General features: G+C 35.1%; 3 protein-coding genes and 1 pseudogene across 4 annotated transcripts; 3 read left to right on the top strand and 1 right to left on the bottom strand.

The window, feature by feature from the left end:
• Nucleotides 1–12,451: 12,451 nt before the first annotated feature.
• Nucleotides 12,452–17,842, bottom strand: LOC143590529 (aspartic proteinase oryzasin-1-like). Its single transcript, XM_077070982.1, has 13 exons — nucleotides 17,407–17,842; nucleotides 17,259–17,319; nucleotides 14,851–14,945; nucleotides 14,636–14,748; nucleotides 14,295–14,463; nucleotides 14,166–14,205; nucleotides 14,024–14,088; nucleotides 13,764–13,877; nucleotides 13,627–13,685; nucleotides 13,213–13,363; nucleotides 13,014–13,133; nucleotides 12,841–12,929; nucleotides 12,452–12,721 (listed from the first exon to the last, which is right to left on the bottom strand). Exons 1-13 carry the CDS (start codon nucleotides 17,782–17,784, stop codon nucleotides 12,637–12,639), a joined length of 1,539 nt encoding a protein of 512 aa, XP_076927097.1. The 5' UTR covers nucleotides 17,785–17,842; the 3' UTR covers nucleotides 12,452–12,636.
• A 5,857-nt stretch (nucleotides 17,843–23,699) lies between these two features.
• On the top strand, nucleotides 23,700–30,633 carry LOC143590527 (uncharacterized). The gene is made up of 18 exons (XM_077070981.1): nucleotides 23,700–23,847; nucleotides 24,592–24,814; nucleotides 24,935–25,073; nucleotides 25,152–25,303; nucleotides 25,394–25,477; nucleotides 25,557–25,619; nucleotides 26,071–26,202; nucleotides 26,282–26,488; nucleotides 26,572–26,694; nucleotides 26,839–26,888; nucleotides 28,342–28,504; nucleotides 29,086–29,223; nucleotides 29,285–29,392; nucleotides 29,473–29,571; nucleotides 29,684–29,773; nucleotides 29,851–29,932; nucleotides 30,014–30,144; nucleotides 30,224–30,633. Exons 2-18 carry the CDS (start codon nucleotides 24,626–24,628, stop codon nucleotides 30,362–30,364), a joined length of 2,091 nt encoding a protein of 696 aa, XP_076927096.1. The 5' UTR covers nucleotides 23,700–23,847; nucleotides 24,592–24,625; the 3' UTR covers nucleotides 30,365–30,633.
• Nucleotides 30,634–33,792: 3,159 nt separating this feature from the next.
• LOC143590528 (uncharacterized) lies at nucleotides 33,793–39,504 on the top strand (annotated as a pseudogene). Its single transcript, XR_013145482.1, has 15 exons — nucleotides 33,793–33,843; nucleotides 33,910–34,127; nucleotides 35,176–35,284; nucleotides 35,396–35,767; nucleotides 35,901–35,911; nucleotides 36,040–36,229; nucleotides 36,369–36,424; nucleotides 36,519–36,780; nucleotides 36,871–37,177; nucleotides 37,265–37,366; nucleotides 37,469–37,694; nucleotides 37,760–37,921; nucleotides 38,003–38,314; nucleotides 38,439–38,675; nucleotides 39,316–39,504. The product of XR_013145482.1 is annotated as an uncharacterized LOC143590528 (transcript).
• Nucleotides 39,505–54,916: 15,412 nt separating this feature from the next.
• Nucleotides 54,917–57,120, top strand: LOC143590530 (uncharacterized). The gene is made up of 10 exons (XM_077070983.1): nucleotides 54,917–54,997; nucleotides 55,071–55,164; nucleotides 55,255–55,304; nucleotides 55,396–55,539; nucleotides 55,647–55,707; nucleotides 55,821–55,873; nucleotides 55,950–56,042; nucleotides 56,163–56,226; nucleotides 56,308–56,415; nucleotides 56,793–57,120. The coding sequence occupies exons 1-10, from the start codon at nucleotides 54,971–54,973 to the stop codon at nucleotides 57,023–57,025; spliced, it is 927 nt and encodes a 308-aa protein (XP_076927098.1). The 5' UTR covers nucleotides 54,917–54,970; the 3' UTR covers nucleotides 57,026–57,120.
• The last annotated feature ends 9,473 nt before the right edge of the window (nucleotides 57,121–66,593 follow it).

The following is a 66,593-nucleotide window of genomic DNA, read 5'->3' on the forward strand; positions in this document are numbered from 1 at the left end:
TAGGAACGAAATCAAATTAAGATTTGTTTTCTTAATTAATTAGGGTATAAGGACGGTGTAATAAGTATTAACGATATGAACGAATCAATGTAGATTATAAACGAAAATTAGGGTGCAAGAAAACATAAACAGGTCACGGGTCTTGGGTATTCAGGTTTAAGAATCTAGGTATGGGTTTTTGGTTTAGTAAAAATGGGTTTTATAATAATATAATCTATATTCAACTTTGTAAATTGGCCCCTGCATTTTGAGTGTTGGTGCATAAGAGGTTAAAACTATAGTTTAGGGTTTAATTCGTATATGAATGAAAGTTATTTTGATAAAATAAATAAATACAATATATAATAATAATAATAATAATAATAATAATAAAGTATTAGTTGAAACTCGAGTTGTTACACCATTCCAAAATAGTCTCCATGTAAAGATTTCTGCTCTCTTCATCATAACACTTCAAAGCCATCTCCCAACCCAAATTCTAAAACATACTCACAATACCAAACGGCTTCATCTCACTTCTTGTCACCAGTTTCTCACAAATAAACCCTTCTCGTTTGTCTTTCAATATAGCCATCGCATTATTATATAACTCTACTTGCCAAAGCGGATCATACCCGACAAAGGACCCCCTCCCCATATCGGCTAAACAGGAGGTGCCATTACCTCATCTTCATATTGATCTTGCATAGGTTTCTCCTCATCCTCCTCATCACGTAGAATTAACCTCCGTTTAGGCAAATGAGGTGTTGTTGTGGCCGACGAAGTGGCAATCTTTCCTTTCTTCTGTGGTGGGTTCTTTCTCGTGTCATTAGTTCTTCCCATCCATAAATGATGAAAGAAGTCGCAACAAGATTCAATTACAAGAATAAACACTTAAATTTGAAAACCCCCAAGATTGGTTCTTAGGGTTCGTCACTCTCCACCAAGAATCCGGCAAAAATCAAGAAGGAATCGATGAAAACCAACACCACATGTGAATTCCTCTCGCAAAAATAATGAGATTAGAGCCTGGATTCAAAGGATTTGGTGAAGAATTGAAGGAGTTAAGGTATGAGGAAGATGGAGAAGATGAGAAAGAATGAATGAATGAAGAAAGAAAGAAAGAAGGTATGGATCTTTTAAAATCAGGTTGTTGATTTGTGTGGTTGTTAACTTTTTGAAAATATTTTTTATTTTTGTTTTTTTCTCACTGAAAAAACGATCGTGGGCTACGGGCTGACCACCGTAGCCTATGATGGTTTTGGACTCCATACGGCCATAAGGTAGAAGCCTACTCCCGTAACCTACGAGTTGGTTGTAGGCTACGGGCATTACACCGTAACTTACGGTGGTTTTTTAATATACATATATGTATATACTTTCTAGAGAAAGCAAAACCGAGTTGCCTCCCAATAAGCGCAGAATTTATAGTCTACAGCCCCACGTTACCTGGAAACAGTCGATTGAATATGTCGGCGCGGTAGCTATAAAGCTCACTACCAACTCATGTACACTCCTGTTTAAATATGAGTCTTCCAAGTAAGGTTTTAACAGATGCCCATTCACCACCTGTTGTACGTGATCATTGAAGTCTTCAATTTTGACCTCGCCAACTTGCTGACACGCTTAACTTGATACGGTCCCATTCACTTACTTATCAACTTTCCTAGGAAAAGTTTTGCTCTCGAGTTGTATAACCAGACCCGTTGTCCTTCTTCAAACAGCTTTCTCTTTATCTTAGCACCATGCACTCGCTTCATTCTGTCTTTATATACCAAAGCACACTCATAAGCTTCATCCTACAGCTCCTCCAGCTCGCATAAGTTCAATTTCCTTTCTTTACCTGCACTCATAATCTAAATTAACATTATTCACAGCCCATAATGCATGATGGGCAAGTCCCACAAGTAAATGGCATCCTTTCCCATAAACCAACCGATAAGGAGTGGTACCGATATGCGTTTTAAAAGCGTTTCGGTAAGCCCATAAAGCATCATTTAATTTGGTTGACCAATCTTTTCGATCGGGCCTTACCGTCTTTTGTAAAATTTCTTTCATTCGCCTATTAGATACCTCCACCTGACCACTCGTCTGGGGATGATAAGGTGTGGTGTAACATCCCAAAATTTCTAAGAATAAATAATTAATACATTATTTATTTAAGATGGAAAAGTTTACTTAAGTTAGTAGAGAAATAAAATAATAAAGATGGAAGGATAAGTAGGCTAATTAGATGACCCGTTATTAGCATATTCCGTTGCATCTTTAAATAAATTGGTCCAACAAAACCACAAGCAAAAGATTTATAACCCATTTTCTGCCCGCTAAAATGTCCACCGCATGCAAGTGAGTGCGCGTGTGACAATACACTTGGAATCTCCTCGTCTGGAATATATCTCCAATAGACCTGATCAGCACCAACCTTAAACAAATATGGGTCTTCCCACAAATATTGTTTCACCTTAGACAAAAATTGATACTTCTTTTTATTTGGCCAGAATTCGGGAATGGTACTTGCAACAAGAAAATTAATAATATCAGCGTATGGTAAGGTATAAACATTAACAGCTGCTCGTTTGGGAATGACTCGTTAATTTCCCAAGTGCCCACATATACTTGACCCGTCAATCTGGATAAGTGATCTGCGATCACATTCTCGCTTCCTTTCTTATCATGAATCTCCACTTTAAACTATTGGAGCAACAAAATCCATCTAATCAGGTGATGGTCGGGTATTTTGTATATATATTAGTGTATTAATTATGTAGTTTTATTGAGTATATTGTTAGAACTTTGATACTTCATACGTGCTTTTGTATTTCATGTCATTGATCGTTAAAGATGCTAAATGGGAGACCTGTACGAGCATAGAATGATATCTCGGGAAGACCGGGGCATGATTTGAAGTTTTAGGAAGTGTTAGAAGGATTCGGGAAGAGTATGGATGAGAATTATAATCCGATGTTAAAACTGAATAAGATGTGTTGACAAAACGCGACTAAGAAGTAAAACGACATTATCCTGGGCTAGAAAATGAGTTACGGGACCCATAATATATGAATTTTGGGTTTCTCAAAGACAGAAATCCAAATATGTGATTTTCTTAGGTAGGGATACGCGATGAGATAGGCATATGTCCATCGCCTATCGCGATGGACATAAAAAATGGGAAAAATCGGGTTTTGATCTGTATCTTCTATTTTACGAACCCTAATCAGATATAAAGACTTTCAGCAACTGTTAGGCGATTTTGGGTGAATTCCAGGGCTACCAATCCTCTCTTGATCAATCCTAATTTCCTCATCATAATTGAAGACCTATCGATGACGATGCTCGGCTAGTCTTCTCGAATCATACCCGGGATGTAGAGTATTGTATTTTACAATTTTTCTCATGTCTTAAGAACGAACGATTTGTAATTGTTTATGATTAATCTATGAGTATTGATGTTTGTTTTTACTGTGCACTCAGTCGGTTTAGGTTTGTTTCAATCAGAACGATTAGTTTGCCAGTTGCTATGATAATTGCTTATAGGGTTGTTTTGACTAGCTTGAATATGATGAAGCATACAATTGCCCTTAGTTGAGTCACACTAGCAAGGACTGTCTGATAACCAGTGTCTCGTATTAGCGATCGTTGATGCCTAAGATTTGCCTGGTTAGTCAATCTGATTTGATCTTTGACAATTAACCTGTTAAGTGAACATGTGATTATTGTATATTTTCTTACTTGAAACCCGGGTGTGGTTTGTCTTTGTTAATTGTTAAAATTTATTATTTGATTAATTAATATTAAAACCACTTATTTTCTTGTGTGATCAACACTATAATCTGCTACTTCATAATCGTATAAAATATGTTACATGTTATATTGACCACATACTCATTGTGGTTCGACATCCTGCTTACCCTAGCTCGCTTAGGTGATTAGGAACTTTTTTTTAATTGTTTTGGATTAGATAGCGACAGTCTAGCATCATCAGGCGCGACTTCGCCTTCTTCTTCTCCATCAAGTACTTAACAGCGTTGTGATCTGAAAACACAACAACCTTGCTCCCACAAATGTAAGACCTGAACTTATTTAATGCTTACACTACCGTAATCAACTCATTTTTCGTAGTTGTGTAATTTACCTAAGCATCGGAAAGGGTTTTGCTTGTATAGGACATAGCAACGGGCTTTTTATCTACCCGTTGGCCCAAAACAGCACCGACCGCATAGTCACTCGCGTTACACATAATTTCAAATGGACTTGACCAATCCGGTGACATCAAGATCGGGGCTTCAACCAATTTGTTTTTAAGCACATTAAAACCATTTAAGAAATCTTCATAAAAAACAAATGGTACATCTTTTAGTAGTAAATTACTCAACGGTTTTATGATGACACTAAATTTTTTTTATAAACCGTTGGTAAAATCAGGCATGTCCTAACAATAACTGGATCCCCTTAACATTTGTAGGAGGTGGTAAATTGGATATAACATTAACCTTAGCCCGGTCAACCTCAATTCGCCTACGTGATATGACATGCCACATAATTGTTCCCTCTTGAACAATAAAATGGCTCTTTTCCCAACTTAAGACCATATTCGTTTCCACACATCTTTTTAAAACTTTTGTTAATTCATTTAAACATGATTCAAAAGATGAACCAAAAATAGAATAATCATCCATAAAAATTCAAGTTCATCCCCGACCATATCTGAAAAGATACTCATCATACACCTTTAAAATTTGGCCGGGTCATTAAACAAACCAAAAGGCATTCGCCTAAATACAAAAGTGTCGTATGGACACGTGAAAGTGGTCTTATACTGGTCATCGGTGCGAATAGCAATTTGATTGTACCCCGAATAACCATCTATAAAGCAATAAAATTTCTGACTTAATAATTTCTCGATGATTTTATCAATGAACGATAGAGGGAAATGAATTTTTTTTGGAAGTCGCAGCATTCAACTTCCGATAATCAACACAAATTCCCCACCCAGTTATTGGTCGGGTGGCAATCTCTTCACCTTTATCGTTATAGGTTATCTGAATACTCACCTTCTTCGAAGCCGTTTATGTTGGACTCACTCAAGTGCTATTCGAAATTGAGAAAATAATTCCCACATTCAACCATTTCAATGCCTCTTTCTTCATAATTTCCTGCATATTTGGATTCAAACGTCTTTGTGCATTATGTGTGGGTTTTACCTCGGGGTCCGTGATAATTTTATGCATCACGATAGACGGACTAACTCCCCTCAAGTCCGATATTGTCCACCCAATCTCCGCTTTATGTACTTTCAAAACTTCCATCAATGCCCTTTCTTGATCTTCTTCTAAGTTTGAGGCGATAATGGTGGGAAATGTTTCAATTTCTCCCAAAAACACATATTTGAGGTGTTTTGGGAGTTCCTTCAACTCAACTACCGGAGGTCTCTCACGTGAAGGTTTCAACTTGGAATCAATAGTGTCTGGTAACTTCTCCACCTGTTGAGACCATGGTGGTTTCCCGATACTCGCAACATAAACTTCAACTGCTCTTTCTTCCTCTTTCAATTGAACTGAATGCTCTACTGTTGAGCTGCAGCAAATAACACACTCCTCTGTGACATCTTCCTAATTTTCATTACTATTCAACCCATCAATGATTTCAACTACGAAGAATTCATCACTCACTAAAGGGTTAGAAAACGTTTGAAAAGACATTAAGTGGAAGGTTTTTATTCCTAAATGCCATATCAACTACTTTGGTTCTACAGTTAACTAAAGCATTTACAATTGCCAAAAAGGGTCTACCGAGAATCGCGTTCGGTTGCCATTTCGGGTCAACTGTCACATAGTTTAGAACCAAGAAGTCAACCGGGTAGTAAAAATCTTCAATCATAACAATTACCTCGTAACGATTCCCCTAGGAAGCTTAAGAGTCAAATCAACTAACAACACAATGGTGTCGGCTTTTCTGAGTGGACCGAAACCCTACTGGTTATATAAGCTTCCCGAGATAATACTCACACCGGCTCCAAGATCTAACAATGCCCTTGTCATTTTTAAATCACCCACTTGAATGGGTATTATTGGCATTCCTAGATCCTGAAGCTTAGGTGGGAGGACACCCATCAAAACCGAACTCACATTAGTAGTTAAGTCAGCATTTTTAGGTATTTTATGAGTTCACTTTTGAGTACACAAATCCTTCAAACACTTAGCATAAGCGGGGACTTGTTTAATAACATCAATGAGGGGTAAATTAATTTTTACTTGTTTGAACACTTCCCATATTTCCTCTTGTTGTGGGCCCATTTTTATAAGTGATGATGATGTTGTGGGATTCACCAATGCCTGAGGAAATGGAACGGTTTTACCAGTTGGACCGTCTCCTTGGCGGTTGGTGTTTTTTTTATTTACGGATTCATTTAACATTTTATTAATTAATATTTTTGGTTTATTTACTTATTCGATTTCCACATCATCATCACTATTCCCATTCTCACCCAAATCTTCCACCACACCTGATGATGGTGGATTCACCCCATTATTTTATACCTTACCGTTCCTTGGGGCACTTACCTTGTTAATGTGGGTACTTTATGAACTGCTACCTTGATGATTTGGATTCTTCAATGTGTCATTTGGTAGCTTCTTGGGATCCTTCTTCTAAACCAACAACTCCTCAACAAGTTGGCTCATGTGTTTTTCTCTTGCAGCATTGCTTTCTCTTGAATCTCCATTCTTCGACTGAGGTCCATTAACAGTGTTAATACTTCAGAATCTTGAGATGAATTTTGACCTTGAACCGCTCCCTGACCTTGCTGATAGCACTTTTAATATCCTTTATTATAACCCCCAGACTCTCTATAATTGAACCCGCTCTGACCATTACCTGAACTGTTCCCATACTATCTCTGATTCGACCGATATCCTGTATTTTGAGAACTGCCCTGAAAATTCGGGTTCTGCTAAGTGTTCGGGTTACCATAGCTGAAATTCATATGATTTCTGAGGCTCGGATGATAAGTATTTGAATTCATATTGTTGTTGTACTTCCTTTCACCCTGAATATAGTTGACCTCTTCTTCCTCGTTTTCCTCGTCTTGTACTACCCCACAACTCGAAACTTCATGCCCCAACTCACCACAACCTTCGCAAACCGGGTATGTTTATCCTGAGTTACCCTTTCCTTGCGTACCTGCATACAATAACCTGTCCATTTTCTTTTCTAATCTATTCATTCTATCATCTGATCCTTTACTATCTACCATTTTCACAACTGCCATTTTTACCATTTTGTTTGACTATGCTTATCTCTTAGAATTTGTTGCATGTCTTTCCAAATGTCTCCAATCCATGTTCTCGTCATTTGTTAAGAAGAATCCATTAGTGGTAGCTTGGAAATCTCGCACATCATCAGTGGAGAGACTGTCATGAAATGCCTTAATCAACTCCCACAAGACAATTCCATGATAAGGGCATGTCCTCAAAAACAATTTAAATCTCTGGAACGACTCATAAAAGGTCTCACTCGTATGTTGTTGAAAATTCCTAATGGCGCTTCGAGCTTCTGTCATTCTCTATGGCGTGTAATTTTCATCTAAAAACTGTTGTGCCAAATCTTTCCACGTATAAATACTAGCCGAAGGATATGATAGGAACCATTGTTTTTCTGCATCCTTCAAACTAAACGGAAACACAACCATCTTCACTTCATCCCCAGTAAACCCCTGACTTGAGATAGTAGCGCTGATTGAATTAAAATCAATCAAGTGTAGATATGGTTATTCGGTAGCTTTTCCATGAAAAGTGGGTAATGTGGTTAAACTGCTCTGTTTCACTGAAAAAAGTTATCCCATCTCTAACTGGAACAATGATCGGTAGAGGATTCTTGGACACTTGTGGAATAAAATGGCTTTGAACTCCCATAACGGGTGGTGGAATATAAGCTCTCGGGACCCCTATCATTATAATCAAAGTAATGAGCTTGTGGTCCCATGTTGCCCTTGTATCTTAGTGCTTGTTGTTGCTGGTTTATGGCATGTGGGTACTGCTTTTGTTGAGGTGCTTGATTATTCTGTTGATATTGGTATTGACCCCATGAGTATCCTCAAAATCGTCTTCATCTTCATAATCAAGATCTTCATCATTCCCTATGCTCCAATTCTCAACCCTTTCGTTACCCTGATTAACCAGTGGCCCTTCTTCTCTGAACTCTGCTGGCCCCTGACAATTTAGTGGAGCGGATATAACTGAGTGGTTATCATCAAAGTCCAGTTGTCTTCTCTGGTTACGGTTACCTCCCCCCGCCCCCCACACACAGAGTTTACCTGGTTTCTGTTACGGTAAACATTATGATTTCGGTTAAGCGGTGGGTTGTTTTAAGGAACGGGTTGTTCTTGGTTCAGTGGTTGGTCTTGGTTATCATGCTGATATGAAAGTGGGTCTTTATTATATTGGTTACTCATTTCTTCCTCTTTTAGTTTTGAGGTTGTGGTTTCTAGTTTTCAGTTCAAATTGGGTTTCTGAGTTGCTCAGTTTCTCTTTGCTGTTTTTTAAATTCTTGGATCAAACTGTAGCTGCTCTTTCTCGCGGGAATATCTTGTATGCGGTAACCGGAAAGTTCACCTGCATAGACAAAAAAAACACTAACACCACGCGTAAAATCAACGAATAAATAATAATAACAAAAACTAAAAATTAAACTAACTAGCACTTTGCGCGTTGATTCCCCAGAAACGGCGTCATTTTGATTGATGTCGAAAGGTCAATCAAAAATATTTATAAAATACCTTTACTAGCAAGGGAAATTAAGATGTCGAATCCACAAGAAATCAGTGAAAAGTGCTAGTTCGATTTAATGCTTTTTAATTAATTATAATAGAATGGACAAACGATTTCAAGCAGGTTAAAAATGATTTGTAAAACAATAATGGGAAAATAACCAATCTCCAGGTTTCAGGTTTTGAACCAGGTTGGACAATTAATAAAACCTATTTGGAAATATCTTTATTTAGATAAATAAAGCAAAAGACTAAATATTTGACTATGCTAAATGTCAGAACTTAATCCAAACGACTGGCACAACTTAATAAGGATCTAATTGATTATTATTTTTAGGCTTTGATGCACGAAATTAGTAATGTGGTTAATGATGAATAGGTCAATGAAGATAACAACTCAATCCTAATTGTTGAAGACCTCCAATCAATTAACTGATAAACGATTAAGTATTCAAATACGAGAAAATTGTTTAAGCACACAAACAATTATAAAGATTATGATTAACTAAATCCAAATCCAAAGTTAAGGTTTAGACTACCAAAAATCCAAAGTATAACTCAACCCTACACCCGGATATGGTTATGAGCAATGTTGTAAAAGTAGGTCTACAAGGCCGAGTACTCTCCGAGTACTCGCTACAAGGTATGGTGCTGAGGGGAGTTTCTTTAACTCCGCCTAGTTACTAAAAATTGTTAAAAGGTGGTCAACATTAGCCAGAATCACATCTAATCGGTTAACTTGGGTCTATTTTGACTTAAAAAATACAACATAATTCGTATTTTTAAAATATTAAAGAACGAATATCATTTTTTTTCTAAAAATGATTAACATTTTTTAGAATAATTATGTGTTTAAAAATGTATTTCTCTTATTTATATTGATATTCACTTAATTTGTCATAAGTATTAGTAAACTTATGATATTTGAAATATATATATTACCCAAAAAAATAATTTTCTTTATATTTATCATGTCCGAGTACTCCCCGAGTACTCCGAGTACTCCCTCCAAGGGGGGTCGGCCGCCTAGGGACCGCCTAACGACTTTTGCAACATTGGTTATAAGGTCTTTAGCCTTGCATCTGGATCTTGAATCTCTTGATTATGGTGTGGAAGGATGATTGTATGAATGATTATGATGATTAGGAGGTGATATGATGGTCAGAGCTAGCCCCAAAATCACCCCTATGTGATAGAGAATCAAGAATAATCAATTCTAGGGTTTTTCCTCTTTAAATATGAAAGAAAACAAGCTCAAAATACAATTTCCGTCAGATCAGGCCTTAGCCTGGTCACCGTAGCTTACGGCCTCCAGTTTCTGCCCTAAGGCACCATCAGCAATACTCAAACCTTAGGCTACGGTCTGGCACCAGTAGCCTACGGTTGCTACAGTGCCAAATGCCCATTTTTCGTTTTCTTCGACTTTTGATCGTCCGGTTAAGCTCTCGGTTACTCCTTTTCTTGTAAACTTGATTTCTTCATCCTTAAACAATCCAAATTAACTCCGCTAAGCTCTGCACATCTGTAAATATAAAAACACTCAAAGTAATCGTGTTCGATACATATAAACAAGTAAAATACACAAGAGTACGCACTATAAACACATGTTTTCACCCACACATCATGAGGACATGAATTAAAACAACTTGAACTATTAAGACAGGCAACCTATTAAAGTCAAACTCATACATGTTAATATTTGTGTCGTATTGCATCCGTGTTAAAAATTGTCAGCCAAAATAATAGTTGACAAAGTTTAATAGAGTTATTTAATTGACATCCATTCTAGGGACGGAAAGATGAAATACATGTAAATTACATGTACCATTGAGTATTAGATATTAATTACCTTATAGAAGATTGCACAAATGGCCTTTGTGATTTCGCCACATCGCCAATGTTTTAAAGACCGGTTTAAACCAGCCAGTGAAACCGGATTTCGCACAGCAGGCCGGTATTATGAGTCCGGTATTTTTGGCCGATTTGCTATAACATCGTACCGGTGGTTTTTGTCTAAAATACCGGTTTTTACCGGCAAATCGGTTTTATGTCCGAGAAATTTTTGATATTTGCGGCCCATATTTTTTCAAAATTACTTTTAACCCAACAATTAATATTCAAACGTGTAAACTTTAGGACTATTTTTTTTTATTGAGTGCTTTTGCATTATTTTTTTAATATGGATTAACTTTTTTGATTATTTTTTGTTATTGAAACTTTTACTTTCGGGTTATTTTTGAAGTTACATTTATAGGAAATTATAAGGTAAAAATTATTCAACCGATTGAACCTTTCGATATAACCCGGTTCAACCGGTTGTACCATTTTTATCCCCATCCGATACGAGTAAAACACCGGTTTTTAAAACATTGCATATCGCAATTTGGTCACCGGGTTTCAAAAATTTGCAAACTTAGTCCAAACATTTATGAGAAGGTTGCAATCTTAATTAGTTTTATGAAAAGTGACATCATGTGTCATATTGTGTTTTTTTTTCTCAAATTTGAAACCTAATACTATCTTTCAAATTCCAGAACACATAAGTACCTTATGTCAAATTTATCACCTTTGGTTATGAACTAAACCTACAATTATGCACTAAACCTGCGTGTTCAAAGTAAAGTGCGAAAAAAGATTTTGGTTTGGTAGCGGTTGATGGAGGTTTTGTAGAATATAAACGTAATATGATATGGGTGGGTCAATCCGAACCGGCAGAATTTGGAGTGTTGCATTTGTTTCAACAAAAATTATAAAATTGGGTAGTGGATACGCATTTAAATGTTCTCACTTCCCCCACCAAACGAAGATCTAACCATTAGCAAATAATTTAGCACTATCATGTGAATATGTGGTGATTATATTTTTACCTTTTTAGTACTACCATTTTGATTGGGTGGATATGTGAGTTGTGGTGAAAAGGACCCTTGAAGGTTACCAATCAACTTACACCCTATTTAGGGGTGTTCATGACTAGAATTGTAAACGTCTCCCCTTTCTGAGTCAATATTCCTTGAAATTAAATTATAATCCTCATCATCATTATAATACATCCAAAGTTACATTCCCTCATTCAGGTGTGGTTGGGATTCTTTATTTTGGCCTCCTTATGACTTGTCCATAAGTCATAAGTTACAAAGTTGTAACTTATGAAACTTTTCCCTCACATCATAAGCAATCCCAAACACCGTTTAACTTTTCAAAAAGTTAATGAGTCATAAGTGGTGAAAATAAGCAATCCAAAACACCCTAGTTTGAGGTACTCGTTCACAACAGACGAAGTCCATAGATTTAGCTAAACTATACAAAGACTGGGTTCACCTTGTCGTGTGTGAAGTAAGGATGATCACAAACCCATGGGGTTTATATGCGTGCAAGATTCGTCATAGTGTTGATGTTCATGGATGGAGTGCTCATCTTGGTGAACTAGTATAAAGTGTGCTAGTTGTACTATATCCCACAAATGATACCACAAGTGCTAGACATTAAGATTATAAGTCTTGATATCCGACAAGGAAGAAAATTATCACCATACCTCAAGGGTGCTCTAGCGTGTTCTCTTGCTTAGCGTATAAGACGTGTGAGGCAAAATTTTAGAAACTTATATGATATTTCTTAAAGAGTTATCTCTGGATGAGGTGTGGTGTTGTCATTTTGATCTATACCAACACCATTGGAAAACATAATTTATATATTAGCCCGTTGAGGCTCATTGTGGACCTATGGTACATCATCAACCAACACCACTAAGAACTATATATATATTTGGGAAAAAAAATTCTTAAAACGTTACACCACACATACCAATACGAAAGTTACTATGTTTTACGTGACATGAGCAAATAAGTTAAAAGAGAACATAGCTAGTTACGTCTACGCTTAAGACAAGATGTGTTTCACGCAGCTTCCGCAAATCCAACTCTGAGATTTCCATAATCGAATATGGTGTGGTAACGACGCATAAAGACATCACCCATTACCCTGTGACACACAAGAAGTTAATCCCATCAAACTTGACTACTTGAGTTTTGGAAATTTTGAGTTTTATCATCTATCTAGTCAGATGGACCCGATGAACAAGAAATAACAAGAACATGTACCACAATGGGCCATGTGGAGGAGGAACATCCAAAGAAATGAAGCCACTAATGCATTGCGTATCAGCACCCTTGCCAATTTTAATTATGTACTACAAGAAAGGTAAAAAGTGTTTGTATTAAGAATTAGGCTAACAACTGAAATACACATAGACTTTATTTAAGGAGCATGATACCTCATCTGGTGAAAGTTCAAATTCTCTGTCCCCAATGGTAAATGAAATAATAGGCATAAAAGGAATTCTAGCACAATCAACTGTGGACGCACCAAATGGGATGGGAACAAGGTTACATAACTGCAAGTTGGGACCCGTCAAACGAAAATCAACAACATAGTATGTACCACAGTATCTAAACAAGACAAAAAAAACTCACGTCACCGGCAAGTTTTAGAATAATATCTCGGCTCTTCATAATCCCCTTACGCGCCAACCCCACTACTATTTTGCAGATTATACACATTGGGTTACCTTCCAGTCTAGAAAATACACCATCGCTCCCATCTACTACACTCTCAATTCTAGCACTGCACATCATACGTGACGGCCAAAGTTATACATAAACTCGGTGCAAAATACGAGACTAAATGGTAATGATTTAGTGTATGCTGCATGTGGTGAGCAATATGTGCTTCATATATGAATACCATTATTTGAATATTTCTAGGTAAGGAATGCAAAGAGAGTATGTGTGAACTTAATGCAAAAGGAAGAAGTCACCCTATATGATTCATCCATCATGTGTTTAAAATCTAAAGTGTGTAAACAAAAAACAACCAATAAAATGGACCTGACTTTGTGGCTTCCTAAACATACTCCAAAGGGGATGCATAGCTTTTTTGGGTCAACCTGGTTTGAGCAATAGATATGGTATGAAACCAAAACATCTAATCATATTTTAGTATATAAAAATAGAAAGTTGTTTACCACAATCCCAAGTATATCAAATATTACGCGTCCAGATAAAGTAACCACCATGCGGCATGAATCCGCAAAAATCCCGTTAGTCCCAATGGCTTGATTAATCTGGTTGATCATTGTCTGAAAAGAGCATTCTTAAGAACTAAAAATATTAAGTGGCAATAATATTACATCATGCGTACTCTGAACAACTTAAATTAGAAATTTAATGGTTACAAAGTAAAATTAAATCCTTTAGTGCACATGAGATATGGAAAGGTGCATACTGTTGGACCAGCTATCAATGAAGCTCCTGTATCTGCTATTGCTGAACACCCACCCTTACAAATACCTGCAAGAAAAATAACACAAAAATGCGATAAAAAAAATCTAACATCTAGTTGACTAAAGTGTTTGTAAAATGCGTACCGGTATGTTCCCCATTAAAAAGTATATCCCCCATATCAAACTAGAAAAGAACAAACTAAATAAACTTAGAACAAAATATATATAGTAGTATACTATATATAACAAGTGTTAAGGATTAGTTGATAAAACCTGCCAATAACCTTTCTCAGTGACTGGGACATAAGTATGCATACCCTTATAGTGACTCGGATCAACTCCCCCAAAAATGATTTCACCCCCTTCGTTCGTGTCATCTTTTCTGTTAAGCCAAAATGAAACTATGCGCTCCCTAACTAAATTTTGGTCAACCATACTGTCCCTATAGACAAATGAAGTTAGATATTGATAGATTAGACAAGATAATCATTTGACTGACTACACATGTGTAACTGGCAAGAAAAATATTGTTTGCATAAGCATTACAATCTTTAAAATGAGAAGTTTTTTGACTAAAATTGTTTTAGTTGTGTAAATATACAAACTAAACTAACCATACTGGGACGACATTGCCAACAGATGTTTCTTTAAATCCAAGCCCGAAGATACCATCAAACTTCCCCTCCAAAAAGGTCATACCAACATCTGTTGTTGCCTCAATGAACTCCTGATGGTATACCGTTATTTCAGACGTTAGCAAATTCGTACTTTTCACATACTCTAATCTTGTTGCAAAAAAAAATGGAAGACATGGTTGTCAAATTTTCACCTGATTTTCAACAACTAGACCACCAACTATGACATTGTCTTCACTAAAGTATCCGGATATTAATCCATTACCATAATCAATCTCAGCATGTTTCCCTGCAAGAATTGTAATCAATATTTGCAAACCACTTGGTCAGAATTATAACACTTGAGTTTAAGGGTTCATGGTTGATATATTAGACTTTACACAAAAAACATAGGATATGTTAGTATTTTATTATTATTAAGTGACAGTTATTTATGTTATATAACTGAATTTGATATGTGTGCTTAAGTCAAAGTCTAGTCGTAGGTTTACAAGCTAGGGTGTGAATAATGGTTAGGAAGCGACGTTTGCCTTCAAATGAGACAATGGTTTCCTCACACCGCTCAAGTTATATAAAATTAAAGTTATTGTAAAACATTTGGATAGTCGTATGTGTGTTTATTGATAATTAAAATCAATTTCACAGTTTGTTTAATTCACTATTCTCAACTCATTTTATATTCAGTTTGTTTGTTGTGCTTCTTGATTCCAACAATTGGTATTAGAGCGCATGGTTTTGAATCCAAAAGAATTCAATCAAAAATAAAAAAGAATCAAACCATTTGATCAAGAAAGAAATTTATGGAAGACTTAAGGAAGATTGGTCTCAACAAAACAAGTGAGCGATGAAGGACTGATCCCGCTATTAACATCATTTTGTATGTGAGAGGCCATTGTTCTGTTTGTCACAGTTCGAGATAAATGAAACATTGCCATTGAACTCCCAAATCGACATGAAACACCAAACGCAAGAATTTACTAGATGACTTAGCATATATGTACAGACTCAACCAAACTTGGCGAACAAGAAAATTAATAAAACTCTTATTACCTCTTGAGCACTAAAACTCACTGGTCTTTTAGAGTTATACGGGGCCAGCCCACCAATTAACTTGTGAAGCCTTCAAGTAATATTTGGCCAACAGTAATCATATTAGATCACTCAACCTCAATGAAAAACAACCAACATCGTATAAGTCTTCAATTAAATACCATAGTTATGAAAAGCTTGGACAATTTGCTTATAATTGTCCCACAAATTCGTGACTACACAAATAAAAAATAAAAAAATAAAAACTCATCATTTTGGGTATACTAAATCTTACTATGGGATAAACTTTGGTATTCGAATACATTTCAGTATTTCACAAAGAACACATGGCAGGAACCGAAGCCTATTCACATTTTTTTTAAAACAAACTTTTAGAGCTAAAAGCCGAAAAGATGAACTCAACATTCTGTTCTTTCGTAGGTTCAGTCAAGTTGAAAGTATCATGGGTGAAAGAAACGGGTCGTACCTAATGTTTTTTATGTCCTGGTCTTGATAAGAAAACTTTTAAATGTGGAACAAATCATGACATGAAGTATCTACTGAAGGAGACGTATGCTATAATGCTATATCATGAAAATGTTTGAAGAAGCTGATAAATAAACTGAAAGCGGTTATGAGACTGATATCGAACAAGAACGACAGGAGACCTCAAACTGGTCATAGTAAAGAAGAAAATATGAATACAAGATCCATCTCCGAATTAATTTGATACCAATTTAAGTCCTGAATATAAACACAAACAACAATTTATTGGATAACTCCCAATATTATTATCAAGGAAATATAACTCAAAAAAACCTTGATTACGACTATCCTACATAACCCAAGGCTTGATTATGTATTTATAATGTTAACGCAACTTAGCTAATATGTAATCTCATTAATCATTTAAGGAAACCCATAAAAACCCCTTAGCCCATTAACACAAATAATAGATTACTCAGCCCGGGCCTCCCCAACTCGCCGACTTGTCCTTCGAACGAGAATAATACTATTATGTGTCTTGTATTGATAATTCAAATCAGTTTGTTTAATTCACTGTTCTCAGTTCATTTTCTATTCAGTTTGTTTATTGTGCGTCTTGATTCCAAAAGGGACATATAATGTAACACTTATTGCATGCCCACTATTGATATCACCAGATGCACGATCATATTTAGGTAAGAAATGATGAATTTCCAAGCTAAAATTTATGATGTACATTGTAACAAGATCATTGACCTGGACTAGTATATTGTGTCCATGAATATAGCAGGTGCATGAGCCTATTTTAATATGGAAGGCAAAAGTATTTTAATAATTTTTTCTCAATCGACTCAATTCAACGTGATTCCATTTTGGTAATACCTTCTTTGACCCAAACCAGATTGATACTTCTTCAAAAGACTCTTGTTTACCCAAACCCAACTTGCCCGAACCTGTTTTTGACCGTCACCCTACTTGACCCCACCGCCCGTCTTGCCAAGTCTGGACAACTAAAACCTACAACTTATCATAGTGGAATGTAGAAGTTCATATCATAATGAAAATTTAAGGCTATAAAGTGACTAACCAATCTTTTTGTAGGTGCTTGATTCACTTGATTTGTAGTTCTTATGGAGAAAGCAGGATGCCTATTAGAGCAGCATCCATTTGCTTAAAATTTTCAAACAAATACAAAGATTTTTATTTAACATATATATTATGTATGAAAAACTTACAGAAGAATCACATTCTGATGACGGTATCCACAAATTCGCACTACCCGTATCAAAGATCACAGTAAAGTTCTGAGGTGGGGTGCCAATGCCGATCTCGCCAAAGTATTGAACATGTCTATAGTTCTTTAGTGCTACTATATCAGACCTGTAGGAGTCTTGAACATCATCAACATTTAGTGCATACTTCTTAATGAGCGTGTTTATATATTCACCGTCATCGTACAAACTTGAATCTGAATTGATACGACCGCTGGAATCGTAACTCTCTTTTCTCAGTTGTATCCTAACGAGACCGTCGGTTGATGTGCAAAAGACCAGAGCATGCAAAAGTGATGACAAGAACACAAAAAGTGATATGGTTTTCAGTGTTGTTTCCATGGCAAATTTACAAGTCTATCAAAAATATTAATTATGGTTAGCCAAGTGTTAAAATTATTTTAAACTCATGGCAATCTAACAAGTTACGTGCATGATCTCATGTTTTTATATGAAAATCATACGTGTGTCTCTCATACGAGATATATAACTGTATGATTTGCCCCCTTATAGTTTTGGCACTGGGTTTTTTTTTCTTTGTATTTGTGGCTTTAATTTGTAAATCTTAGTTATATACTATATAATTTATAAACTTTAATGAATATTTCACTACCAGTGGATGCCACATCGCATCCACTATGATAATTTAATTTTAGTTTTTTCTGTAAGTATTTCGTTACATATACACACAATGAAAAATTAAAACAAGAAACGCATACGGTGTGGTGGAAAGTATGCTGGCATGCAACCTGTGGTACGGGTTTGATCCTTCGGGTTTGTGGATTTTGAGTTTTTTATAATTAAGTAATTTTGGATTTTTTTTTATTATCTTGTTTTGTTGCCTTTATAAAATGTGTCATCGTCATTCACTTATTTTTATCTATATATATATTTTATTTTAAATAAAATGAATAGGTTACACCCAATAAATGAACCAGTGGTTAATCAGTTGCGCTTCGCGACAGCACTATCCGATGTAAACACGCAACCAACAAATAAAACATAAAAACAATGTTTATGCCTTTTCAAAAGCTAAATGGTAAACATAAATGTTTTAAATATCGGATATTATCGATCTCCGGTGAAGTAGTGCTCCCATATGTCATCATTATTTACTCCCTCATCGGAGACCAAAATTTGATTCTTAAAATAACAAAGGACTGAAGTCGGTATATATCATAAGGAGCCAAAAGTTTATTCACATTGTAACAATTTTTTTATATAAATATCAAAAGATCTTGATCGATATCGGTTCTGCTCATTATGGTATCAATACGGTACCGACACTCGGCATAGCTTACGATAGAAAATGCTACTCTATTGCGAATACTACCGTATTTTCGACAAAACATATATACTTTATTGTGGCTTTAACGAAGTGACATGGATAAAAATAAATATGTTGTAACGGCACACACAAATTTTTTTAATTATTGTATGTTAAACATTACAAAATAATAAATAACGTAAATATAAAATGTGGTTGATCACATTGTTCAAGTATATAATAAACAGGGTAGGATTTGACTAGTTGCATAAACATGGAGGGTTCATGTCAAAGAGATGAGACAAATCTTAAACTGAAAATGTTCATGCATAAGAGCAACAAAAAAGGAGGTAATTTTCACACGATTCAAATTATTTTATCATGTAATAAACACTCTTTGGTAGATGAAAACAAGTTAAAAGGTGTGACACGCCACTATATAACAAGGTATTACATGTCCTTGTGAATTGTCTAGGAAAATAAGTAATAACTTACGATGGCCGAGAAATAATTCCTCTGTTAAATTTGTATGTTGACAGGAGACCGATGGATCATAACCGACCCATTCACTGACAGATTATTGTCGACTATCTTTAGACACTTGCATACATTGAATACATATCATCGATGAACATTCACTAGCCGTTGTATGTTGAAAATTCGTCTATCTTTTTCGTTTTATTATAAAGTATGAAACATTTATAATTTCTTAGTAACAAATGCAGTAGCTTCTAGTAATAAATACTTACACATTTGTAATAAATTTTATAAATTAAATCTTAAGAATTACATAATGTGTTATATAAAAGGAGTGGGGGAAATAACTTCTTTATGCTCAGTGTTAGTATCTCTCTTGTGGAGTTATTATTCATACCTTTTACTTTATTGAAATAGAATAGAAGACGATTTGCTCATTTACAAAAATATCGACAATATAATTACTTTGGTCGAAATTTTCATTAAATATTTTAAGACAGATATAGCTTAAAAATGCAATGCCATTAACAGTGCCAATTTATCTATCTAGTTATCCTAGCGTATGTCCAAGAGTGACAATCGTCACCAATAATAACCATACAGTTAATATAAATACACTAATCAATCTTATTAAAAACTTATCGCCTTCGGTACTATTTGGGATATCGTAATGCTCAACACTTGTTACAATATGACACATATACGCTCATCTCAGAAGAATGATTAGACAAATCGGTTCACCTTCGAACTATAAATCATCACATTGTCTTTAACATCTTCTTCCTCATTGTTCGCGTCCACCACTCTAACGACCTGGATATGACAAAACGAGCATGTTCAATATCCTCATTTACTGTTGCAGTTGAAGCGTTTTTTTTAATTTAAAAGAAATGTTCTCTATCTATATTATCACCATCAATGGCTTCATTAACACATTGAGCTAGCTCATATATTTCCCTAGGCTTCATACTTAAAATCCTAATCATCCAAGGATACAATTATAATATAGTTGGTTTACTAAACTTTGCTTGTGATATTAGAATGGACAGGTCACTATTTTATAGCCTAACTTCAAACTTGATGTTTTGCTTGTGATACCAAATCTTGTATACTTGAAGAGGATGGCAAAGCAACGACCGCCACCATAATATTCTTGTAATTTAAAACCTCATCAAGCAATGCATAATAGTAAGACGTTAACTCATTAAACTAAGTCCCTTTCTCACATATGCAACAATTATGAATCAACGACAAAGCATGTGATTGTGTATGGAACTTATTGTTGGGTTAATCTTGATGGGTATATGTTTTAGACTGGGTTAGTGAAAGCAGGTTAGAGAAGGATATGGGTTAGTAGGAAATTGTTAATTTTGTCACGTTTAATCTTGTGTTATATTGTGTCAAATTAGCGAGTCTAGAATCATGGGTAGCTTTACTGTTTTGTAGAGAACATTTTGTTTTGTTTTTCATGTTTAGATGGTCCATCAAATGGTTGGATGGACGTCCAACTCTTTGACTTATACCTTGTCTATGGCTGGCATTAGATGGGCCGTCTGAAATGTTTGACGATACATCTAATAGTTTGCTCATAACTGATTTTGATATATAAAAACATTTTAAACACATAACCAACATTTGTTTATAGATTATAATTTTTCGAACTTGCTTAAAAACACTTTCATGGTTTCCATAACATCATTTTACCAAGGTTTGATTGATATAGCTTAGATCGTGGCTTACATGTAAAGAAACAAACTTCAAATGAGTGTTAAACATATTTACCTCATTTTCAAGTTATGTAACGACCTAGTAACAACTTGGTCTAACTTCTAACACCTCTAGAATAGAATACTGAAAAAAAACCTCTACTTGATCATAACACCTTCGTTGTGGTTTAAGCTTACCCATGAACACCAAAACTTTATTATAACTATGGTTTGATCTTAGGAGAGCTCAAGAACTGACTTGTGCATGAAATGGACGTTCGGGTATGTTCTTTTATAGGCAGCTCATCTAAGTAACATAAATGATTGTTTGACACGTCATGAGCTTGTGTGTCAAAATTGTATACTGACTCGACACATTAGAATGACTGTTTAAAAATAGTATGCGGATTAGATGGTCCGTCTATTTTTAACTTTATGGCTAATACCTTTAAACGAGGCGTCTCAAAAGGTAGGTGGATGAGACGGCATGTCATATATGTTATCTTCATGAGGAAGTCTAGTTTTTAGACGAACTGTCTAATCCTTCAAATGATCCGTCTAATCCGAAATTTTCAAAATTGCAGATTAGACCATGAAATTTAACTTTGGCATAATTATAATTAGGCCCTTCAACTTTTAATGTTGACAAATTTGGCATGAAATTTTCATGTTGGTACAAGGGCGATATAAAATAGATGGCTTTCATCAACAAATGAATCCATGTTATTCAATTGGTGATATTTCGTTTGTAAATAAAGCGTGGGTGATAGATTTTCCTCAGGAATGTTGTCGAAATATACCAAGGGATAACCGACAGGAATATTAAGGATCACCAACAAGTAGTGTCAATGTTGAGTTTTCGATAATTTATTTTGCAAGAACTTTAATTTTCTCATGCTGTTTTCAAGTTGTGTCTTTGCTATATTACAATTTGACACTATAAACGTTTGTTTTCTCTTTTTAGAATCTTGACAGAATTACAAATTTTGTCCTTTAAAAAAAGTCAAATTATGGTTCGTGTCCTTTTTTAAGTTTCCTTGCAGGCGGTATCCTTTAAACATTTTTTTCCTACACGTTATGTCCTTTACGCTAACTGGGTTAGAAAAACTCAGTTAAATACCCTCACGTGAGGCGCATGTGAGGGTATTTTTGTCTTTTCGTCTGTACCTGCAAATTGATAACACCTTCTCCTCCTTTCTCTCTTCTTTCTCTCTCTAAGCCACCACCATCACCACATCATCATCATACCACATACCACAACCACTTCCTTATCTCATCCTTCTCTCTCTATGTTCTACCACACCATCACCATATCACAACCACTCCTCAAACACCATCACCACCGCCACCATAGCTTCGCCACCAGCACCATCAAACACTTAAAACTGTTGCCCCTGTTCATCTTATTTGTACCTCCCAACTTCATCGATTTCTTGAGAGCTGTTTTGATGACCGAAGACAGTACCGGAAGTTTGGATTTTGACCGGATTTGTAATTCATCATCAACTCTCTTTCTTCTTAAATCCGGCACCATCTCCGGTCACCTTCTCCGGCGAGGAAGACGAAACCCTAATTAACTGCAACTATCCTTCTTGTTCGCTACATCTCGCTACATCTGGATGGGTCGGGTTCGGGTGGCGGCAGCGGGGTTAACTGGATATAGGTTTGTGGATCTGGGTTTGAGATTTTTAAGGGTAAAAGTTGAAAAAGAAAGAATTTATTGTTATTGGATGGGTAAACTGGATCTGGGTTAAAGGGGAGGTGGATATGGCGAAAATCATGAAATTAACATCTGACTTGTGTTCGATTTAGCGGTGAACGGTGGTGGTAGCGGATTTGGTGAAAGGGGAGGTGGATATGGCGGTGAACGGTGGTGGTGGCTGGTTGCAAAAAAGGCAGTGGTTGCCGGAGGTTGGATGGGGGCAGGTGTGGGGGTGGCTGCTGGTGGTGAGTTGGTGGTGGTGGTGAGTGATTAAGAAAGAAAGAGAAGCAAGGAAAGAGTAGAGTTTGATACGAGAGAAAGAAAGAGTTTTATATTTTTTTTTTATGTATAGACGAAAAGACAAAAATACCCTCACATGCGCCTCACGTGAGGGTATTTAACTGCGTTTTTCTAACCCAGTTAGCGTAAAGGACATAACGTGCAGGAAAAAAATGTTTAAAGGATACCGTCTGCAAGGAAACTTAAAAAAGGATACGAACCGTAATTTGGCTTTTTTAAAGGACAAAATTTGTAATTCTTGTCTAGAATCTTTATAATTGAAGCCATCAATGTACTAAAGATTATTGATTAATATTTTTGTATGTTCACAAATACACGAATAATCAGCCACCTCATTCTTTTTTATTCCCTCTCAAAACTCTTTATTTCACTTACTAGACAAGTGAACCTCTAAAAATATTGAAATGGTGTTAACCTACCGATAAATGTCATACTACACTAATATCTAACCCTTATATTAACAGTGTACTCATACACGTTATCCCACGGTTCTTTAGTATCCTCGTAAGATGTTATTCAACAAAGACATAACATGTATCCTCAATGTATTGTCATCAAATCCTTCGTCTTGGGATCATTAGATCCATGTTAACAAGTTTACTATACGACTATAGTGATAAACTAGTTAACCTGGTTATTAAAATAGTTTGGTATTTGAAGGAAACTAAAATTTATCATCTGTTTAGGTCAAAACTTAATATGACATTGATATATTTACCAAGTCCAAAATAATTACCATAAATACTCGGTCGTCGTCCTTCATATACATAACATAATACTCCTATGTAGTAATAATAATAATAATAATATTGATTGCCATCTCAACTTAGCGATCTCTAGGGTTTATGAGTCAACAAATCTTCCGATTCTCCACAAATCCTTCCAATTAAAACCCCTTCCGGTCTCCAATTAATGAAGCAGCCGCAGTGATTTTTGCCCAATTCTTACTCCAGGTTTCAACTAACTTCTTCATTTTCAATTTATTGCGTATTTTTTATTCAATTTGTAAGCTAGGTTTTGATGTTTTGTTATCGAGTGTATGAAATTAGGGCAGAATGTGGTTTTGATCGTGCTGGTTGTTGAGGATTTTGGGATATTAGATTCTAAGGCTAGTTTAGGGTTAGGAAGTGAAATTACTTTACCAACACAAAATTTCTATGGATGATTTTGCACCATTTTATGGATATTCACCGATATTCAGTGTTTTAAGTCTCAATTGTCAATTTTTAGTGTTTAATATTAGTGTTTTAAGTCTTAATCAGTTCCTACTTGCTACAACTGTTAGTGTTTTGCAAGTTGCTATAGGTTAATTTGTTAGTGGTAGGAGAGTATACTGAATTGTTAGTGTTAAATTGCAATATGTATATATATATATATATAAGTTCTGCATGATATTAAAATTATTGATATCTCACCGCGATAACCTATATCTCAAATATCGGTCCTCGAGATATCCGATTTTTACCGCATTAACTGCATGGTTTGCTGAGTTATTGCTACTGTTAAAGTTGCTGAGATGGACTGTGATTTGACAAAAAACAACTTCCCTTACTGTTGGACTGTATATGATTTGAGCTAAAACTTTAAAAAATTGACCCATATATGAATATATGATTGAAATTCTTGGTTAGTTAGTTGTTGCTTTAATTGATGCATCTGTGTTCAAGCTTCTCATACTTTTTACTTTTTTGGTTTAGTTAAGGGAATAGTGTGTCTTAAGTGAACGCGGATATGGATTTAAATGCATCGCCTGAACCTGAAGAAGATGAAGAGATTTTTGAACCAAGTTTCAGTGGGGACACTCAGGACAGTGCGCCAGAAGAACCACATGCACCTGAAGAAACACATAGCCATCAGAATTATCATCATCCTAATCATCATGTAGACCATGTTGAGTCAGCGGTGGATATTATGCGCCGGGTACTTCACTCTCTTACTCTTTTTTATATACTTCAGTAACACTCATAACATGACAGCAATGTTTGATGTAATTGGTCACTGTTGAATTTAACATTATATTCGATTGTATTCTTGAATCAGGAGCGTGTAGAAAGAAAACTAAGGTTGAAACGAGAACGCCCAGATGATAAGCCGGCACATCAGGCTTACCAGTCTATGAATGATCATCTTTTTCATACAAAGAACCAGAGAACTTATGATAAGAGTAGGCTTCCTCCAGGTATGTATCATGCCTTTGCTTGATTGGCACATCAGCTAATTCTTAAATTACCTTTTAAATAACTTGGTTATAATGTAGGATGGCTGGATTGCCCTGCATATGGTCAGGAAATAGGCTGTATTGTTCCTTCAAAGGTTCCTCTTGGTGAGTCGTTTAATGACTGTATTGTCCCTGGTAAAAGATACTCCTTTAGACAAGTCATTCATCAACAAAGAGTTTTGGGACGGAAGGTCAGTAGGCACAAATCTAATATATAATATAAAACACACCAACTTTATGACGGTGTTCTTTTTATTATATCTGATTTGTTACTTTTTCAGCTGGGCATAGTGATTGATCTTACAAATACAACCCGTTACTATTCTGTAAATGATTGGAGGAAAGAAGGCATCAAGTATGTGAAGGTTAGTTTTCAAATACTTTGTTTTGTACTTATTTTATCATATACGAGTATTCTTTTATTCTTGTTTTTATTTGATTCAGATCAACTGCAAGGGGCGTGGCTCGGTTCCTGAGAACGAGGCAGTGAATCAGTTTGTGTATGAGGTGAGTTATTTATTCTTGTTTTCTGTTTGAATTGTTCATTTTTTTCGTTTGTTCATGTTCGTTTGTTTATGTTAGGTCATTAAAGGTTTTTTACATTATATATATATATATATATATATATATTAAGTTTAGTTTGTTATGTCAGGTGTTTCAGATAATTATGTTAAGCACTTAACTTTATATTCATGTTGGGTGATTATGTCTAATGCTTGAGTTTAAGAAGGTTCGATTTAAAATTTTCAAATTGATGTATGTTTGTGTTCGTTTATCAACTTAATGAACCAACACGTACAAAATCATTTCGTTAATGAACGACTACGAACAAGAATCTCCATTCGGTTACGTGTTTGTGAACCGGTCGTTTGTTCAATAAATTCTTAACGAACTAACATGAACAATGTCTCATTTGGTTCATTTACCACCCTATAATAATAACTGCATTACTCATCAGGTTTCTCAATTTTTGGAACGACAAAAGAACACAAAGAAGTACATTCTTGTTCACTGCACACACGGGCATAACCGTACAGGGTATATGATTATTCATTTTCTCATGCGTACATCACCAATGTCTGTAACTCAGGTCAGTAAACTGAGTCAACCGGTTTTGTGTTGTTTAGTAAATTTGCGTTATGTTATGGACGATTATACTCATGTTACAGGCAATAAGAATATTTTCTGAAGCACGTCCACCTGGAATATACAAACCTGATTATATCGACGCGTTATACACCTTCTATCATGAACGAAAGCCTGATATGATCACTTGTCCTTCAACTCCCGAGTGGAAACGGTCTTCTGAGTTTGACCTGAATGGTGAGGCGTTACCAGATGAAGATGATGATGGCGTACCCGTGGATCCTGTCGATGTACGCATTCTGTTATTCTACTTGTTTACATATTTTGGGCATTGACCACAAAGTTAGTTTTAAGAAATTTTTATTTGTATTAGGAGAATCATCATGAGACAGAAGGCGTCATGACAAATGATGATGTTTTGGGTGATAGTATTCCTCAAGATCAGCAAGATAGATTCAGACAGTTTTGTTATCAAGCATTGAAACTAAGTGCAGGGGTAAGTAAGATTACTTCATTTATGAAGCATCTCATTTATGATTTATTATTATTATTATTATTATTATCATTATTATTATTATTATCATTATTATTATATTGTTATTATTATTATTATTGTTTATATTTTTTTTTGCTTTTTTAGGTTAGAGGGAACCATCAATTTCCAGGTTCACATCCAGTTTCACTCGACAGGTATGATGTGTAACACTTGTTCTTCGTGCTCGTAAGAGTTAATTGCACGCATGGTCCCTGTGGTTTACATATATTGTGGTTGTCGTTCCTAACTTTGAAAAGTTACACCTTTAGTCCAATACTTTCAGCAAACATAACACCATTAGTCTCTAAATTTGATGGACATTAACTTTGACTGTTAAATTTTATGAAATGACGAAAATGCCCCTATATATAAAACTAAACAATAATAAAAAGTAATATATACACTTTTTAGTTAATAATAGGTTAAATCATCTGGTAAACAAAAAGTCTCCTACTTCAATCTTCCTGCAACTACCACCGGCTACCGCCATCAACTCTAGCGAGCACCACTATGTTGGCAAAAACAAACTACTATCTGCTTCTTCCCCAGGTAGTAGTGATCTTTTGAGGGCTGTCCGAATTTGGGTTTCGAAAGTGACAGAGGGAGTTGCAGCAGCATTCAGGGTTCGGATACACCATTGTTGTTTATGCAGCCACACCCTCCTATGAAACAGATCTTCGATTTGGTCTAGTGATTTGAACCAGATCTTTGATTCGAAACAGCCGCTTTCGCCTCCGTAGAACCGCCACTGCAACACTCCTCAGGTTAGTGGCCTTGACTTTTTGTCTGGTAGCAGTTCTGCAAGGGGGATGGAGAGACGGTTGATGAAAAGTGTGAGTGAAGTGCCTGAGTTGGCCGGAAAAACATTTTTTTGGCGAGGGTTCAGATCTTGAAGATGAAATGGCTAAAAAAAGTGAAATCTCTAGAAAATGGAATGGCCAAAACACAAAACCGGGGTGCGGTTTAGTGAATGGTGATGCCGGTGCTACAAGATTACGGGATAGGGTTTCACGTGTTGCCGGAAATTGTTGGTCGCCAGCCGAAAACGGTGATGCCAAGTAAGAAGATGAGGTTGGTAAGAAGTCTACTGGATGTAGTGCATGTGGGCCTCAACTATTTGTTTTTGGTTATATATTTATATATTGTTTAGGAAGAGATGGGAGCCCATGAGATTTTAATTTATTATTTTGTTTATTAAGGGTATGCGAGTAATATCACTCATTCACCAGCCAAAGTTAACCTTCATCCAATTTAGGGTCTATCTTTGTTACAAGCCTGGAAACTATTGGACTACAGGTGCAATTTTCAAATTTGGCAACCAAAACTAAAATCCATACACACCACAGGGACCACCTGTGTAATTAACTCTGCTCATCTTGAGTAATATCAGTTGGGGGGAAAGTTAACATACAAATTAAATTAACGTGCTAATTGTGAGAATCAAGTAGAGTAATTATATATACAAGTAGAGTAATTATGTAATTACACTATGATGTAATTACATAATTACTCTACTTGATTCTCATAATTAGCACGTTAATATAATTTGTATTTGATCTAAACCCTATCAGTTGATGTGTTTATTATTCGTAATTTAATACTGTTTAGGGAGAATTTGCAACTTCTAAGGCAACGTTATTATTATGCAACATGGAAAGCTGATGGAACAAGATATATGATGTTAATTACTATGGACGGATGTTATCTTATCGACAGAAATTTTGTGTTCCGAAGGGTCCAGATGAGATTTCCATGGAGACTCCGTAATGAAGTATGGCTTTTTTACTTGGACTTGTAGTCGAACCAAACGAGCACGAATATTAAGTTCAATAACGATCGAACAAGCACAATTGTACCAACATAATTTTCTTGTTTATGTTCGTTCATTAAGAAAATGAACATATTCGTGTTTGTTTATAATAGTATAAATGAACGGTTCACGAACATAATAAGTGAACACTAGTTGAAAGTAAACGTGAGCATCAATCTGTTGGGCTGAAAAAAAATATATAACTAGACTAGATTTGGATCATTGGAATGGGTGATATTTAATTTCATGAAACCAGACTATAATGTGCCTAAAAACTTTTAGCGAGTATATAAAGAAACATTAAAAAATGAATATAAACAAACGCGAATGAATAAACATAAACGAATTTAACTAGTAAGCGTAAACACAAAATTTTGTTCGTGTTTGTTTGCAATTCGGTTATAAAATAAACAGGCATAGGCATACTTCTGTCGAACAATTCACTCAATGTTTGGTTTGTTTACATGCCTAACTTTACTATTAAGTGAATATTTTGTTGTAAAATGTGCATTGTGACCTACAAAATGAAACTTTTTTGCAAGGGTTTAGCTGAGAAGGTTCACCACTTCACACTGCTTGATGGGGAGATGATTATCGATACCATGCCCGACACTGGCAAACAAGAAAGACGTTATCTGATATATGATATGATGGCAATAAATCAAATCTCTATCGTTGAGGTAAGATTATAAATAAATAACTGTTTTAATTCACATGTTTGATGCTTGAAACTTGATGCAGAGACCTTTTTATGAACGATGGAAAATGCTGGAGAAGGAAGTGGTTGAACCTCGAAACCGTGATAAATTCAGTGGTTCCTTATATAGCTATGACTTGGAACCATTCAGGGTATCATTTATTTACATGAATTAAGTCATCAACTAAAATGGTCAAACTCATTACTTATCTTGTGAAGTTTAAACTAACAGGTAAGAAGGAAGGCCTTTTGGCCGCTTCCTACTGTCATTAAGCTTTTGAAGGAGTTCATTCCAAAGCTTTCACATGATGCAGATGGTCTTGTTTTCCAGGTACTAAATCTACACAGTACACACGCACACACGCACACGCACACGCACACGCACACGCACACGCACACGCACACACACACACATACTAACCGCAATTGTTTGATGTGGTTAGGGTTGGGATGATCCTTATGTTCCCCGTACACATGAAGGACTTTTGAAGTGGAAATATGCATCAATGAACTCTGTAGATTTCCTTTTTGAGGTTTGATTATCAACTTACAGGTGTCATGCTCTTATATGCTGTTGATTTTTATATTATTTTTATGCTTGTATTCACAGATGGCTGAAGATCGCCAACTTTTATTTCTATTTGAACGAGGGAAGAAGAAGCTAATGGAGGGGAACAGAATTGCATTTGGTGGTTAGTAAATAATTAATTAAATATGTCAACTTTGACCCATTGACTTATAATTGGGACAAACTAATTTTTTTGAAGTTGCAGATGATGTTGACCCTGGTTCATACTCTGGGAAGATTGTGGAATGTGCTTGGAATCCAGAGGAAGACATGTGGGTCTGCATGCGGGTCAGGACAGATAAAGCTACACCGAATGAGTTCAACACATATAGAAAGGTGTGTCATTTATAATTTGGATTTAGAAAAGTTAAAACACGTTCTTACTCTTGTAATTTGGATTGAAACAAATGCCCAGGTGATGAAGAGCATAAAGGATAACATAACAGAGGAAGTGTTGCTGGATGAGATTAACGAGATAGTTCGGTTGCCAATGTATGCAGACCGAATCAAACGTGACAGCAAAGGCCACCAGCACTCGAGTTCAAGACCTAAATGAGTTTGATTTAGCATAGGATAACTGAGAAGGCTGTGTAAGTAGGAGTGAGAGAAAGAGGGTATTGTTGTAAATTGTGGGGTGTGGTGAGTCAGCAATTATGATCCAGTTGGTGAAGCTATGGATACTAGTCATTTTGATTTTAAGAAGTTGTTTTTCAGGTAGCCAGGATTAGTAAATGTATATATTAGTTTCCCTGATTGATACTTTTTTGGCTTTTGTGTGGTGGTATTTGACCACCATCAATGAACCTTGAGGAGTTTATGAACTTGTTTTAACTGTTTAAAGTTTGAACCCATGAACAAATTGCTACTCAGATTTGGCTCTGGGTTTGATTTGATCTGGTCATGCTTTCCTAATGCTACGTGGAAGTGAAAGCTTAAAGCAGAAAGCATGACTGTTATTCGGACTTACAATTTGTCTTAATTTGCACGTTCGTGCTGTGTAGAGTTTCTTTTTGATATCATTGGTGTCCTTCGATGAAAGAGCACTTATATCACGAGTGTGATTTGAGATTTTATACAATATCTTGGTTAAATCATTCATGAGTGATCTTAAGGTTAATTACCCCATTTGCTTGAATGTAACTTGAATCTTTTTCAATGGATTACCTCCCTTTCTGTTTGTGGATTTCCCTGTTGATCGTGTGCTTCAACATGGGAGTATCTACATTGTTATATTTTAGTTGATATAATATTTCTATCCAGTGAATTTTTGGCACGAGAGTAAAGCATAGGTTCTAAACATGGGTCAGGGTCGGCTAAAAATTAAACCCTCAGATATCTCAAAAAACTTGGTTTATTAAAAGAGGTGCACAAACCGATTATTTACCCTAAACCGGTTTGGTTTTAACCTGAATCTGTTCGTGGTTAAAATTGGTTCTAGATGCAACCGGCTCGGGTTGGAACCGGTTTTAGGAGCCTAAATACTTGAACTTGTGGAACCTTTTAGGTTTGATTATGAACCAGTTTATAGATAACTAGGTTTAAATTCAAAAGGTGACATTTATTGAATTACTGACATTCATTGACAGAAAACTGGCATTGGCATTTTGACTAAAAGTGACATTTATGCATATGGGGGGCTCTTCCCCTCTTACATATACATGAAATCCGCTGATTCTGTTAATAGATGAATAAGCTAATTACCTAATAATTATTAGTTTGTAAGTTGGCATTGTCATTATAAACCAAGCAAAATCACAAAATTTAAAAAGTTATTCATGACTCAAATCTATAACCTTTTGAATCGAATTCAAACCATTGATCCCATAGAAATTGGCACTAATAACATACAAAACAAAAATAACAAAAAACATATTTTATCATTTTAAAATGATACATAATATCCTCAAACCAACTACTAATTGTTATTCAGTCTATATATTTGAGTGATATAACAATAAATAGTAAGATCCTGGCTCAATTACTTTTATATTAAAGGGATATTGGTTTTTAATACTCTTAACTTTGACTCATTGGTAGATAACACTTTCAACTTTTGATTTGTTGCCCACCACTCCCAACTTTCACCTTATTTTCCTGTACAACTCCCCGTCTAACGGAACACTAATCTCGTTAGTGTTTTGGACAAAAAGTGTCATTCAAATTAGTTGAGGGGGTGGAAAAAAATTTATTTAAACTTAAATCTGATAACAATATAACCAGAGAGAAAGATAGAGAGATTTCAATCATAAAGAGAGAAAGCCGATGAGAGTGAAAGAGACGGTCTACCATTTTTTCCGGCGACGGTCTACAATATTTTCCGACGAAAGTCTGATATTGCATCCTTGTTCCTCGACAAATCCTGTAACAACACACGGTTGGGACGGTGGTGATTTGTACAAGTACAACAGCACGGGTGGATGTATGCGAAGAAGAGGGTGGCGGGTACTAGGGTTCCGCCACCTCTCCACCGTCATACCCCGGCAATTCATTAGACGGTCACAGGTTCCGTTCAAACACTAGGGGAGGACCTTGAAACATATTAAAAATATACAAAACACCTCCGGCGACTGTGGAAGCAACGACCGACAACGGTCTATTACCCAATCCCCCTTGAAACTCTAACCTCTGTAATATGTAATTAACCGGCCGGTCTGCAAATTGTTAATCCCCTATTCTGATTTGAGTTACAGTGATTCGTAATTTGATGTCGTTTATTTGTTAATATGAGATGGGGTGTAGGGGTTTTTCAAGGAAAAGGGGAGGAAAAATGTTGTAGGTGGGTTGATGTTGATAAACCGGAAATCGGTGGGGTAGGATCGATTCGAAGTGTTTCTTATATGGTTTTTTACTTACTCGATTGCAAACACTAAAGAAGAGGGGTGATTAATGGCTGTAATTGGCAGTGGTGGTTGGTGGCTGTTAGTGGTTGGTGGTTGGTGGTTGTTGGCAGGGAAGAGGGGTGGTGGCTAGGTGGAGAAGGGATGATGGAACATATAATAAACAAAATTTAAATTTTATCCCTTGAACTTTGAAACATGACATTTTTTACCCCAAACACTAACGTAGTTAGTGTCTCGTTACTCTGGGAGTGCCAGAAGAAAATATGTTAAAAGTTTTGAGTGTTGGAGAACATTTCGTAAGTTTGGGGTGATATCTACCAATGGGTCAAAGTTGAGAGTATAAAACCAATATCCCTATATTAAACTAGAGTTTTACCCGGCGCGTTGCGCCGGGCAATTTCCATCACATTCGTTACAGTACCGAAACTTTAAAACACAAAATCGACATTCGGTCAGTTTCGTTACCTTCGTTACGGTACCGGAACTAACAAAAATGCGGTAAGTCTACGCGAATTCGGGCAGTTTCAGCCTGTTTATTAAGGTACATGAACTAAAACCAAAAAAAAAATATGCAAAACAATTACAAAATTGACATTCTGTCGATTTACTTAATGTTCATTATAGGTTGAAACTAAAGCGCGAAAACAAAACAAAAATCTTACCCCAATAAAGTGTCGTCAAGTAATCAAATATCGTATTTACGGCACCAAAAACTCTTTTGTTATATTAACATATTTAAAAACACACACAAAAATAACGAAACTTTAAAAACAAAAAAGAAACAAAAAAATTGTTCAAAGAAAGGTGGTCAATATGTGGGGCTTGAACTTTTTACTTTAAATTTTCAAAGACATAGCAAGACAACCAACGTTAATTATTAAAATGACTTGCATAAAAACATAACAAAGTGAATAAAATAATCAAAAAAATTTTTTGACACCAAACTTGTTAATTATACTATATTAATAATAAATAAATAAATGCATGCTTGTATTAAAAACGTTACTTTTAACAGAAAATATATTGAAATTCAAAGTTATAAACACAATAAATAACGTATTGATTTTGCATTTCATTCCCGCTTCATCTTATTATCTTTAAACAAACTCCTGAAACCCTAATTTGTCAGTTACTCAAATCGAAGATGAAGCCCAATCGCAAGCTCAAGAAACCACAAATTACTTCTTCTTTCAAGGTAGTTAATTAATCACGCTATTTGTTGTATAATTATAAATTCCTAATTGTAATTTGTTCGAAACAGTTTGAGTTGGAAGAGATTATTGGATTGACGGTGAAGAATGCCAACGGATTGGCTTCTAGCCCTTCCGATTCCAAGTTTGCGTATACGGCGGGGTGTGTTGTGGTACTGTATGATGTTGATTTAGGGACTCATCGCACTTTACGGTTTCTAATCGCTCGCCCAAGCCGTTGAGCTGTGTTGCTGTGTCTCGAGATGGAACCTACATTGCTGCTGGAGAGGTTAATTTCTAACTCTATTATTCAACACTGTCCTTGAGTTTTGTTGTACCTATGCGGTAAAAAATCGGATGATATTTGAGATATAGGTTATCGCGGTGGGGATATCGGTAATTTTAATATCATGCACAATTTATGTATACAACAATTTAACAATAACAGTTCGGTATACTTACTACCTTTTGCAACTTGCAAAACACTAACGATTGTAGCAAGTAGGAACTGATTAAGGCGTTAATCACTAACAATTGACAATTAAGACTTCAAACACTAATAGCAGCAATATGAAGAAAGACGATGGAAGACCTAATAAGAAAGGCAATGATATCAGGAAAATCGGTGATATATCAATCAATATCGCCGATATGATCGGTACCAATATTCTGACCGATATTTTTGACCAATATTTCACATGAGGACCAGTAACCGATATCCCACCGATATTGACTGCATAGCTTTTTACGTTTGAAATAAATAATATTGTAGTTTGACATTTGATCAGTGAAGTCACTTTAGGTTTTCGTGTTCAATCATATTGTTTCCTGATATGCAGCTGTATCATCTTTATTTTTGTTATTTTGGTACGTTTGCATACAGGGAAGAAATGCTAGTTGAATTGCTCATCAAAAAACATGTAAAGTAAAGCTATATTTGACGATTAGAGTCCACTTAGTTATAACTGATAGTACTTATAATAGTAAAAAATTATAAGGTATCTCCAAATTGATAATAATTATAATGGAATACACAAAGTTTAATGCATGAAAGATTCTTCTGCATGGGTAAAGATTTTATAACAGTATAACTGAATCTTCACAAAAGGATTTATTGACAGAAAGCCTCTGAAGTGTTAGTTATATTGTTGCATTCATTTATTGGATAAAAGTTTAGAGACTGTATTCTGTTGCCTCCTTTGTTTTTATCTTCTGTCAATGTATTGTTTCATCAATGTCTGCAATCACTTTATTATGCAATATCTGCTTGTGATCATTTTCAACTTTCTGAAATCATACTTTCTTTGTGTTATGTCACAATTATACATCATTAGCAGTCAGGGCATCAATCTGCCATAATAGTGTGGAGCTCTGCAACTCGGGCTTCCATTTCAGAACTAAAAGGCCATCAATTTGGAGTAGCTTGCACTGCTTTCTCACCTGATGGTTAGTTGAAAAAAGTCAGTTATCTCTGTAATATCTTTTTTAACAACTAAGAACATGACCTGTTCATTCGTTAATTGTAGCTTATTTTATTTTATCTTATAAATCATCCAGGCAAACATCTAGTATCGGTAGGAACCCCTCAAGATGGATGCCTTTGTCTTTGGGATTGGCGAAGTGGGACATTAATTAAAAAGCTGAAAACATGTTCGCCCTTTTCTAATGTTGCATCGGTTAGCTTTTCATCAGATGGAAAGTTCATTTTGACTGCTGGAAAGAAGCACATAAAGATATGGACTGTTGGATTGCCTACAAAGTCTCGAGCTAAAACCGAGGCAGTATCACTAACAATGCATGGAAAACACGTTAATCTTGGTCATCACAAGGGTTGTACATTTACAGATATTGTTTCATCTCCCGTTAAGATTAATGGGAATGCAGTTGATGGAAATGGTGGTGATTTTGTGCTTGCGCTAACAAGTTCAGGTGAATGGTTTGCATTGTTTCTTTCATAGATTCAGTCACTTACGGTTTGGGTTTGCATATCTAAACTATTTCCCTCTTTTGCTTACATGTGTTCTATGTGTTCTACATGATTGGATGACAATTACACAATCAGTGAATCTAATGGTGAGTAATTCTACAGCCTTCATTTTATTGCAAACAATCTTTATATCTGTTATACATACTTCAATCAATGCCTTTATAATTTTCTCATAAGTTGCACTGTTCCACTTATCTATTTATAAAACTATTAGGTTGACAAAGCTTATGCGTTATCCACATCACAAGAGTTCATTGCATGTGCATGCAACAATGGAATTGTGAAATTGTACACTGTTGGTTCCGTTGAATATGCTGGAGACTTACATTATAGTGATGATAAAGAAAACTAAGCTACTTTTCCAGATGCAATAGCCTGTCACTTTTCTACCTCAGAAAAGCTAGGTAAGCATCTCTAAGATAGTAAGATGTTTGTCTTATTTTTAATTTGAGCAAGAACTAAAAGACAAAGTTATACATAAGTTATATTTTTTAGTTTTTCGCGTAAGAAGTTAAGAATTATTTTAAGCTTCCTATCTTGCAGTGGTGGTTTACAGAGACCAGAGTCTCTACATATGGAACATTCATGGAAAGTTTCAGGTAATTGCTCAATATATCATTCACAAAAACCTTACTTCTGATTCCTTTTCAATTAGTGTTGTCTTTGATGCATAAAAAATGTTGTATTTGTTAGGCTACCAAGTGTTGTGTACTAGTTTCGCATAGTGCATGCATATGGGATATCAAGAATCTTTCATGTGAAAACATGCATGATCCATCTCTTGCATGTGTTGCTAGAGGCTGTACTGGAGGAGTTTCCTTTGCAGCATGTTCAGCAGATGGTACAATTAGGTTATGGGATCTTGCCTTGCAATCTGTATCAACACAAAGTAGGTCAACTCTTGCATTAGATCAACATCATGTCACTACTGAACCACTTGACTCTTTGTGGTTAGGTAACATCTTGCTTTTATTGTGTTTTAGTTCGAACCCGTTTTGACCCGTTGGCAACTCACCCATATTATTGTTTCTGTTTCTGTGTGCAGTAGGTGCTGGAACTTTTGAACGTGAGTCGGTGGTATCAGGTGCTATCACTAAAGGGTATCGATCTATGGCAGTTAGTTCAGATGGAAAGCATCTTGCTGCTGGTGATTCTGATGGAAACCTGCATGTCTTCAACTTATACACATCTGACTATACATGCATACAGGATGTTCATGAAGGAGAAGTTCTTTCCTTAAGTTTCAGCATGCCTGTCAAAAAGAAAACAAATTCTGTTGAGGATGTTGAAAGCTACTACTTTCTAGCATCAAGTGGAAGTGATAAAACGATACATCTTTTTGATGTAAACAGGTTTGACTTGTTTGACTTTTACCCTTGATAGACATTTTACAGTTCCATTGTTCGTCTTTGAATCTTTATACGTGTTGTCCCGTTCAGGAACTTTCATCCGATTGCTAGTATTAATGATCATTCAGCTCCCGTGTCTTCGGTAAAACTCACTGGAACTGGGCGCAAAATTATCAGTTGTGGTTCTGATAGGTAAGTAACTTTGTATATGATATTGCATTTATTGTCATTCTGATAATCATTTTAGCTTTACACGTTAAATTTTGTGATTAACTTTATATTTTGTTTATGAAGGTCCTTAATTCTTCATGATGTTTCTGGAAACAATAATGATTATAACATTTCTCAGCCACATCAGCAAAAAGCATCTCATGGAACTATATATGATATTGCCATTGATTCAACAACAGAGACTGCTGTTATAGTGGGAAAGGATAAGAAGATAAACATTTTGGACATTGCTACTGAGCAAGTAATTAGATCATTTAAACAGGGTGGAGATTTTGGAGACCCAATAAAAGTAAGTTTCTTTTATATGCTCAACATGGTAATTAAATACAAGATTCTAACAAATTCGGTCAACAGGTTTGTGCTGACCCAAGTTGCAGCTATGTAGTATGCTCATACTCTGATAGGTCTATCTGCGTGTATGATATTGTAACTGGCGAGATGCTTGCACGTGCAACAGGGCACGGTGAAGCCATTAACGGGATCATCTTTTTACCTGACGGCAAACATCTGGTTTCTGTGAGTAAATATATGACTCAAAAAATGAAAAATTAAATAATTTGTAGTTGGTTATAGTTTTAACTTAATGGATGTTTATAGGTAGGAAGTGATGGTTGTATATTTGTTTGGAAAGTGCCTGTATTGCTGACATCAAGGATACTGCAGAGGATTAAGGAAAGCTTTTGTCCGTTGCCCCCAAACATTATTTCTAAACGAACAGATGTGGATCGAATTAAATATTATGAAGAAAATTATCTCAGATTGCGATACACTGGTACAAATGTGATTCATGAAGGTATGTGCCATCAAGAGACACCAACATTTAGACTTGGTGTATCCAGACTTCCACAATGGGCAAAGTCTATAGTTACGAGCCCTTTTGTTATCCCCATGGATCCTATACCATCTGAGGTATACACAAATAAATATCTGTATTTTATAACTAATAGTTATTTTTCAATAAAGTATTAATTAGATTGTACAAATAGGTGAAGGAAAGAAGATGACTAATAATTGCATTGTTTTTTGGTAGCAGGAAGTTAGATTAGAAGATCATTCTCCCTTTAAATCAACTAGTGTGGGAAACGCTCCTATGAACCTTTCGTTACATACACCATCCAATCATAATCAAATACTGTCCAGAAGTTCACCTGATCCTAATTACAGCAAAAATTCAACCACTCAACCAACTTGCAGGTATTATCTAATAGCTGAAAAAATTGAGAAGACCATCCAGTACATGTGTAATTTCTGCCCATTTACTTTTGAATGGGTGGTTAGGTTTTATCTCTAACGTGTCAAACATGTAATATAAAAAACTAGCGGCCTAAATGGTTCAAGTGATTTTGTTATGCATAAACATATTACTAGCTTGTATTTATGAAGGTATAATTATTATTGAAATAATTCAACATCTTTGATCGTATTTTAGACACTAGATATCTATGAAAGAATTTGAAGCTGATGGACCGAAAGTGTTTTGAATTGACCTGACCCGTAAAATATTGGTTTGAAACTCCTATAACTGCGGATGTTATTTATATCTGCTACAGGAGCTTTGCATTGGACAGGCGATGGTTCACTATTCACACTGTATGTTTAGATCTATTGAATTCTCCTGAGTATACAATGTGAAGGAACAAGTGGTGCCCTCATCTTCAGATTTATGTAAGCCCAGACTAAATATATACTGTACGTTAGTATTAATCAATTCATGTACTGCTTTTAAAATTGTATTCTTTGGCTTTTGACTCTCTCCCTTTTTTTTATTTTTTTTATTCCTAGTAGTTTATTACCTTATTTGAATCTTAACAATCTTTAGTGTCACTAGTTATTCATTAATTTACTTTTTAATTTATTTTAGTCCAGTTGACCACTTATTTTCTCTACATTGATGAATATATGCAGCACAGAGCCCTGATTTAGAGGAAACGAATCTCAAGTTCATGAAACATTCTCGGTTAAAAGCACCAGAATCATCTAGAAGGAAAAGTTATTCTGCACGGTTTACTGTGCGGCGGGATCTTGTTCGTGGAGAAACCCTGGTACCTGACTCGCCCATCACTGACCTTGGTCAAAGCACACACAGGAAAGAAACCAACACCAAACAGGAAGATTCAGAAAGGGGATGTAGTAACCCACAGGTATTATATATGATTACAGAACTGTAATATTAGAATAATTATTTTAAACACAACATATAATTTATGAAAAAAAGTGTTTCGTGTCAACCTTACCAGTTTCTACTTGTCCTGGAACATGCCAGTTAGGGTGTAAACGAGCAGATCCGAGCCTGGGCTCGGATCGTTTATTATTTAATAATTTATTTATATATTTTCTATTTTTTGTTATGGCTTTATATACAACATAGTATATGTTATTTAGTTATTTTTATCTAATCTTATGTATAATAATATAATATTAGTTAAATAAATATATATTAAATAAAAACTACTATAAATAACAAGCTCATTTAGGCTTGCGGGCCAGCTTGAGCTCTTTAACTGAAGCTCGGGCTTAGGCTTGTTAATTATACCACCAGGCTCAAGCTCAGCTTGATTTGAACTTTAGCAAGCTGATCTCATGTTCGGCTTTGCTTGCTTACATCCTTAATGCCATTTTTGACTGGTCAATCCACCTGCCAGACCCTCACATCTATACTATAGAAAATGATATAAATTATTTTAATGGCAGGGCATGGTGAACTCAAACTCACTACAACAAAACTCGCACATTGCCTTGCAAAGTAATTCAAGTTCTTCCTCGTCTAAGTCAACCGAAGTCAAAGTGAAAGATATCAGAAACGAAAACAATAGCATATTCACTGATTGCAAAGAAGCATCAAGAACTCTAGACGCCTCAAGCAAGACCGCCCTCGAGGTGTTTTCTAGACTAAGAGACGTGACATCAACACACAAGAATAATCCGGAAGCCTGGTTTTATGCTGAGGTGGCAGAAATGCTTCCTTCAATAGCAAAAAATGTGCAAGAAATTGTGAGAATTGCAAGTTCTTGTGGTGCGGACAGTCGATATTCCCGGGGTTGAACCGTTGTTGGGGAAGTTTGCTGAGAGTTTGTCTATTGAATTAGTTAAGGAAAGCTGCACAAGTTCGTTCATGCTAAAAGATGTATATAAGGTGGTTTCATTCTAAACTACTTGTGACAAATACACAACCAACTATTCTGAATAGGGTTACATTTCCAAGATCAATATCTTGTAAAGTAGTACATGTTGGTCTTTTGTATTAGTTGGCTAACAACTCTACATGATACTCTCTTATGCAACTAGTTCATGTAGGGTTTCACTCTTTACCTAGCGGCAGAGGTGGACAAATTGGGTTTTGGGTCAACCCAGTTTGGTTTTGGGTCGGGTTTGGTAAAACCGGGTTGTGGATAAGCTGGTTGGGACGTTTCAACCCGGTTTTTGAAGAGGAAAACTGAACCTATCCAAACTGATTAGGATAGGGTTCACACCAAGTTGAGTTTAAAAAAGTATCCTTTTTTTCTAAATAAAATTTTTTAATTCAAAAACCTTGGAACTGAACCTTGAGGCCTTAGAGTGATATTATTACCATTGTGCACATAGTTTTATGAAAACGGTAATTTGCCATCAACGGATTTTAAAAAGATCAAAAAGGTTTGTTGTACATGGGAACGGACAGTTAAATGGTCATTATGATGGTGCAAGTTTCAAATTCTATTTTTAATTGGTTTACCCGGGGTAAGTTTTTGGTTTTAATTCTGGAGCATTTTTCTAGCCTCTCGTTGGTAGACGTGCACAAATCGGTTATTTTCAGATCGGGTACAAAATGAGACCGGTTCCAGTCAAGAGCCAGGTAGGAACCGGACCTGACCCGGTGGAATAATATGGGAACCCAGTGGAACCGGGTAGGGTACGAACCGGGTCTGGTTAATACCCAGAAACCGGGCACACCGAGTTGTTTTAAATTTAAACAATTATAGCCGTTAGGAACTGGTTCCATCCACTATATAGCCGTTTTTGGATCGTTGGAACCAGTTTTTAACCATATAAGCCTTACACACATACTAGAAATAGCTAGGTGTTGTGTAGAAATTGTTAAACCACTTTTGAAACTCTAAAACACACTTTAAATCACAATTAAGCTTAAACCAGCAATCAATGGCAAGTAACGACGATGTTGTTATGGTCATCGACAAAATACGATGCCCCGAGGTTTGGGTTCATTATGATTTGTGTGTCATGACCGACTCACAAGAGATGGCCCGGTGCAAGTATTATTCCAAGTTTCTGAAAGCGGGGTCGAACTCCACCCTACAAAAACATACCAATAAGTATTGCCGTGAGAAAAAAAGTTTGGATGCCAAGAAAGCGGGAGAGTCGTCCGGCTCTACAACTTAAGCACCTACCGTCGCCGATAACAACGCGTAATCGTTGTAGAGCATGGGATTAAAACGACGAACCTTGTTTAAGTTGTTATGTTTAATAATGTTTGTTATATGTTGTGTGTTATAATAAAATGTTCGTCGTTGTAATCAAGTGAAAGAATAATAAAACATGACTAATACTAAACAAAGCAAAACTAGTTAATAAACATGGCAAAACTAAAAATTACTTGAAATTTGATTGCTTGGTTCGTGTTACAAATTAAGTTACTACAACAAATAAAAATTACAAGTCTTCAAACTCTTCTTCTTAGTCTTTGTCTTCTTCACCACCCGATATCCCGAAAGAAAGCCCTTCTTCCACCTCCTCATCATGAATTGGACGCTCTAGTGGTATTTCGTCTTCAAAGTTTGCCTTGTGTTGTATACGATCCACCGCATCCAAATGATCCTTTAGGCAAATGCAAACCTAGAGACTCGGGAGCTAGTTTTGTTCTTCGCATCGATAATACCCTCCCACTAAGAGAAAACACCGATTCCGAAGCTACCGTTGAAGCATGGAAGGCAAGCAAGTCACGAGCCATGGCAGATAGAATAGGAAATTCGTTTTTCTTTCCTTTCCACCAAGCCAAAATATCAATGTTGCGAATTTCATCGACCGTTGCACCCTCAACATAGTTTTCCCCACTATATCGACCAAGTTCACTTGTTGGTGTGTTCCCCCTTTGCCGCTTAGCCGCCAACTCACGAACAACATTCATCAAATTTATAAGCTTGTCCTTGCACGGATTACTTTTTGTTGTATGCCTCCCAAAAGACGACCTTGAGCTTGGACCATAAAGTTGAATATAATGATCATAAAGTTCTTGAAGATATCTGTTAAAATTATCCTTCGCTTCCGTCGACAACTTCGGGTCGATCTCGTGCATACCCATGTTGTCAACTATTTCCTCGATCAATGTCTCAACCCCATTAACATTCCAATAGGGTTTAAAGCGGCGGCACAAGTAAACACCGACGGTATGTCTTCATAATATTTTAGGAACCTTTCCTTCATTACCTTAAAAATATCATTGAAAGTTTGTTCTTCTCTCTCTAAAATTCAAGGAGATGTTGTACAATTCTTGCAACACCCAACAACTAGTAGGATAATAAACCCCCGATAACTTAGTTGTCGCGTTTTTGAAAACATTAAGATACTCCAAGAAATAACGGAGATTGGCCCAAACACCGTCGGGAAGCAAATCGGCTTCGCACCGATCAACAAGATTGTTATGAAAACTTTGTAATGTTCCGTTGGGTTAAAGCACACTTGAGCATATGACAAGTTGATTTCCAACGGGTTGGAACGTCCCAATTCGGCCCCAAATATTTTCTTTCAACCGATTTGCAATAGTTTTTATATTCAAGATGCCTTCTTTTACCACTTTTGAAAACATCTTCTAACATAAATCTAAAGCAAGTCAAATTGAGTACCATTTTATCATTGCCCATACCTTGTTGAACAACTAAATTGATAATATTTGCAACACATCGAAAATGAAAAAAAAATCCGGAAACAAGGTGGTGAATATTTTATGATAAATTTCGCTGCATTTGAATTGTTTGATGCGTTATCAAACGACATCGAAAATAATTTTTTTTCAAGTTATAAGTCATTATTACCTCATCTATAATTTCAAACAATTTATCGGCGGTATGTGGGTACAGGAAATTTTCAAAAGCGATGGTGCGTTTTATCAATTGCCAAGACATCGGATCAACTCAATGAGCGGTGACACAAATGCAGGATTCCGGTATCCCGTATGGTGCCGACCAAACATCACTAGTTAAACTCACACTCGCTTGTAAAGTTTGAAAAAATTCGATTAATTCTTTTTTTGCACACTTCAACAATTTGAAACAATGACGTCTAAGGGTAGTACGACTTACATGTCTGTATCGCGGTTGTAGAGTTTCTCGAATCATGGCCGTCAACTCGGGGTTGTCAAAGTGGTTAAACGGAAAACCTTTTTGAAAAACCAACTTTGTCATTCTATCATGAACTCGGTTCATGTTGTAACGAAAGAGTGTACCATCTTGACCCAATTCGACTTGGTCAGTTGCGGGAACTATTTTCAAGGCCTTGCAAAATTTATTGTCGATGTGCTTTTTTAAAGTCGATTTAGAATCGTGCTTTAAGAAAGTGTCACAAAATTTGCAACGAGCCTTAACGTCACCATTGATCAAATCAACCAAATCTCAATTCTTCCATACATCTTCGTTGCGGGTATGCGTAAAGACCCGCACAACTTTGGGGTCTCCTTCAACACGAACTGGGTCAATAAAAATGGATGTAGAAGCCTTCTTGTTAGCCTTGTTGGTTCTTGCCATAGTGACAACTAAGAAGTGGTGGAATTGAAAAAAATGAAGGCGTAGGTTGTTCGGGGTTGTAAAACGAGTGTAAACCGAGAAGTATTTTTTAGTGTTTTTGATTTTGGTGGTAAAACAATGGAAAGGAAATCAATTTATATGGTTTTTAGACATCAAAAACAGATTCCAACTGCTATAAAACGACTATATTACCGTCGGAACCGGTTCCAACGGCTCTATTTGAGCTACAGGCTGCATTAATTGGTAAAACCCGGCGGAACCGATTATTCCGGGTAGGACCCGGAACCGGTTTGGAATCGGAACCGGGTAGGAACCGATTTGAGAAATAATATGAAGAACCGGGTAGGACTTTCGGGTATATAAATACCCAAACCGGGTATTGGGCCCACCGGGTACGACTTGGAACCGGTTCCGAGTCGGGCACACCGGTTTGGGTCCGGAACCGGTTTTTTGTGCACATCTACTCATTAGCTTTAGTGCCATAATACATATCTTACAGTCTTACCATCGTTAAAAATAAAATAAAAGGTAACTGAAAAGTTTCAGAGTGTTAGTTAGGCAATCCACAATGGCACAATGCGGAACTTCTTTAAACCGCTACCTCATCTTCATAATTGAATCTAGCCCGATAAAAATCTAGTCAAACCGGTCAAAAGCCGACCATACCTGCAGGTGCGGTTCTTACCTGACCCCGTTAATGACTTTTTTGACTAAACGCAGAACCTGTTGTTGCAAAATTAGAAAATAGTGAATGGAAATTAATTTTTTGAAATTATTATTATTAGACTTTTCATATGGTGTAACTCTTAAGTAGAGTTACTTAAGGGACTTGACTAATTTATTAGAGTTCATGACTCTAGTTAATTTATAATGAAGAGAGATTCTTCATCATCCATGACTCTTGTATATATGGTAGGCTAAGTGTCTCATTTGAAGATGCAAGAAAAAAGCATTAACTTGAAAATACAAGGGAAAATGTATGCATACATGAAGAGTTCTTAGTGAAGAAGAAAGTCTTGAATACCCATATATTGAGAACCTATAGAGATGAGTTTCTCTATTCGATTCCTCTACCTTTCATTCATTTTATTTTTTCACAAGTTCTAACACTAAAATTTACCCGATGTAACCTCGGGCGTGTGGACATCTCTGACAGTACAAACTGCTTCGGCTGTTGTACCCTGGGAGACAGGCGCGTTGTCTTATGTAGATGCGCGAAATCTGTTTTAAGGGAAGCGTGTTGAATACGTGCCTCAACTTCAACCTCAACCGTCAAATTTTGTTTTGTTTATTCTTGCAGCCAAAGAGACTACTAGAAGCCGTTTACGGTAAAAATGGAAAATTTAATTTTAAGTTATTGTCAGGAAGATTACAAAAAGATATTGTTGAATAAAAAGTTGAAGAATTTATCATTTGAAGTTCTTGAGTTGAATCATTTAACATATTTATTGTGTTTTTCATTGTTCATTTTTATTTTGTATCACGGTATTTGTACTACTTATTTTATCAATTTAATAACGAGATCATCGTTATTATTTGTATTAATTTTAATATAAAAGGTGACCATATTCTTACAATCTTAAAACAGATTTTGTGAGATTGTTAAGGCAATCCTAAACCTTTTTTTACTAAGGATATTAGGTTCACCGAAAATATTTAAATTATTTTGTGATTGTTGCAAGAATCTTGTATATTTGTTTTTGAAAGTATGTATGTAGTACAAATTGTTGTGTATGGATTTATAGAGATGTGGTAAAATCTTAAATCCTATACTTTGACACAAGATGTGAATTTATAGAGATGTTGTACAATCTTAAATCTTATACCATGATACAAGATGAATGGTTTATGTTTCAATCATTCGATTTAGGACGGTTTTTCAATCGTTATTTTTCTAACTTGTGTGTTAGACTGGGTTTATTGGTGTAAACCTATGTTCATTGTGAAAATTAAATTATCGAATGGACATGTTAGACCGGATGTATTTTATAAGCAATACATTTTGTAAATGCTTCATTTCCTAACATGTGTGTTAGAATTTCTTACAAGTTATAAATTGTATGGTTTAAAACATTTGTCCAAACGTCTCGTTTCTTAAAATGAGTGTTAGAAGTAGTTTATTTTATATAAACTAATAAGCCTTATAATGATTTTTGTAATCATTTATTTCGTAATGAATGGGTTTTATAACGGTTTATGTGATCGTTTATTCCTAATGAGTGTGTTAGAAATAGTGCACGTAGACGTCCATCGGGTGCATTTTAGTGAAATAATAAACATAGACTTCCGTGTCTATTTATATTCATCTCATTAAGTCACAAATAATTAAGCATTAACACGGTGTTAATGGAGCGACTTTTGGGCTATACATTAGAAAAACCAACATGTAACATCACGAAAATATCGGATAAAAAATGTCAAGTTTTTAAAGTAATAGGACCAAATTTGAAAAATCTGATTTCTTAACCTATCGCGATACACAAAGACATACACGATGACGTGGTCTGACAGGCGATGACACGTGTCTCCACGTGGCACACGTGGCAGGTCTACTAGGTTACGCGACACGCCTAGTCGCGATACGCGATATCCTCCAGATAGGCCCATCGCATATCGCTATCCAATATAATATAATAAAAGGATCCGTTAACCCATCGTTATACGCGATGGATCCTTGGCAACACCCATCGCGCATCGCGATTGATCATCAGATCAGCGACTATAAATAGGGCCACCCGCCCATTCATTCATCACACAAATCATATCTCACTTTCTCTCACTAGAAAATCCCACTCTCTTACTACCTCGATAAGCGTGCCCCGACTCTCCTCGTAATTCGTACCCAAAAACCGAAGTTACCTCAAATCACGTGCCATACAACGAAGATGTTGCCTTGAAGTACGTGCCACCCGAGACGACCCGACACATCACCTCAAAGTGCGTGCCAAAAAAGAATTGACGATCAACAAACATCGATTTGCGTGCAAGGAGGGGTTGACCAAGATTTCTTGAGAAACGTGAAAGTGTCTAGGTGCTGCCCAAAAGTCTAGGAAAATTATAAGACGACCAAGGTAGGGGTAACGCCCGAATAAAATATTAATATAATATTAAAGGCTTAGACCTAGTCGAAGGTATACTCGATACCTCGAGAATAAATAAAAGAAAATATAACAAAGAAAAGATTAATAAGAAATATGATTATAAAATAAATCTTTGTTATTAATATTATTTAAGTTTCATAAATAATAAAGAAATAAAGTATATGTTTCTTCAAGAAGAAGAAACGTAGTATTTAGAAAAGTAAATAAGTAAAACTAAAGGTTTAAACTTGTTATATAAAGAAAAAATATTTTGAACTAAAGGTTCGAATAGAAATTATAATCGAGGTAAAGATTATACAAAAATAGACTAAAGGTCTAAAGCTAGATTGTAACAACTTGGATTTTATATTACTTTATTAACCATTACCCGACACATTTCACGTTCGAAAGATTTTATCAATGAAAATATTGCGTTTATCGAGTAATTCTTATTTTATTCTAAATTGTTTATTATATATAAATGAACTTTCAAAAGGTTGCAAAGCTAACCCTAAACTAAGATTTTGTCCAAATATGTTTCCATTTCCATATTATAAGGACTAAATTGCAAATTGTATATTGTTACTCACCAAACCCGTCACCCTGATCTGAAACCGTTAACCCGATACCCGATTATCTTAACCGTTTACCCAATATAGTTGCTTGGACCTAAATTCTCATACTATTTTGGAAATTGATCATTGTAAATCTTTCTTGTGCCATAAACGAGTTGTACCGACATTATGAGTTAGGAAATTTATATATTATTGATTTGTAATACTTAATTTACGAACGACCGTCACTCGTAAATCAATTGACAAATTAACGTTTATAGTAATGAAATTAAACTTGCAGTTTGTATCCTTAACCCATCGCATATCGCTTCCCCATATTCAATTATTTTATCCTCGTCATTTGATTTGGTGTTCTTGACCTGTTCAAGCCGTCCCTGCCATCATCAAATTAACCAGCTTCGAAGCATTGTTTAAGGTAATTGATTGGTACATTAAGGTCATTTTTAATCAATAAGCATAAACCATAACTTTAATCAATCGAACATTGAACGGTTTAATCAATTGTAAATTCTAGGGTTCATAATCAAATTAGGGGTAATCGGATCTTGTTTATAAACTTATGTATTCATGATATAATCAGTTAGCAGCTTGGCTGTAGTGTGGTCTGCGTTCATGTACTGAGCCGGACAGGGACGCAGGTTCGAGCCCTGGCCAGCCTAGTTTTTGGGTATTTTATTTTTATTAGTTAGTTAAAGTTTTTTAATAATTAATAAACACATTATAATTAGTATTAAATATCAAATAAATGATATTTTTGTTAAACCGACATCATAAATTTAACAGTTCGTGTCAACTAATCTCGTTACAAGATTTTGTATATATATGTGTGTATATATATATGTATATACTTTAAATTTATATTTTTATTAAAACCCAGCACTATAAATTCATGTTTCTCATCGTTGAATGTCTTTATAAACTTGCTCATATATATATATATGTGTGTGTGTATATATATACTAGTTTTTATCCCCCGTATTACGGGGATTGTTTTATATTATTTGTTTCTAATATTTATTTATTTTTTGAATATCTATTCTTTTATTGTATGAAAGTTAATAATATACTTATGGTTTGATGATAAATTATTTCACAAATAAATAAGATGTTATAACCCGATTTAAAAGCTATATGGTTTTGATGAGACCAAAGACACGTTTATTTTTTTACTATAAAATTGGTGTTTATAATTATAAATAATATTTATAAAAGTTAATAATATACTTATAGTTTAATGAGACCCAAGACCCGTTTATTTTTTTTACTATCAAATTGGTTTTTTAATTTAAATAATATATATATCTTTTTTAAAATAAATAAGATATTAATTTTTATTATATCCTATTTTATAGGATTTTTACATCAATAATTTGGTGAGAATAATTTTTAATTTAATGAGATGTTATAACTCGTTTAAGGAATATCTGGGTTTGGTAAGACCCATACCCATGAATTCGGGTCAAATGCATAAGAAGCCTCCATTTAAAAATCAAACAATCTGGTGACTTCAAAAAAAGGGGGAGCGACCACATCGCGACACCTATGATTTTTATGTCTTCATTTATATATTATATATATATATTATATTTAGTAAACTTATTAAATAGATTTTATTTAAAAGATTCAAATAAAATGTTTATTTATATATTATAACTAAATAATTACATATGTTTATGATGATTATCTATTTATTTATATATTAGTAATTTATTTATTTAAATAATTAAATGTATATTTAAATTAATTTATTTTATTTAGTTTGTATATTTAATTATTTATTTATTTCGATTTTTATTATTACAAGCATATCTTATATCTTAATTATCAAAATTATTTATGTATATAATTATACGTTATATCATGGGTAATTATTGGGGAATTTATAATTAGGGTGCTGCTAAACGTACCCCCGCTTACACCATTTTTATTAAATATACACCCCTAACTTATTAGAAAAATTATTATTACCTCTTAACATTATTTATATACATGTTAGTCCCCACAACATTTTTTTCACTTAATAATCTTCGCTGCATATATCAAATTAAAAACTATCAAGTATTACTATTAATTTATTTTATTAGTATCAATATTGTAAATATTTATAATATCTTTTTTTAATTTTAATAATATATATATTTATAATATCCTTATTTTACCTCTTATCTTCTATAAAATAAACCCGAAACTCAAAAATCTAAAACCCTAAACCTGAAACCCTAAACCCGAAAACCTAAAACCCTAATCCCGAACCCTAAACCCGAACCCTAAACCTGTAAGGCCCCGTTCCCGGTGCCTCACATCTGGTCGTTGGATTTACTCATTCACGTAGTTCACAATCAGAGTTAATTAAAACTTTCGCGGAATATAAAAACTGTAACTGTTCATTACAAAACAGCTAAACTTTCTTTAAAACCATAACATAAAATATCATATTTAAAACATCGTTTCTTCAATCTTCAGATGCCAGCCGTTCAATCCATGCCATGTGTCATCCTCATGCCCTCTCAATGAACATATGTACCTGCGTGCATACTAAAAGTCAGCTACGCTGAGTGAGTTCTAGTTAATTAGGCAACATACAATTCGTTCTCATACATTTTTACACGTATCCGAAGACACGTAATAATACTGTAACTCTGTATAATTATCCATAAGAGGAACGTCACATAATATCAAATAAGGGAATCAGTACTACTACTCGTACTGTATATGTTTTCCATGAAAGGAACAATCTATATATATTATCCATAAAAGGAACACTCTATATATTATCCATAGAAGGGACACTCTATACATATATTATCCATAGAAGGAACACTCTATACATATATTTGCCATAGAAGGAACACTCTATATATATATTATGTGAAAATAAATAAATGAACTGTACAATGTTTGCTTTTGGTATGAATATTATTTCGTTTACTCTTTTTTTTGGCTTAACTAAGATTGTGTGATTTTGTTTTAATATTCATGTATCTATTTTTGTAAGTTGTTTTTGAGCTGTATGTATATGTATGGCTATATGTATGTCTTTTTAATTAATTGAACCTGAATGAAGCCAAGTTGGTTACAGGCAGCACAAACTTGGTCAATTAGTTGGGACCTATTGGCAGGGTGGTACATCATCGAAAGGTCAATGACAGGGAGTATGGTAGAAGTTTGGTCAACAAAGGCTGATTTTTGTTGTTGAGAAGGAGGAAGAACATACAGTTGATGTATGTTTTGTTGGCATGTTTGAGTAACTGCCATGACACTGGTAAATGAAATATCTCTCTTGACTTCCATTCTCTCTGTTTCTCTTCTTACTGAAAGTTAATTTTGAAGGTTTGAATATTTTCATCAATCCTTTGTTTTTATAGTGTTTTCTGGTCATTGATTGCTTTGTTATGTTCAATGTTGTTGGCGGCTTCCACAATTTATAATTACTTTATTAGTAGTTGTTCTTTGTTAGTTTCATATATCTTAGATTTTAACTTTTTAAGTAGTGGCTAAAGCTGGTGAAAGTAATAGATCATAGTTATTTAATGTTTATTTAGTAATGCAATTCATTAAAGTATTGGTGAGAACCTTGAGTATGATATTACAAATGCACTATTTATTTGAATAGCTAAACCTTAAGATGGGAGTTTATATTTAAGAGTATACATTGAAAAGTTTTAAAGAGAACATTAGTTAGGCCTTGGACAAGGATATCTTGTTGCAACAGAGGTACCATGGATAATTTGGTAACAGTCAACTGTTTGGCTTTTATTAGGAAAACTGCAGGTGTTGAATAAACTAAAACAAATAGATTACATATTATTATATTAATTTCAAGGTTTTTTGTTGGTTTAAAAGTAAGGTTGTAAATGGGTTTGTTTGGTTAATCTTGGGTTTTTTCATTTATAAAAAAATTTCGCGAATATACGTCTAAGCCTGTCGCCTTTATATTCTGGAGCAGTTTCTGTTTAGAGAGCTTTAGAGGTTCATTTTGTGTTCATTAATTTAATGAATATTTAGTACAACTTATGTCACCATAAGCTAAATACAAAATTTTGCAGGTTGGAGTTAAAAGAGATTGACCTAATATTCCAAACTTCTACTTCAAGAAGATTATTTCAAGTCAACATATCATGAACTGGCAAAAAAAAAAAAAAAAAAAACAAGTGCTTCTAAGAGTTATTCTTCAATGGAAAATTTGGCAAGCAGTTTTTTCGGGTCTTAAAGAGTCATAAGAGCCAAGAGAGCTTTTAACAAAATCGAACAAAAATATGTAGAAATCATTAGCACGTAATTTCATTTCCCGCCTAAAATGTATAACATCAGCATTAAAGACGAGACTTATTTAGTTTTGCGTGACATAGATTTACAAAAAAGTGTTTTATGATGATAAGTGGTAGGTATTTTCCTACAGCAAACTTGCTTTGGCATATATTAAAGATGTGTTTTGCTACTTTTGTACATAGTCTGATTGTCATAGCAAGTCGTATTCGGATCCTGCTGCATCGTGCAGGTTCCTATATATATATATGGAGAAAGTGAATATGAGGTTGTTACACACCTAACTTAGATATGAATCCCCAAACTACATAGTTTTGATTCATATCAATTAATAGTTAATCCCCTTTTATCTCCATAAATTTATCATCCCCAATTTGTTATATATAAACCATTACAGATCGATAACTTAATTTGTTGAAATGTGAATATTAACTTACTAATCTATGTTATTGCATTAACGAAATGGTTTTTTTATTATATGTTTATTGTAGTGTACACAAGAAACTCATTGTTTCGTGGACTATGAAATGGTGTCCAACTAATTTATGTCTCTTATTAATCTTGTTATGTATTCTTTTATGAAGTGTAACACATGCATCGATAGCATTTTGTTCATTTTTAACACCCACCAGAAAGCGAGGACTCTTCTACCACTCGTTAGATCCAACTCAACTATATTAATCATTTGTTCATTTACACGCCCCGCACGCCGATCAGATCCGCTACTACGTGCTAAACAGTTACCGACTGAATCCTCGTAGCATCAGCCCCACACCGCAGACCGAACTCATACCAACCACATTCCCCGCCGCAACGCGCGGGCACACTTACTAGTTAATATACAATATTACAAAACAAAAGAAATGTTTTAGAATGATTTTTAAACAAAGTTTTGCATGTTTTAGGTGTGGCGGTGCAGTGGTGACTGTCCGGTGTGTTCTGTTGCCGGTTGACAGAGAAATGGAAGAGAAAGAGACAGAGAGAGGAAGAAAGAAAGAAGAGAGAGATGGTGAGAGAGAAAGGGAAGAGATAGTTTTAAATATAAAATAAATTATAAAATTATTAGACTACTCTCATGGGCATTGCACATGATAAGATTTAACGGAAAAATTTAACTTGCTTGGGCCTAAATGACTTAACGTGAAAGGGATTTGATACATGAATTATGTCTTTGACTATTTGTTTCGATAAAGGACGTCTAATGAAAATCAGACCAAACATAAATGACGTCTTTTTCTATTTTGTCTATTTTTTTCACAGTGAGCCAGTTCAACCGGTCCGGTTCACTGGTCATACCAATGAACCGTTTTGAGCCGACCGATTTTTGAGAACCGAGCGAATTGTGTAGAACCGGACTGATCATATGACTGAATCCCGGTCTGACCGTTTGAACTTATCCGGTCTCAAAAAAGTTGATTGAGACCTTTAACGTAGATGTTTACAAAATTGAATATTTTTAACCGGTTCTAGTAAACAAAGGTCAAAGCCAGTAATCATAAGAAAAATAACCAAACAAAATATATATATTTCTTTTACAAAAGAAATCAGAAAACGAAAACCCCTTTCTCTGAAAATTCCACAAGTGGGTTAAACATTAGAAAATAGTAAACCCTAAAACAGCATTCAGTTTTCTTCCTCAGCGCTGCTTACTGAACTTGAGGCCTGGATTTGTTTGTAGGTATGACCTCAATTTCTTCTTTTAATCTGTTTGATGTGATGAATGCTTATTGTAGTTAAAACCAACGTGGAAATGACTAATTTCTCCTTTATTATGTATATATATATATATGTGTGTGTGTGTGTTGTTCAGTTATAGCTGCAAAACACCATTCCTTGTAAAACTTATCATCTTTACTTTTATCTCTATGTGATTAACCTTTACCTTCATTGATGCTGAACATTGGGTTTTTAGACCACGACTGCCCTCACCTCGTGTTGTACCAATCCAATCGATTGTTAATCGCATTTTGTTTCGTATAACAAGTTTTTCTATTTTTCATTTCTGTTTGGTATCTTCTCCTTTTGTTAATCAACCAGCTGATTGGAGACTTAACAATATGATCATTAATGAGCCTGCTTGTTTCTGTCTTATGATCAAATAGATTTCGCTTATATTTAGTATGATTTTCTTAAAAATTGCCCTGCTTTTATCATAAGTCGTTTTGACCCAAAACCATTTTGTTTTTGTTATTTACTTGTACCTTCTATTCAAAAGCTTATCAAAATTTCAAACACTAATTCCAGTCGGTTTTGAATTGCGTAATGTGCTCCGATGCGTTTTGTATTAAAAAATACTAAAAAAATATTATACCTAATATTTTAACTTTCAAATAATAAGAATAAGAAATTCAGATAATAAATGCAAAAAAGTGTTTACAATATAAATAAAGACTCACTAATTAGCATTTTAAAATAAATGAAGACTATATAAATAGAAGAGTTTTAGAATTTGTATAGCAAATAGGAGTTGAATTAATCATATAAGAGAAAAAAATAAAATAAAAAGAGTGAGTTGCAAAATAGGGATCAGTGAGGGCTGAGGGTTTTTATAACTGCCGTCTCCAACATTACGACTCCCTCTCCAACCCTTTTCCATCATCTCCAGGTAACTACAATCTTCCGACCAAATTTCTGTTTGAAAAATTCAAACCCATCAGCCATTACACGAAAATGGCGCAACATGTATGTAATCTCTACGCATCATATGCTGCGATGCGACCAAACCTTCGCATTATGCGCGCATTTTAAAACTCCACTTATCCATTTATCACTAATTTATTTTGTTTCTTTTTCTAATTGTACTCGTCTTCCGTTTAAGTTATTTTTGTAAATAAGATGTGTTTTAAGTGCTTATGTTTTATCATTATCTGTAGGTTTGCTGTATTCACTAGAGGATAATCAAGTGCAGAAATGGGAAAAGCATCAAGAGATAAAAGGGTATTATTTTTGTTTACATATCTTTCGATTTTATGATTTTCTGTTATGTCTTAATAAAATAATGAGCGCATAGGATATCTATTACCGCAAAGCAAAAGAAGAAGGCTGGCGTGCAAGAAGCGCGTTTAAGCTCCTTCAAATTGATGAGGAGTTCAACATCTTTGAAGGTGCATTTAAAATTGCCTCTGAAATATTATTATTAAATTAAGCTAATTTGGCATAATATTATTCACATTTATGATATTTTTAACTTTCAGGAGTTAAGCGTGTGGTAGATCTTTGTGCTGCACCTGGTAGCTGGAGTCAGGTATGTCACACTATTGACTATACTACAAAGTCAATTTGTAAGTGAATTTGTATTTTCATTTATATTTAATATTCATATCTATCTTTTGTAGGTTTTGAGCCGTAAGCTGTATCTGCCAGCTAAGCAGTCATCTGACCTTCCACTTATTGTGGCGATTGATTTGCAACCAATGGCTCCAATTGAAGGTGTTATTCAAGTTCAAGGAGACATAACAAATGCTAGAACAGCTGAAGTGGTGTGTTGAAATACTTTGCGTCTTTTTTATTTCTTACAAGAAACTAAAAATACATTATTTTGTGTGTGCCTTTTTATTTCTTTTTCATTTTTTTTATGTTTGTTTAGGTCATTAGGCATTTTGATGGATGCAAAGCTGACCTGGTTGTCTGTGACGGTGCTCCTGATGGTGAGATTAGATTACTAATACGGTTCTGCGTATTTGTTTTTTTTTATTTCTACAACTTATATAGTTGACTGTTGACCAATCTTGTTGACCGTGCTTCCACTTTCTAAATGCAGTAACTGGACTTCATGACATGGATGAATTTGTTCAGTCACAACTGATATTGGCGGTAATTGATTATAATTCTTGTTCAACCAATTTCATATTTCCTGTTCAACCAATTTCATATGTATTTTAATTTTCAGGGGTTAACAATCGTCACCCACATTCTCAAGAAAGGTGGAAAATTTATTGCAAAGATCTTCAGGGGAAAAGATACAAGCCTCTTATATTGTCAGGTTCAAAAACATCTTTATGATTATTAACATGCTATTAAGTATTAAATAAAGTCCATTTTGTGGTACCAATACGGTATTTTCAGCTAATTGAAATGTCTTATGGTATATGTTTTCTTGCAGCTAAAACTATTTTTCACAGAAGTAACTCTTGCAAAACCAAAAAGTAGCCGGAATTCAAGCATAGGTGTGTTCATTTAAAGAGTAAATAGTTGCCTCATTCATGAGATATGACTAAATTTTTTCTTATTTTTGATTTAAAAAACAGAGGCATTTGCTGTTTGTGAGAATTATTCACCTCCAGAAGGGTTCAATGAGAAAGATTTGCATCGACTCCTAGAGAAGGTCGGGACTCCATCTGGTGCAGACGACTTAGGTCTCTTTCTTTCTTTATATTGTGTGTGTATGTTGTATATATATATATATATATATCTTTATTATTTTATTCTTGAGATTTAGTATTTGAATTATTATTATTATTACTATTATTATTAGTATTAGTAATATTTATATATTATTGTTGCACTTTGATTTCCTTTGTATTGCTTCAAAAACATATGTACTTTAGAGCTGAGGGTCTCTCTGGAAGCCACCTCTTTATCCCTTTGGATAGAGGTACGGTGTGCCTACATCCCACCCTTCCCAGACCCTACTTATAGCTTTGCTGTTGGTGGGACTTCACTGGGTATGATTGATTGATATATTTTATTCTTGATGATAATATAAAATTTATTGTTTTTTGTGAGATGACAGATTGTAGCAGTGGATGGTTAGAAGGAGCAAACAAGGTTTATATACCATTTCTGGCTTGTGGGGACCTTAGTGGTTATGACTCGGACCGATCGTATCCGCTTTCTAAAGCGCCTGATGGTTCCTACAAGATCTTGGACCCGGTGCAGCCTCCGATTGACCCGCCTTATAAGAGAGCTCTGGAAATGAAGAAGGCTTCAAACCATGGGTTTGAAAAACTTTCCCTTGATTCTTGATTTTCTTAGCTGGTCATACTTATTTGTCATTTTGTACTTTAATTGGATGAATTTAGTAATCATTTGAGATTGTTACAAGTAGTGGTTAAAAACATTTTAAAGGATATGCTGTAGATAAATTATAGCATATAAGTTAAAACTAATACACTCTTGTGTTTATCTCATTGTACTTTTAATAACTGATATCGTTAATCCGATTGTGTTACTATGAGCATGATCACATGTGGATTGTGGTGCTGTGTCATTGATCAGAATTTATTACTTGAATAAGCTGTAGAGGTTGGTTCCTAACGTCGCACTTTTTGTGTCATACGTGTTGGATTATAAACAAAGATATTATTTTTAATTAATCGGTCTTGATTTTAAAATATGTTTTAGCCTGGTTAAGTTAAGTTGTTACTAACAAATATTAAGGAAGCAATCACAAATTAATATTAGGAAAATAAAATCTTTTATAAGGTTTAATCCATTGTTCCAGATTTTGGATCAAAAACAAAGGGAACAAGGTTGTTTTACCTTCACAATGTGGGTTATGGGATTTCGAGATAGATTTGGTAAATAACCCAAGGAATCTGTCACACCAATCAACTTTCTGGTGTTTACCAATGAAAGCTTTTTCAAGAAAGAAGACATTCTCCAAGGAAGTTAACATGATAATTCGTATTATTTTTGTTTTTCCCTCCTTTTTGGTTGGTTTAACTTACTAGTGGGGGCTCCAAGTAGGGCGGTCGATTCATGTTACAGAACGAACAGAATAGGTTTTGGGTCGGCTGGCACGACCCGCCCCGCTTTCTTAAACAGTTCAACCCGAACCTGACTAATTAAAAAGTGGGTTGACATGTTAACCCCTTTAAGAATTTTAGAGAAATTATTTTTTTTAAACAGCCAACAAACATTAAAGTAATTAATATTTTGATTTTAGAGATAACAAGGGTTAAATTTTAAGGTTAAATACTTTAATTTATAACTTTTCATATATTTGTTAACTTTTAAAAGTTAAACTAATTATTTTTTAAATTATTTATATCCATTCTTCAATTCCAATATTTTTGTTTTATTAGTTCTAACCGTCTATTCTTTTATTATTTCCATTAGTTTGTTCCTATCTTGAGCAAAATACGTGAATCTAAGTTTGTTAATTTGAAGGAGAGATAAATACACATAAACAATTAAATGTATCACAAATTATTTAAAATGTTTTTTATGAATAAGAGTAATTGATTGTTTAGGTTATTATTAAGCCACTAAGTATTACTCGTATTCATCAATGAACGTAAAATGTGTTGACCCCAACACGACATGGATTAAAATGGGTCGACACTACACGCCACGGATAAATATAGGGTTTGGGTTAGGAAGAATCTCAACACGCAATCCGCTAACCTGAAACGTATCAACCCGCCAACCTGACACGATTGATACGCCTAGCTCCAAATAGAGGCATAAAGGAGTTAAGCTTACCTTGAGCTCGGCCTTTCAAACTTAAAGAGCTTGGGCTCGAGTGGCGTGAAACTTTGTGTTTAAAGCTTAAACTCTTTTTATACTCGTGGTCGTTTGTTTTTTATTAATTATTTAACTAGTTATTTGTTATATAACTATTTTTATGAGGGATGACCCTGGGTTGTCAGGGTTCGAGTCCTGATTTCACCCGGTTTTACCGGCTCCTCGCTGTCGTGCCGTTTGGCGGGCGTGGGGGTCGGGTTTTATCCGGTGAATCCCTCAACAGGTGGACCGCTAGGGGCTCCGTCCGTCCGGACTAGTGGCCGGCTCAGGCTACCTTTAGCCAATGGAGGCCGCGTACGGGGTACCCGACGTTACTTAGTTGGCCGTTCAAAAAAAAAAATATAACTATTTTTATAAATTTATTTGATTATTTTTTTATATATTTATAATTAGACATATAAAACATATTATTGTTAGAAAAATAATATATAATTAATAATATTGGGTGGGTCCAAGCCAGATCCCGTTGAGCTTAATTTTGTTAGGAGCTCACCTATACAACAATAGCCCCAAAAGTACTCGTGCCCAATCGCCCCATGATATATAGGGTGGAGGCCTTTACAATTAGGATGGGTATGTTTGACAAAATTAGCTGTAGCTGGAAGTTGAAAGCTGGTGGTTAGAAGCTGTAGCTTTTTATAAATATTTAGGTGTTTGGTAGAGTAGCTGGAGCTTTTAATAAAACTAGTTGGGTGCTCGCGCGGTGCATCGTTTTAATTCGAAACATATTCTGACTTGACCCTTTCGACTCGAAACCGTACCAACATGAACCGAACTAAATTAGCTCTTTTTGCATCGACTCGTTCCGACCCTAATTTGGTCTTACACATGACCCGGGCTTGCCTGACTCGGCTTGTTGTCGATCCTTACCAATATTCACATAATATGCTAATTTTTAAACTTAAAGAAGTATAATAATATGATACCCAAACTAAAGAGAATAAAATGCTCGTTTTTATAATGCAATTTAAATATTGACGTGCGAAAAAGTTATGGTGTTTTAAAAAGTCATGAGGGTAGTTGGTTTTGAATATGGGTTAAATATGTAATTATTATATGAATTAACAAAAGATTATGAAAGTTTAAGTACCAAAATTGTAAAATTTAAACTTTTTCTAAATGCTAGTAGTATGAGCTTTTAGCTGTAAGTTTTTTCTCTTAACCTAAAAGTTTCAAGCTACTCTAACCAAATAAGACTTTTCAATAACTATGAACTATTTCTTAAAAGCTCCTAAAAGCTCTTCGCCAAACACACCCGATATCTCCTTGATGATGGCTAGATCAGATACAACAAAAGAAAAATCCACTTCAAGTACCCAATATCCTTTAAAATCCATTAATGTTACTGATTATCACAACCAATTCGAGATCAAAATTACGAGTAAGAAATATCAACGGTGGAAGTACATAATAAATGTTTAACAGAATTAGGGTTTGTGATCTTTAAGGTTAGTTGAGCACACGAGTTAGAGGCCAAAAGAAGGTGCTTAATGAAGTAAATATCTTCAAGGTTGCAGATTAACCGCCCGACTACAAGGAAATATTGATTCCCGTCTCTAGTACTAATTTATTATTAGTCATTCAATAGCCTTCCAATAACAAATATTACCATATAACGTGGTGAACGTCCATGTAGAATCTCCATTGTAGACGACCTTAACCTTATTCAATTCATCAACGTAAGTCGTAGAGCATTATCTGTTCCTAAATCCATAAATACACTAAAACACATTACATTTTTTTTTATCATTTTCAATTAAACAATACTTTTTTATACCTTTATGACTTTATCATTACCGTTTTCTTTTCCTTCACTCACAACAATTTTCAAAATATATTAAAAAAATTATATGGGATGATCAGTAATTTTTCAAATATAAAGAAAAATCATTACGTTTTCTAAAATATAAAAACTTTGCACTCATAACATCTTAAATCACTCTCTAAATTATAAAAACATACTGCACATAAAATAGAGGGTTGGATGAGAATGCTCTTACACACTAAAATCATATGACTCGATTTACTCGAACACAATTTTTTCCATCCATTCATCTAAACGTGTCAAACGATTTCAAATAGATTAAACGTAGGTACCTGATATAATTTATATTTTATTATAATTTTAATCGAGTTGATGGAAATTAAACGTGTTAAATCCATTTTTTTTCAATTCTCAAAAGCATTATGGAAAAAGTCAGTAAAACTCCAACCAAGTTCACGGATGACGCCAATGAATAAGCAAATACTAGACACCAAATGGATTTGGACACTCGTGCCGTTAGGGATATAGTGAACACTTTTGGATTGAATGAACCGATCAAATATGCAAAAACATAACGTCATTAGCCTTGTCACATGATATGAATTCTTTATGTGACTTCCCTTCATCATGAGAAAAAGTATTGGAATATGATCATAATAAGTCTGTGTGTGTGTGTGTGAGTGAGAGAGAGAGAGTGAGTGAGTGAGTGAGTGAGTGAGAGAGAGAGAGAGAAAATAACCTGATTTACATATCACTTTATCTATACCAGGTATTGTTATGCATATGGTATAACCGTATATGAAGAAACACAGACCTAATCCCCTTTACAAGTCTTAGATCCGATGAGTCCACAGGGTATGAGTCACAATTACCAAACTAACGATACGAGTCCGATCTCTCCAACTCCAGTGACAGAAACCTGCAAAACAGCCACCGTGAGCTCGTTACGGGAAGGACAAGAGGGGGGTCTTCCCGTAACCACCCTCCAGCGTGAGAATAAGTACAATTCCAGTGAAGATAAAGTACTTAGAGTATTTAGAGTAAATAGTGGGGAGTGAATCCTCTTACTTCATGGAGATTGTGGAGTATTTATAGCCGAAGGATGTGGGAATGTAATTGGTCCAACTGTCCCTTTCTAGAAGATGCTCTCGTAACCGCCTAGACACGTGTCCTCCTGTGATAGGTTGAGCTATACGGCCCATGTGCATGGTTATAACAACCTGGACACGTATCTTTATGTGATAGGACGAGATAAACCAGGCCATGTGCATAGTTGTAACAACCTGGCAAGTTGTCCTCTTTCTATTGGCCGAAGAGTCGCATGTTTTCCAAGAAAGGATCTTGGTAGATCTTTTAGAAGGAAGTTGGTTAAATACAACTATCCTATGACATTGCCTTCTGGCCATTTTTGCGGGTGGGAACAACACCCTGCGGATGACTTCTGAGGGCTTCTAGGTCTTCCCGCACATAGTCTCTAGGATGTACTATTATTCTTCCCTTATCTTTGAGTTACGCGGGTGATTTATATGTCCCACAGATGACATATGAGGGGGTCTCCTCTGACCTGCGGGTAATGTTTAAGGGTACTTGGGTCTTTTGGTACCCTACCTCTATAAGTCCTCCAGTCCATTGTTTCTTCTGTGCCGAGTATTTATGCGGGTGACATTTTGGACTTAAGATATTTTGGGGATTTTTGAATTGTTGAAGTTTGGTGGAGATATTTTTGGGTTTTTGAAATGGATAACCTGTAACACCCCGGCTAAAGCAGAAACGCCTGAGTGTGACGTACAGATTGCCCAAAACACATGTGACACTATTAAGTGACAATATTATCATTAATTCATTCCAAAGCATCAAGTACACAAGTTATTTCAAATGAACAAACACAAGGGAAAAGGAACAAAACAAACATCTTCTTGTTTATTATCTAGATAACCTAACTTCTAGTATCCTCTTCATTTCATCCTCTAATGAAAGTACCTGTAGCATATATATAAAATAAAGTTAACTAATTGAATAGTTGGTGAGTTCACACAAGTTTTGATATAAGTACATAAAAATCTACAATTCCATGAACAAGTGTAAATGAGCAAGTAAGGTCCTTTCCAGCTGGGATTGTGCACCAGCGTACTCAGATAATAGCGCAAATAAGTGTCTTTTCCGTTGGTAACAACTAACGTACTCGGATCAGGGGTCCCAATTCCACTTATAAAATCGAGGTCCTGAGTGCATAGGGGGGCGTATGATCATACTTAATGAGGAAACCATGAACACGTAATCTTTGAGCAAGTAAGCAAATAAACACACAAGTCCATGTAACGAATTGTAGTTTGTAAATAATGAATAAATGAAATTGAAATGTTGATAGGATATATATATGCTACCCCCAAAAGTAATAAAAGAAACGAAACAATTGAATCTAACGAAACTATAAATAATAACGAAGATACAAAAATCAAGGACTAGCTACATGAATTATAAAGTTAATTAACTTATGGTAAATGAGGACTTGGGGATTTTAAATGAGTTTAACAAAAATGAATAAAATTTATAAAAGTCATTTGATGTTTATTAGTTTAAAAATGATTTGTAGATACATAATTATAACTTATTAATATAAGATTAAATAACAATATTAATAATAATTTATGATTATACGTTTTTTCCAAGTAACATAATTAATTAATTTACTAATTAATTAACTTAAATGTTTTGCATGAATTCTTTTAAAGAAATTATAAATATTAGTTTAAGTTGAAATAAAATAAACGATAATTAATTTACTCAATTATTAATTTAAAGATATGAAGTATGTTATATCTATTGTGAAATATTTTAAATAAAAGGAATTTTTATAAATCATCTTATTTAAAAGAAAGTTTATAAGTTTATGATGATCAAAAATCATAAGATTTAGATAAATATATATTCATGCTTGTTCTTGCATAATAACTAGGTTTGATCCAAGATTTAGAAAAATCATAGTGTTTATCTTGCATATCCATGATCATAATGATTCTTAAAACCAAAATATAAGATTTTTATGATAAAAGTAACATGATCATGAAGAACAACTTATTAACAAGTATGAACATTCAAGATAAAATCAAAACAAAAGCTATAAAATGCTTGAAATGGTAACAACTTACTTGTTAGTGCTCTTAAACTTAAGAAAAGAATGGATTGAGGTGTGAAAATAATGGAAGATTTGTCCTCGTTTTATAGTGAAAATATATAGTTGTTATGTCTTATGGAATTAAAGAAATTAAATCATGTTAAATATAATTAAAACACAAATTAAAAATAGTTTAATGGGGCATTCAAAAGGTTTAACTATTTTAATAAACTTTATGTAATTAAAACATATATTAGTTTTTTTTATTATTTAAGTAACATAATATGAAAAGATGATGATAATGATAATAACAATAATAATAATAATAATAAAAGTAGTAGTAGTAGTAGTAGTAGTTAAATAATAATTCTAGTAAATTGCATGGGACATGTACATAAATATTTGATCTTGATTATGAATGTTTTAAATTTGTATGTAATACTACAAGGGTGGTGAAAAATACATTAACAAAAATTGATATTAGTTAATAATATTATAAAAATATATAAATTTAAATAGAAACAAAACCGAAAATTTAAAACGGGTCGGGTTTTAGGGTTTAAAAATTAACGAATGTTACATAACCATGTGGGGAGGTGATGTGACAGCTTGTAGGTGCGTGAGCAGATGACGTGACGTTTATGCCGGCTGCCATTGTACCCGACTGTACACCTTTTTCGCTTTATTCAGTTTTTCCACATGACGTGGCGTCTTCTGAGTGGACCATCTTTTTCTCTCTCCACTGTTCGCATCCCATCGCTTTTATTGCGATGGGCATAAATAGTAGCAGTTATCCCTCCTTTGAAGTTTCATTGACTTTGATTTCTCATTTCCTTCCTAGCTTTTTCTCTCGAACTTCCGATTAAATTCTTACCCTTGTTTAAAATTGCTCGCTGCTCAACTTTCCTTGCCGAAGTAATGGCTGGTGTTAAGAAAACTTCGTCCTCCTCTCCCAACATTGATACTGTTGAGGTTAATTGGAAGAGGCAGGATTATGAGAATATTATCACTGCCTACAGAATTCCGACAGAATGGGGGCCAGAGTTCCCTGCCACTGGGTCCGTTGTCAGTAAGCCACCGTCCAACAAGATTGCTGTGTACGCAGACTTCTTTACCCATGGGAATCTTCGGTTTCCGATAACCAAGTTCCTTGGGAATCTGCTCAGTGGATACGGAATCCAACTTTCTCTAGTACATCCCTTCGGGCTCATGCGGATTCGCCATTTTGAATTCGTATATAGAGCGAATGGGATGGTACCCCGTATTGACCGATTTCCGGTCTTTTATCGGATGAACAATCGTGGTGGGTGGTTCAATTGCGCCTCTATTCCGAAGAGGGTCATTGGGATTGAGCCACCCCGCAGCTCGTATGAGTGGAAAACCAAATTTTTCTGGATCTCCAAGGATGTTGTTCCCAACGAGACACTACCGGACATAGTTATAGCTCCTCACGAGGGCCAAGAATGGTTCCGAGTGTTGATGAAGACGCCTAAACCCATGCGTGCCATTCCTGAGGAGGCGTTGGTGTAGGCAGGTATGAGCCGTTTGTGGCCATACCCGGAATTGGAGCCATTCTTCCAAAACACTGATGAAAGTAAGTCTCTACATATTTTATGAACTCTAACAGTTTCGCTGTGCACTGTTTGTTTGACTATTATTGCGTATGTTTTCAAGTGAAGGGTCGATGTTGAATGCCCTTCTGGACGATATGGGCTGTCCGCAAAAACGCATACGCGATGCGAAGGACTTGCCCATCCTGGACATAACCCGGGATCGCTTCCTCTTCCTGACCAAGGTGCGCGCCGAACCGATAGCCTCGGAGGCTATATTCCAAATAGGTGTGTACATTCTAAATCCTCATCCATTAAACGCCATTACTTTAGACGGGGTGATCGTACTTCTGTCTTCGAGTGACGAGTCATCATCCCATGAAGAATATAATTTTGATGATGCTTCTGAGACATCATCTGTTATGCGTGCATTAGCAGAATTGGAACGGAAGAGGAAGCATCGATCTCTGAAGGCGAGTGATGCGGGTACGAGCGACGCGGACGTTGAAGAAGGACCCGCCAAGAAGAAGCACCGGGCACACCGCCCTAACAAAAAAAGAAGACTAGTCTTGCTGACCGAGTGAGGGAGCTTTCCAGTAAGTTTACTGTAACATCCCAAAAGTATTAAAATGTAATATTTCGGTTTTGGGATATTAAGCCCGAAATAAGTATCTAGGCTAAGGTTTAACCTAGTTAGTTAACCATTAATATCTACAAACACATACTTGTGTATAGAAGTTTGGAGCCAAACAATAGGGGCTAAACCCGGGCAAACCCAAAGTTAAAATAATAAAAAGAAAATAAATAAAACACACACACATAGTATATGTGTGTGTGTGTATGTCGATGGCAGAGAAAAGGGAAGGGGAAACCCTCCCAAAACCCTAAATCCTTCGAATTGGGCGAATCCAGGAAGAATCAAGGTGTCTCGGCTGCGGGATTGACGATCCCTAGCTCCTAACACCATCTAAACACAAGGTTAGTGTCAAATCCTAATGTTTAAATTTAGGGTTGGATGATTGGTGATGGGTTAAGAATGTAACATGAAATTGAACATGGTTATGTGTTATAATCACTATATAGAACATGAGTAGTGAACAAATTAAAGTGAAATTGAAGTTTAGAGATAAAACCCATATGAGGGGTGTGGGTGGAGACATGAGTGAAGAACTCATGTCCAATCCTCATATGAATCGTGGTTAGTTTAGCTTTAAATGTTAAGATTATGGCTAGACTAATTAAATGGTGTGTTACGAAACTCGATCGAACCAAAAAGGTTGGTAACGATGAGTTCAACAAGTAACGATAAGATATGCAAGAAATGGCCACTGATAACTAAAAGGATTGGCTAAACAACAGCTTAGTGGAATAGATTCGATAGATTGAATCAAAACAACAATTTAGTTAACATCAGTAAATGTTTAGAATACAAAACAGTAAGGTAAATAGTTAAACACAACTGATCACTGTGTTTATCAATTTATATTTACTAATTAAATTCTGAACCATTGACTGGCTACATCATTCAAAGATGTAAGTTAACCACAAAATGGAAACCTCAACAATTCTGCATCCAGATTAGATAGGATCTAATAATCAACCAAGACGTAAGAACTGTTCACACTTCAAATAACG

The sequence above is a fragment of the Bidens hawaiensis genome, unplaced genomic scaffold (assembly GCF_021521415.1).
Source record: "Bidens hawaiensis isolate Kalapana, Puna unplaced genomic scaffold, B.hawaiensis_p1.1 tig00038626_1, whole genome shotgun sequence".
Classification (NCBI taxonomy): Eukaryota; Viridiplantae; Streptophyta; class Magnoliopsida; order Asterales; family Asteraceae; genus Bidens; species Bidens hawaiensis.

Bases quoted from the DNA above. Each gene is read 5' to 3' on its own strand.
- LOC143590529 (XM_077070982.1), bottom strand. From the start codon at position 17,784: ATGGAAACAACACTGAAAACCATATCACTTTTTGTGTTCTTGTCATCA. The intron at 14,946-17,258 runs GTTAGTCACTTT...CAATTCTTGCAG, and splicing joins AAGCACCTACAAAAAGATTG to GGAAACATGCTGAGATTGAT. The intron at 13,134-13,212 runs GTGAGTTTTTTT...CCCAACTTGCAG, and splicing joins TTCTAAAACTTGCCGGTGAC to TTATGTAACCTTGTTCCCAT.
- LOC143590530 (XM_077070983.1), top strand. From the start codon at position 54,971: ATGGGAAAAGCATCAAGAGATAAAAGG. The intron at 55,708-55,820 runs GTGAGATTAGAT...TTCTAAATGCAG, and splicing joins CTGTGACGGTGCTCCTGATG to TAACTGGACTTCATGACATG. The intron at 56,043-56,162 runs GTTCAAAAACAT...GTTTTCTTGCAG, and splicing joins CAAGCCTCTTATATTGTCAG to CTAAAACTATTTTTCACAGA.
- LOC143590527 (XM_077070981.1), top strand. From the start codon at position 24,626: ATGGATTTAAATGCATCGCCTGAACCTGAAGAAGATGAAGAGATTTTT. The intron at 29,224-29,284 runs GTAAGATTATAA...AACTTGATGCAG, and splicing joins ATCAAATCTCTATCGTTGAG to AGACCTTTTTATGAACGATG. The intron at 29,572-29,683 runs GTACTAAATCTA...TGATGTGGTTAG, and splicing joins CAGATGGTCTTGTTTTCCAG to GGTTGGGATGATCCTTATGT.